Genomic DNA, 71,889 nt, shown 5'->3' with positions numbered 1-71,889 from the left:
CAAAGACCTTCAACATCAATGAAGGCTCAATATCCGCCTACTGCTTCAGCAGTTTTCCAGATGATATACATCTGTCTATGTACCGTCTATGATGCTAATTTCAAAAGGTTATAGATGTTGCATGTGAAACTTGGTGCTGGTGTAGTTGTGTAATGGGGTAGCTAAGTGCTGAAGCTATATGATGTTGTACTCTCATGTATTTCAATTATGAAAATGAAATATATTGTGTGATTAATATGAAATGTCAATTAGATTAATAAATGGATTATTAATAATCGGATAATTAGCTTGCTAATTGGGTTTTTGTATTGCAAACGGTTATTGAGAAAAAACCATGTGTGATTCATTCAATAATGCACACAGTTTCTAGGAATAAACTGTGTTAGATTAATGAACAATCACACACGACATCCTCTTGAAAACTTTGCGTTAGGCCACCTGGCGCAAACGTTTACCACATAAAAACTGTGTGTGATGGACAGCCTTTGCCACACAGTTTCTTCTATGCACCGTGTGCGATGCATTCAATAACGCAAACGATAAAATTGTTAATATCATGTGGAATGGCAACGCTATCACAAAGGATTTAATGGGGAAAATTGTGTGTGATGTACCTGTGAACGGAAACGTTTTCCTTGGAGCGACTGTGTGGGATGTACATACGAACGAAAGCGTTTAGCGGGGACTGACTGTGTGGGATGTACTTGCGACCAGAAACAATTTCGCCTGTATAATTGTATTTTTTTAGCTCTACTGTACGTATTTCCGTATTTGAGCGCTCGCTGGTCGCACACAATCTCATTTTGCCGAGCGTGTGTGCCAGGAGGGAATATCCTCGACGGTTTCTGGGTCGTGTGGGAAGGACCCCCCTATCTCCGTCACTCACTAGGTGACGGTTCCAAATGCCGTCGCGGAAAGGGGTTAAAAACCGTTTGTATAGCACCTCGCTGTACTAGTGGGAGTAGAAAACATAGTTGGTGATGATGGTGTGCTTGCCATCCTGCAATATAGGCCGTCGGATTTATATCTAACGGATAGTAAGGAAACCATGGCAATTTGGCAAAAAGATACCCACACCCCTCTCCACATTTGCAAATAAGGCCTTCCCTCATTCATCATTTTCTCTCACAGGATAAACTACTCATACAAATGCCTCTTGATGTTCCGTGCAACGCACGGGCATCTAGCTAGTTTCTTTTAAAATTGTTACTTCGATAATTGGGTTGAAGTGATATATTTTATGTCTGTCCCAAATGATCTCAGATTCACTAGTAGTAACAAAGAAAAGGTTGCCTTGTTAATTAACAGAAAACAGGGTGAAAACTATCACATGACACTACTAGGAAAAGGGCTATAGATGGAATGGCCACTAATGGCGCACCAGACATGTGGTGCGCCATTGCTATGTAGCAGTGGCGCACCATGTGCTGGTGCGCCATTAGTGTGAAATACACTAATGGCGCACCAGACACACGGTGCACCATTAGTAACAATTTTTTTTATTTTGCTAGACATACTAATGGCGCACCAGGACATAGTGCGCCATTACTAGTTGTAACTAGTAATGGCGCACCAGCAACATAGTGCGCCACTACAATATTTTTTTAATTTTTTACTTTTTTGCAAAACTACTAATGGCGCACCTGGGGTAGTTGGTTGATACGTGGGACGCCGCAGAGAAAGAATATTTCCCTGTGAGAGCCGCACTGCTCACGACGGTGCACGACTATCTCGGTTTCGGATATCTCGCGGGGCAGGTGGTTTAGAAAGAATATTTCCCTCCCCCGCTCCACCGGCCGCCGCCGCCGACCCCCGGCCCGCACCCTCCCCCACTCCACCGTCGCCGACGACCCACCGCGCCCTCCCCCGCTCCACCGGCCGTCGCCGACGACCCCCCGCACCCTCCCCAGCCCGCTCCACCGTCACAAATGAATGCAACTAAATTTGCAAAAAAAGCAAATTTGATTATATTTTCAAATAACAAATTTGATGATATTTTTAAAAAAATCATTACTGTTTTTATAAAAAATATTACTGTTATGATTTAAACAAGTTTGAACATATTGAAACACAAATAAATATCAAACAGCATTTTAAATGCATAAAAACAAAAATTGGGGAGCCTGGGAATCGAACCCAGGACCTCCTAGTGTGTGTGCTGCGTGCTGACCAATCGGGCTAGTGGGCGTGTTCTGATGGAGATAGGGTTAGGTGGAATATAACCTGACCAGTCGGGCTAGTAAGTAAAACAAAATTCTAATGGCGCACCAGGGGGAGGTGCGCCATTAGAATCGACGTACTTATGGCGCACCAGGGGGAGGTGCGCCATTAGAATCGACGTACTTGTTCCCCTCGCACTGTGGCCTCCCTCCCTCCCTCGCCAGATCCCCCACTCGACCCCAACCGTACGCCGCAGCCCCCTTGCTCCGCCCCCTCCGTCCGCCGCTGTGGTCTTGCGCTGCCTCGACGCCGCCGCCCCGACCCCTGCCGGACTCCACCCCCGCCGCCCCCACCACTGCAGCTCCCTCGCGCCGCCGCCCCCGCGCCCGCCGCTCCTTCGCCGCCCCGCCCCAGCACGTACGTCCCCTCCCTCCCTTCCCCCATCCCCCTAACTTCTCCTCCTCCTCCTCTCACCACCTGTGCCTTCTTCTGCTCGGAAGGTCAAGAAGGCGGCCAAGGACGCCGACGACATCACGGTCCCCTTCCTCCGGATCGCCGCCCGCAGCCTCCTCGACGCCGGCGTCCTCTAGGTGATTCCTCCTCTCTCCTCCCCTCCTTCCCCCTAGGTTTCTCTCCCCGCCGGCGTCCTCTAGGTGATTCGAGGTGATGCCCCTCACCCCCAACATGCTGTACTGAATTTCTAGGAAAATATGTGATGATGCAGTGTGTGTCAGGTTCAAAACGGAAAGAGAAAAGAACAGGGTTTCTTCAAGTACATGATAGTATTAGTTTTTATCTCAGTCCTTGTGGTGATATTTTTGTGTTTGGGGTTAAACATATGGGGTACAAGTACAATGTGGCATCAACAATTTGCAAGGGGCACCAGAGACTCATCATTTGCCAAGAACAGATGCCAGTCATTAGCTTGGCATCATGTAAGAAAATGGCCATAATGTGCCCTGATAATGATGTATTTTGTCATAAAAATATATAGTGGACTGCCATGATAATGACATGGTCCTCGTTAGTTACATGTATAGGCTTAATTGAGCTGTGGAGTTCTTGTTACCTTGTCTGTCTGTCCTCGTTAGTTACATGTATCTCTCTATTTGTGTTTCTGCGTAACAGGTTCGATCGCGGTTGGAGAAAAATTGAGGCGTTTGTTGGCTCCAAGACAGTGATACAGGTATATACATGTGCTTTGCTTACTTGTTTGGTTTGCAATAGTTATCATCTGACAAAGTATGCTTAGTTGTTTGGTTTGCAACCCATATTTTATAGTTGATAATACATTTTCCAGATTTGCTTGGTTGCAATCTTTTATCTGAACGCGGTCATTATAAGTTTATAGCTTTCCCACTGTCAGGCTTGTTCCAATAAGTAGATGCACTTGCTCCTTTCTTACATATTTGTGCAATAGTTATCATCAAGTCTACTTCCATGTTGCTGCTAGTAGTAACCTGACAGCACAGCCATACTTAGACCTTCAGAAGGTCAATCTTCAGATTACTTGACTTTTGAGCCTGCTAGTAGTAACTTGGCAACCATTCAAGGATGTCTTGGTTGTTCACGAGGCCATCCAATTGTTGTTATGTGATGACCTGATTTCTTGTCTTCCAATGGCATTTGACATTGTGATGACCAACTAATTGATTTGTCATACCCATACTAAACAAAGGTTAGGTTCAGAGATAGTGCTGCATTGTTGAGTTTTACTCCTTTTGATGTAGTAAATTTATTGACTGGTGTTTATCTTACCCTGTTCCATTGAGTAGTAAATCATTATTGGCTTGTATAGATGTCAGCATGCTCCCTTTCTACTCATTTTGGAGAACCTGTTCTTCACTTCTAAGAGTTGTTGTATTGACATGGCACATTTGCAATGGAGTTTTATATATCTTTAGCCACTGTTCATTAACAGCAAGTCAACAACAACATCAGTAAAATTCAGTTAACAACAACATCGGTAAAATTCATTTAATTAACTGAAGAAGAGAAGAGAGAAAGTAGCCAGGGGTAGATGAAGAGAGAATATCATGGAGGAACAGTTTAGTTTTAATTAATGGAAAAGTTGCATTTACTTGTAATTAAAGGAACAATTTCAGTTAATTATAAATATTCAATAGCAGCAGAGGCAAGCAGTAGCAGTAGCAGTAGATGCCAGTTCTTGATATGCATGCATGCATTCTTTGCTTGTTTATATTCATTCTTGTAAACTGAACATGCTCATCTATCTATATATGCATTGTATTTTTTTTCCTTTGGAAAGTAAAGTTTATTTCCTGGCTGGCTGGCATGATGGATGGGCCTGGCTGATGAAGAAAAACTATATATATATTCATACTGATGTTGACTCTATAAATCATACTTATTGGACATGTTTTACGTGTTGATCCATCAATTGATCACATTGAGAAAGACCATCGTGTCTTCGACCATTTTGCAAAGGTCATGTCTCCGACCATCGTGTCGTGATGATTTTAGGGGGGGTGCAACCTTTGTATCTTCCTGTAGTATGGAGTATTAAATTGCCCCCTAGGGTATAAGGTTTCATTTGAATGTTCTCCCAGAACAAAATCATGACTTGTGACAATCTAAGGAAAAGGGGGATGGCAAAACCCCTAGAGTGTGTTCATTGCAAAGAGATACAAACTGTATATCATTTATTTTTTGAATGTATTGTAGCTAGTAAAATCTGTGAAGATGTTGAAATGCTTTTCTAGGTGCCAATCGTTAACTTTGAATCTATTGCTAAGTTGTGGCTTTGCAATAAAAGATACATTCACTTGAATGCAGTGTGCTTTTTTCTTTTCCAAAGGAAAAGAAAATGTGGTGTATAACAAATGTATTATTTGGTGGAAATTGAGATATCATATTAATCATTGACAAATTGGCTTTGAACAAATAATCTTAAATCCATGCATACCTACACAATTCATCTATTTGCAATGTGATGTTGTAAGGGTACTAATTGGTCTCTTCTGCTGCTTATCAGAGATGGGGGGAAGCAGCCACCGCCGCTCTGCCTCACCGGAGTACGAGTTGGATGCTTTCGAGTTCTTCAGTGTCATACTTGGGACTTCAGTATCAGCCACGAGGCAGGTATATAAAACGAGAGATCTCCCCTTCACCCATATCATTATGATAACTCTGTTGTTTGCTACATCACTCCTTGTCCCAAATTGCAGAGGCTGCCTGACACTTTTATGAACATGCTGGGTGAAGATCCGCCACATAATGTGAAGCTCCGACAGGCCGGCGGCGGGGTTCGCAGGCTGTGGGACGTGGAGTTGGTGATCGAGGAGGGCCACATGTACCTGTGCCGTGGCTGGGAGAAGTTCTAGTGCCTACGACCTGCGGACCGGGTACTTTCTTCTCTTCAGGTACGACAATGACGCCACAATGCTCATCGTGAAGGTTTTCAACACGACTATGTGTCGCATGCGCTACGCTGACGACGAAGATGCCAGTGCGTTCTGCCTCTTCTTATTCCTCTACATTTGGCTTTGTCTCACATCGATTGTTAACGGCCATTGTTGCATTTGGATAGGCAATGGGAGCAGCAGCAGCGACACTAGCTACAGCCAAAGCAGCAGCGATTCTGGCTTGAGCGAAAGCAGCAGTGATTCTGGCAGCAGCAAAGACAGCAAGAAGGATGATCCGGACTGGAGTGGGGGAGAAGAGGAGCAGAGTGGGGATGAGGAGCTGCAGGATGACGATGGGCATCAGGCTGAGGATGACCTAGCGCTGGTGGTGGCTGACCAAGGGCAAGAGATGGTGGTGGCTGACCATGGGCAAGAGATGGTGGTGGCTGACCATGGGCAAGAGATGGTGGTGGCTGAGGATGACCTAGCGATGGTCGTGCCCGTCCTGCCTGAAGGTGGCCTCGCGATGGTGGTGGTGCCTGACAATGACCACGCATCGGTGGTGGCGCCGGCGATCCCACGGCTGGGTGACATGACCACGCCAATTGTGGTAGAAGACTACATCCCACGGCTGCCTCCACCACCTCGCCGCTCTTGGCGCATCAGGCTGAGGAAGGAGAAGGAGAAGAACAATGAGAACTGAACTATGTGAAACTTTTGTAATATGGTGTTGGATGGATAACGGTGTTGGATGAATAATGTGAAACTTTTGTAATATGTAACGATGGAACTATGTGTTGGCTATGTATGTATATATGATGAAACTTGTGTGTTGGATATGATTGTTATATGATTGCTTGTTGTATATATATGTGTTGGATATCTCATATGTGAAATAGTGACCTGAGATTAAGAAAAAACGATTTTTTTTTAAATGTTACTAATGGCGCACTTCCATCTGGTGCGCCATTAGTATACCAGTTACTAATGGTGCACCTTTGGGATACTAATGGTGCACCTTTGGGATACTAATGGCGCACCCCTGGTGCGCCATTAGTATACCAGATACTAATGGCGCACCTGTAGTGCGCCATTACTAAAATATTCTAGTGGCGTGGTGCTAGTGGCGCACCAGTAGTGCGCCATTAGTAGGCAAAACTGGTGCGCCACTAGTAAGCCTTTTTCTAGTAGTGTGAGGCCGGTAAAAACAAGGCACACTGGGTTCAGCGTCATCGTCACTACAATTGTGCGAGCGCGAGAAGTCTACATATCGAGGGGGCTACTGAGAGAAAGACGTATCGAGTGTGTGTGAGCGAGGCACAGAGACACAACTAGCGTGTGTGTGTGTGTGTGTGTGTTTGAGAGACAAACCAATTGATAGATTAAGATCAAGATCGAGTTGTCACCCTTCTGCTGTCATTGTTGGGGGGGAGGGGGAGGGAGAGAAAGACGTATCGAAAGTGTGCGCGCGGTAGGCACAGAGGCACAACTAGCGAGTGTGTGTGTGTGTGTGTGTTTGAGAGAGAAGCCAGTAGATAGATTACTATCAAGATCGAGGTGCCACTCTACTCCTTCGGTGTCGGGTTTTGTGTGTGTGTGTGTGTGTGTGTGTGTTTGTGTGTGTGTGTGTGTTTGAGAGAGAAGCCAGTAGATAGATTAGTATCAAGATCAAGTTTGAGAGCACATCAACGATTCAGAGCAGGGCATTGGCAGAGTTTATTGCAGAATGGACGCCAACCCCTGACGAAGAGGTACCAGAGACAGCTATTCCCGGCAAGGAAGCACCCCAAGAATGGATCATGTATTTCGATGGTGCCTTCTCCCTACAGGGTGCAGGGGCTGGCGTGCTTCTCGTCGCCCCCACTGGGGAGCACTTGAAGTACATCGTCGAGATGCATTTCTCCCGGGAGCAGGCCACCAACAATACTTCAGAGTATGAAGGGCTCCTTGTCGGGCTCAGAATTGCCACAGAATTGGGAATTAGGAAGCTGATCATCAGAGGAGATTCACAGCTTGTGGTGACACAAGTCAACAAGGATTACCAAAGTCCATTGATGGAGGCATACGTTGAGGAAGTAAGGAAGTTGGAGGAGCGTTTTGATGGATTGCAAACACAACACGTACCCCGTGCGAAAAACAATATAGATGATCATCTGTCAAAGTGCGCTGCGCAGAAGTTTCATGTGGACCCAGGAACTTTTGTTCTCCATCTGACTCAGCCCTCCGTATCCCCGGCAACAATGGCCCGGAAAAGAAGGAAATTGGACTCCGGTAAGCCTCTCGAGGCTCCCGGCAGGGACCCTCCCGGAAACAACTCCTCTTCGATTGCCGAGCTGCACCCTCCTGTCGGGCCACTAGCCTCTGTGATCGAGGAAAGCGCTCCCTCGAATGAGGAGGTGCCACTAGTCCTCATTGCCGAGCCTCAAGCTCCAACTTGGGCAAGGCACATAGTCCATTTCCTCCAGACCGGAGAACTTCCCGAAGAGCAAGAAGAAGCTGAAAGAGTAGCCCGAAGGGCCAGTATGTATCAGTTTGTCGATGACACTCTATACAGAAGGAGGCCCAATGGTGTGAAATTGAAGTGCATTTGCCGGGAAGAAGGAAAGGAACTGCTGGCAAAGATACACAAAGGCATGTGCGGCTTCCACATTGGATCAAGGGCTTTGGTTGGAAAAGCATTCAGGCAAGGACCCTATTGGCCAACAGCCCTCCAAGATGCGGTCGAACAAGTCACTAAGTGTGAAGCCTTCCAGTTCCATTCCAAGAACATCCACCTGCCTGCCCAAGCTCTTCAGACAATCCCTTTGTCATGGCTGTTTTCGGTCTGGGGGCTCGATATCCTTGGCCCTTTTCCCTGGGCTGTTGGGGGCTTTGAATTCTTGTTCGTTGCCATCGACAAGTTTACAAAGTGGCCAGAAGTTGATGCCATGAGAAAGGAGACTTCTCAGTCAGCTATCAAGTTCTTGAAAGGATTGGTGTGCCACTTTGGAGTTCTTGCCCGGATCATCACAGACAACGGCACCCAATTCATGAGCCATGCCTTCATGCAATATGTTCATGCCCTCGAAAGCAAGATCTCGTTTGCCTCTGTTGCCCATCCCAGAAGCAACGGACAAGCTGAGAGGGAGAACGCTAAAGTGTTGCGAGGTCAAGATAAGAACTTTTGATAGGCTGCAGAAGTGCGCCAGGCGGTGGATCGACGAGCTGCCGGTGGTTCTTTGGTCCCTCAGAACGACACCAAATTGAGCTACCGGATAGACTCCCTTCTCCCTAGTCTATGGGGCAGAAGCAGTTATCCCCACGGAACTCATTTACAGGTCACCTCGAGTGCTTGCCTACGATGAAGTAGTGCAAGAACAACACCGGCGTGACGACGTTGTGCTTCTCGAGGAGAACCGTCTCTAGGCTGCTATGCGTGCTGCACGCTATCAGCAAGCCCTGCGTCGCTATCATAGCCGCAGGTTTCATGCCTGGTGTTTTGAGGAAGGCAACCTTGTCCTTAGGCGCGTTCAGTCCGCCCAGGGTACAAACAAGTTGTCGCAGATGTGGGAAGGCCCTTATCGGGTAGTACGAGTCACCAGACCTGGCGCAGTCCGTCTGGAGACCAGAGATGGCATTCAGTTGCAAAACACATAGAATATTGAGCATCTCCGCAAGTTCTACCCGTAAGGCGCGGCTGCCGGGCCATGCCCGACAGCCACCCTTTTGTACAGGCCTTGCCTCAGTTGCATGTAACCCCTTGTACAAAGCCAGGCGCAGACCCTGAGCAACAAATAAGTGAAGCACTGTGCCCCCCCCCCCCGCCCGACAACATGCATGCATGCATAAGCATATCATAAGCATTCCATGATCATATCATATGCACTCCATGAGCATCTCATAAGCATAGCATGATCATGTAGATAGGATTGCATGTAGCATCATCTTCATCTGCATTAAGTTGCAGGATCCTTGCCGTGGATTTCATCCCAAAGAAAGGAAGAAGAAGCAAGCCGCATGGTAGTCCCCAGCAAGCCAAACAGATAAGTTTCATCTCTTATCCATACATGTTTTGTGAGTAGGACTTGTGCATACAAAAACCTTACCACCCCGGAAACAAGGGTGCTCACATCTACTGACACGAACGTTGCTTCGCTCAGGATGGTCGCACTGGCCCTTGGCTGAAAGGGTTTGGCGGGGGGCTGGTCCCTCCCAATGGATTCTTCACCCGACAAGCTCAGCCTCACGGCAACGGTCCTGGGGGAGTGCCGGCAAAGTAGCTTACCGGGATCTACTTGTTTACTTGAAAGTATGGAGGCATTTCACCTCCGCATGGATATCATACATGCACAAGTGCCCGGCAAAGCTCATATTTTTCATTAATATGCTGATCTACAACTATAAATCTCCCAGAACATAAACATGGATTCAAGAGATTACATTATTTTGAACTAAAGTTTGGCAAGTGCCTACAGATTTTAAGCTGAAAAAAGATAAGTGCCCCGTGATCCCTTCCTTGTTCTTTTCCTCCTAGGCACTACGGCAAAAAGGAGAAGAGGGCAGAAGGGGCGCCTGGGCAGAAGCCCAGCCTGACCCTGTCGGGCTCTAGGAGAGGTAGCCCAGAAGCAGGGGCGCAGACGAAGGCGATGGTGAAGAGATCGGCGGAGACAAGCCCCGCACAGCCACCACCAGGGCCAGCAGAACAAGACAGGTCGAACGGAACTGCAGCCCGGGAGGAAGCCTGCCAGAGTCCAGCTGGAAGGCTGCTGGAGGAGCCGGAAGGCACCATCACCACCTCTGCATCCAACTCCCTGGCAAGTCGTCTTGCCGGGAGGGAGATGCAGGTGCAGTTGATGGTGCCACCACCTGATGAAGATGGTGTGGCCGATGGATCAGCCGGAGTCGGAGCTGTCGTCGCTGTTATCGTCGTCACCCTCCTCCTCGTCGCTGTCGCTCAAGGAGGAGCTTTCGTCATCTGTCGAGCTCTCCACGCAGCACCCTAAGCGAGCTTCCAAGAACCCAAAGACCTTGACGGAGAGAAGGCCACTCTCCATTAGTTTAAACTGGAGAACGTGCCCCTCCGACAGGCTATGAGCTCGGGCAAAGGTCTTCCAACCACGGCGAAGGTACATGACATGAGGAGCAGGGAAGTCAACATCCACCCACATGCCACCATTCCCACAGCCCCTCATGTGCGACCTCAGCGCGCGTGGTTGTTCAAGTTCCATCACCCTCGCAAATGGGGTGGGAAGACAAAGACGACCACGCGGGGGCTTGTGCAGCCTGATGATGAACTCCAAAGGCTGGTCATCAGTGTGCCCCTCCATCAGAGGGGGAACTATCGGCGCAGGCGCGACCAGTGCGCCACCGTGGCCTCCCCCGCTCCGGGCACCCCGATGACCACGGCCTCGCTGACGGTGTCCTGGACGAGGGGGTACTCACCACGTCGTCTCCCGACCAGCTCGATCGGGCAGAGGACCCCCATGGCGGTTCACTCATGGGCCACTTCGGGCAGCCCACGCCGCATACAAGGAAGATCCCACGAGACTTGGCGCCCAAGACAAGGATTCCTCTAAACCCTAGGCCTATGGTGCATATATAAACCGAGGCCAGGCTAGTCAATAGACAATCTCATATTCATTAGTACAATCTTGTGGTAGATACATGTACTCTGTACTACACCCATATGAATACAATCAAAAGCAGCATGTAGGGTATTATCTCTTCAAGAGAGCCCGAAGCTGGGTAAAATCCCGTGTCCATGTTACCACCGCTCCAAGACGCCTAGCTTAGGACCCCTACTACGAGATACGCCGGATATTGAACCAACATTGATGCTTTCATTGAGAGCCTGCATAAGGTTGTTTGTTTGCAATGAAATTTTCTTGTCGTCTCTCTTGTTTTGTCTACAGATGAAATTATAATCAGCAGAAAATTTGACGGCAACAATGGAGCCAACATAAATTCGGTTCGCTGGATCTGATTTGGCATCACGGCTGGCTCCTCAAACAATTAAACAAAAACAACAGGGATAGGATGACGGGCCGCAGCTCGCACAGCCAAGCTGCGCTGCGGCGACAGCGAGCGCACCGCTCCAAAAAGATGTCCACGGGGACAAGCACTAGGGCAACAGCACCCAGCCAGATGAAAAGGAAACCCACGTGTGGAAGGATTCCGGCCGGGCACAGATTTCATGGTGGTCAAAACCGATCCTGACTCATAAAGCTGCCCAAGCTAAGTATTTAATTGCCAAGTATTAAATCGGCTCTAGTTTTCTACTCTGTTGTGCCATCTAGTATTACTTTCCTTCCCACGTACTAAAACTTAGAGCAGTCTAACTTTGGTACTTCTAGTTGCAGTACTATACTTATTAATTGGTCTGCTGCTCAAGTGCTACGATGAAACTCTAGGCTCTCTCAACCACGTCACTGATACAGAGTCCCGACCTGCGTTGACATCTGCATGCCACCGCTTCGTTGTGCCATCTGATCGACCTCCTCTCAGGCCGCATACCTTTAATAAGTTGTTTTGCATAAATTAATTATGCCAAATTTTTCCTAATATATATGTATTACTTGTTATTATTTTAGGACTGCACTATTTTACATGTGCAGGTAATCGACTTCGACTATATGTCGTCGTCCCGCCTCCGATGTTGAAAGCATGCTAGTCTAATCCGGCTACCTCTCACGCTGGCATTCTAGAGCACTTCGGTGCAGTTTTTTATTCCTCTGGCTTCATCCGGAGTATATGCTTAGGTCGGAAAAGCGCACGCGGAGCCGAGTACACTCCGGCACAGGCAACGGCCATCCAGTCTGACGGACGCCGTATCTGCAATCAAATATGCCCTATAAAAATACGTCGTCACTCCTCCGTCTTCATCGACCTTGGCGACAGGCTATATTTCTTAAGATTATTTATTTTGCATAGACAAATTATACAAAGGGATTTTTTATTTTCATCCTGCACTGCTTTACGAATGTAGGAAAATTAATAGTGGCACATTACGCCGCCATTTGCGCAAATCGATCTTGTCGTCCCAACCGGCGTAAATCGACTCGCGCTACCCTATAAAACATCAGGTTGTGTCTTTTCCTAATTACACATTGTATATATTTTCACACAGAATATATTTTTTCTGGTTTGCATGATTTTTTCGTGTAGATTTTCCACGGCCGGGTATAATTCGGTTCGCCGCATCCGCGACTCTCTCTGCCATGCAAATTCAAACTGCCTCATATGGGTCGCGGCATCGCGTTGTCATCATCATCATTGTCTAAGTGGACTTCTGACCTGTGCGGATGTCTCCATGCCACTACTCCACCGAGCCGACTTAGGCGCCCAGACCATATTTCTTTACCTATAAATCAATTAAGTAGAGGACAATTATTATTATTTGTTATTGTCTTTCGCTTGCGCTATCTAATGCGTGCAGGTAGTTACCTCGGCTAGACCGGGGGCCTCATCATTACCTCATTAACCCACGCCGCGGATTTTGGCATCACACTGCCGGCCTGCTCCGTCGCCTCGGTCGGACCGGGTTTTTACCTGGCCACATCGGTTGTGCTATGTCGCCACTTCGGAAGTGTCGAGCTCTTTTCTCGGACACTTCGGAACCGGCTTGGGGGATGGGACCTCAGCCATGCCGAGGACTGCGAACCTTGTTGGATCTGACGCAGATCAATGGGCGTCTTCGTCCCGCCACAAGCCCGAATCGCGTCATCAACACCGAGCACATTACCCAGCTAAGTCGCTTTCATGCTCAAAGACTTTCAGTTTTAAATTTTGTTCGGTTCGACCAAGCATTATACCTTTTTGGCAAAAAGTTGTTTGTGAAAAACTTTCTTGTCAAAACTTTTTTCTGACACACAAATTCAAATACACAGTTTACTTGGGGGCTTCCTTTATGAAGCATTTCCTCTTGCATATGATTATACTTGTATGGCTTCGTTCCTTATTCGTGTATTACGCCACAATATGCACCATGTTGACTTAAGTGTTCCGCAAGCTGGGTTGCCTTGCTCCTGTGTTTACCCCTACGTTCCCGATTATTCGGCTAGGGAGTAAAGGGAGCATCTCTGCGATTGTCAGGATCGGGTCATCCGAGCTCGGACCTCAGACTGGGTGAAGTCGAAAGCTAACGCTCTTATTGTTTTCAATCATCGTCGGCACACAACGGAACTCATGAGTACAAAAAATCTATTGCACAAGTCTCATAGTAACAATGAGCAACCGAAGAAAGGTATCGGTGGGGGTACTATTTTCTTCGAAGATGCTTCTTACACTTCATCAGTAATATAGCATAAGTTCCCTGAGCTCGCTTTGTCTGTGACAGCCCCTATGGCCTGATTGCCTGGTTATCGGAAACACCGTTGATATTCTCGACAGGCAGAGTACATAACACTTTTCGGCCCTTGATCGAAGAGGGAGAAGCCGACGGTCGGTTAAGACGCGTTTAAAAGTTCGGGTGAACACAGATATGATATAAGTACTTCGGTACATACAATCATTATACATAAAATTCTTTTACCCAAGTCGCTTGGGGGCTCTTGAATTAGTATGAGCCGTTTTCATTAGTCGCTGCACAATCTTTTTCTACCACTCCTTTCTCGACTCAGGTGTATGATCAATAGCCGGGTAGCCTGGTTTCTCTTTAAAGCCGCTCGCGTTTAGTTCCCTAAACTGGCCTGACAAATACTCCGCCTTCGGGATAGGGAGGTTGAAGCCGAGGGCTGATCCACTTGAAGTCTAGAGATCAGATGTGTCATGTCAAAGCACGATGAAAGTACAATTTTAAGACCAATTTTATATTGGCACCAAAACAACTTGATTCAATCTAGACGTAAAGTTTTTTACGCATGTTTGTTGGCCCTTTTTTTGAGCTAATAACATCTTCCACCTATTTTATGTTTCAGGAAGCGGGACATTCTCTTGGTTGAGGTGTTCGGCGTGAAACTCTTTTCTAAAACTACAGTTCAGCATCTTTCCTGCTGAACTCCACCTCGGTATTGTTAAAATATACATGACAGTTGAACTTGTTCCCGAGGAGGTACGATCCTAGGGTCGGGCGTTTTTCCCAACCCAATTCTCGGGGGCTACTGCATTGACAATCCAATGCAGAAAATTTAAGTGCAATATAGCTTTCGAGGATATTATGATCCTCAGGTTGGTCGGCCGCACCCAACCTGAGTCTCGAGGACTTTGGACACCGCTTTTCGTGTCCCGAAGTATTCTGCCGAGCTAGGAGTTGATCCTCAGGCCGATTTTGCGAATCAACCTGAGTCTCAGGGGCTACTGGGATCAGCAGTCTTATGTCATCCCTCAGGTGCATCTCGGGTTTTAGACCGATACACACCTTGAGGGCTACTGGCTATATATCTCGGCAGAGAATAAATTGCACCAATTAAAAATATTGACAAAAAATTGGCCCGCAGTCGGGGCGGTGCACCACCTCAGAAGCAGTCCGGCATAAAGCTCGGGCGCTAGTGGCTAGCTCTATAGAGGGCATTTCCGGCATTAAGCTCGGCTAAACTCCTTCAACTTTTTTGAACCAAGGTGATTTATGACACCTCGGACATAGTCCGGCGTTACATAGTCCGGCGTTGGAGCTCGGATACAGTCTGGCGTTTGAGCTCGGACATAGTCCGGCGTTGGAGCTCGGACACAGTGCGGCGTTGGAGCTTGGACATAGTCCAGCGTTGGAGCTCGGATACAGTCCGGCGTTGGAGCTTGGACAGAGTCCAACGTTGGAGCTCGAATACAGTCCGGCGTTGGAGCTTGGACATAGTCCGGCGTTGGAGCTCGGAAGCAGTCCGGCGTTGGTGCTCGGCTGCAAAAGATACCTCGAATGCAGTCTGGCGTTGGAGCTCAGACGCAAGAGGACGCTGCCGCCCAGGAACAACTTCAAACCCGAGGTGTGGCATAAAAATAACAAGGCATTGATAAAGGCCGGAAACTTGAGGGGGCTCCTCGGATACCCGACGTGTAAGCTCTTCGGATGCACTTCGGCGATCCACAAGATCGAAGATGAGAAGACTTGTTGAACCAGTTTTCAAGACCGACTACCGAAGATGAAGAATAGTTCGGAAGAATCGAGGAGCGTCCCCAACTTGAAGACCGGTTCAGGGGGCTACTGACGGTGTCCTGGACGAGGGGGTACTCACCACGTCGTCTCCCGACCAGCTGGATCGGGCCGAGGACCCCCATGGCGGTTCACTCATGGGCCACTTCGGGCAGCCCACGCCGCATACAAGGAAGATCCCACGAGACTTGGCGCCCAAGACAAGGATTCCTCTAAACCCTAGGCCTACGATACATATATAAACCGAGGCCAGGCTAGTCAATAGACAATCTCATATTCATTACTACAATCTCGTGGTAGATACATGTACTCTGTACTACACCCATATGAATACAATCAAAAGCAGCATGTAGGGTATTATCTCTTCGAGAGAGCCCGGAGCTGGGTAAAATCCCGTGTCCATGTTACCATCGCTCCAAGACGCCTAGCTTAGGACCCCTACTACGAGATACGCCGGATATTGAACCGACACTCGCCCCCTCCCTCCTCCTCCGACGGTGGGCTCTGCCGCCTCGGATGGAGAAGCGAGACGTTGTCGAGCAGAAGTTCTCGTCACCACTGTTGAGGTGGAACCACACCCCTGACCTCTCACCATGGTGGATACGAGCTACTGCGGGAATAGAGAAGAAAGGAAGTGTGAAGGAACCTCTCGCACCGTGCTCCTCTTTATAGGCGGGCGCGACAGGAGGATAGGTTTCCTGCATGAAGATGGCCGCCCCGTTCGGCCAATCTGGCTCCCTCCTCGCCACTAACGGCTCGGAGAATCAAGGACGCCCCCTTGCACCTATCCACGACGCCTGGCTTTCTGCCATGGCACTCATTCGTGCCCTCTGCATCCACCACCGACCTCGCGCAATGCATGAGGCACACATGACAGAGGCACTTGGGGCGGGATGAGTAGCGGGGTTGCGGTTACCGCCCCGTGATCGTGGAACGTGGGCACTCCCCAATCATGGCCCATTATCTCCCCCACTGCGATTGGCGTTACGGGCGCGCGGGATAACCGAAAACTGATCCAAATTCAGATTAATGAAGAAGCAAAGAAGACCTCAAAGACTGGAGCCACCTTTGCGCTCCAGCCTGTGCACTGGTTAGGGCCTAACCCGACGACGCCCAGCAACACGTTCGTGCCAGGCCCGGGAGCTCCTGTCGGTGCAACAAACCCTGGGTCCGTTGCCCAGACTGTGCACATGCCTGAGGACAAGATTCCAACATCCAAGACCAAACCAAGCTCAAGAGATCAGCTCATCAAAGCACAGATCAAGAAGGCCAAGTCAAGCCAAGGAGGCAAGATGCCACTAAGGAAAAAGCCTCCCTTTCCGGGTAAGCGAGCCTGGCGAGGACGAGGATTATCCCGGCAGCGACCCCCAAGACCACCCTGACAAGCTTGTCGGGGCCTGCGGAAGCAAGGTACCCCGCCAAGGATCCACAACTCCACCTCACGACGATGCAAATCATCGACCGGTGCGGTGTCAAGCTTCAAAGTGATTAAGTGGCCGTCTCTGCCACATGGCAGCCACTTCCTACAGAAAACACGCCCACATGACACCCGTCCTGAGACGTGTCAAGCGAGCGGGCGTGAAGCTGGCAAAACAGCCCGGCAAGGCTTGTCGGGCACGCAGTGATATGACACTAAGCGGTGCATTTAATGCGCCCTAGCATCTTTGCAGAATTAGGTATATATGATAGCACTATTTGCTATCATATCAGTGCATAATGAGCAATTTGCCATTGTGGTGACCCCTTGATCTATAAAAGGAGGCCCATGGCAACCGTAGAAAGAGTTAGCTGGTTGAACCCCTCGCATATTCATACGCGCGTAGCCACTTTCGCCTCGAGGCAACCCTGCGGGGCAAGTGAGCTACGTTCACCATCATTATCCATCATCAATCCACCAAAGCAGGAGTATGATTCAACTTTGAGATAGTCAAATTACATGATGGTCAGATGGACTATATTCACACCTACTTTATAAAGACATATACAAAGGCACCACTTGCTGGTGGGGCTTAGAGTCCAAACTACATGATGTATGATACATAAGTCCAAGTAAGGCCATTTTGCAACTCAGTCTCTTCAAGCACCCTAAATGCTACTATTAATATTAGGATTAGTCTTGTCATGGCCTCAATCATCTAGTGTATGTTAGATTATTAAGCAATTTTTGGCTAAGCTTAATTCAGTTTAGGTGCATGGTGAGTGTGGTGACAGAGCATATAACACACGACAGACAAGGCACATTTAGCACATGAATCAAAAGCACTGCCAACATGAAGATGGTTAGAACATGCAAAGTTCGCCCTGTATAGCAGCGTTGCTGACCATGGTAGTGGAGATCACGTGGCAGTGGGCCGTAGAGGAAGTAATCGAAGCAGATAGTTGGTTGTCGACTCGTCGTGGAAGCAAGCAGTCATGTTGAGATGCTCATATAAAACCTCATCGCTTCTCACTCGGTATAGGTTCTAAGACTCGGGACAGAACGATGTGGACTAGGGAATAATTAAGTCAATAGAAGCGAGGTATTAGGCTGTTGGCTTAGCGAAGAGCCATGCAGACTTTTCCGCAGTAGACGCGAGAAGAACGGAGGAAGTCCGGGGTGTCCCGTCTGGCGTGCATTCTAAGGCCTTGTACAATCGGAGATGCTTAGAGGGGTGTTTAGAAAATAAATCGAGATTTTCTGAAGTACCGGTGCCTATTTCTACAGAAGAGACGCTTAGTTAAGCGTCTACTCTGTACAAATAAGCACCGATGCTTAAGGAAAGTCTGGTTTATTTCTCTAAGCACCTCCTCTAAGCACCTCCCATTATACAAGGCCTAAGTCTCATGTTCCACAGTTCTAGTCAACCAAGTTATTGTTTTTTGGGGTCTTTTCACGGCCCCAGTCAACAGAGTTCATTTGGCATAATGTTGGAGCTTTATATATATATAGGTGCTGAAAGCATTGCGGTATGGCAATTGTCCCCTCTCAGTGCATAGGGTTGGCGGCTTGGTCGTCTGCAACGCATGCACGGAGGGTGTCCCGAATCTGGAAAGATGCTACCCAAACCCAACTATGCCCGCTTGCTCGCTAGGCTTCTTGCCATCCTCACGTTACTGCTGTTAATCGTCGATGGCCATGCAGCACGTCATGTAGGTCCTTCAGCTGGACCGCATTGCGATACTCGTCGTAAGTGCCCATGCATGTTTCGCTTTTCTTTAACTTCTCGTGTGATTCAGAACAGAACAGGTGCATCATAGTAGGTGTTTACTTCATGCAATTTCCAAATATCGACAGTTTTCAGTCTGTTTTTTCCCCTTGGATGAGCTCAGTTATCAGTCTAGGATACAGAGTATACTCTATTTTCAAATGGCATGATATGTACTTTGAACATCATCGCAGAAAACCCAATCGGCTGCTCAAGGCTGCCCTCCCCAAACTGTCCAGGTTGTGGTCGACGGTAATCGACTTCTGATTTCCTAGAGAATGGGACATGCGAAGGTTCCAAAACCGTGGAAGTGGGGATAGCAGCAGGGCTCACTCCGAAAGCATACGCCGACGATCATGCATGGTTTGTTATGATGATTTGTATGCAGAAACGGAATGTTTATCTTTTTACAGAAGTTGTTTTATTTCTCGATCGTCATCCTTGTTATGATCTCAAAGGAATATTGGATGCAGCAGTAGAAAAATAGACACCCCAGCAATACTGGAAAGATGCTGTGCCTAGTACTCCGATCTCGCCATAACGATGTGCCAAAAAATACTGGATGCCCGTTAGAGATGCTACCTGGGATATCGTTCATCATTTAACGCCCTGTCACGGCACCTGAGTGATGCAAATTTAGAGATGTAAACATTTACTTCAAAAAATGTTTTTTCATCTTCAAAGAAGTGTCAACTCTAACAGACGATGTAAAATTGAGATGTAAAAAAGCAACTCCGATAGAAGATGTAAATTAGATATGTAACCGGCCGCGTGATTGCTGTTCGGTCGCAGTTCAGCCGCATTTGCACATTGAATTTTCATAATTCTACCAATATAAGTGCATCATCAACCATAGTTTTCTACAAGCAAAAGTCATTTGTCTCAACGAAGCTCTTGGTCCAACAAATGAAAATACACATAGACATCACTCAATTTGCGTCCTCTTCGTTGTCACTAGTGCCATTGTGGACGGTGATATGATCAATCTTCAATGGCTTCTTTGTCAATGTTTTCTTTCGTTGAAGTCTCGTTGTCGTGGACTCCACCGAAAGCACCTTCATTGCCACCTCTCATGTCGCTCATGTTGCCACCGAAGCCACCTCCCATGCCACTATCATCATGTTGCCGCCAAAGCCACCTCCCATGCCCCTCATCATGTTGCCACCGAAGCCACCTCCCATGCCACTTATCATGTTGCCGCCGAAGCCACCTCCCATGCCACTCATCATGTTGCCACCAAAGCCACCTCCCATGCCACTCATCATGTTGCCGCCGAAGCCACCTCCCATGCCACATCAACATTTCATCATCAAACTAGGGAACATTTCAATAATTGCGGAAAGTAGAGAAAGCCGCATCTTCCTCCATGGTCGTCGGTGGCGGCGGCGGAGGCGGATGAGGAGCTCCGTTGCCGGAGGAGGACGCCAAGGTCGGCGGCGGCTGCGAATCACCCGCCTTAGCTGCGTCCGACTTCGAGATTTTGGCCGACCGAGGTTGGTTCCCTGCCGGTTTGCGGCCCCACACCGCTGGGCGCTTCACGTCTCCACCGCATGGTTTAGTGCCCGCTGCTTGTTTGCAGGCGCCTCCGGTGCGGCGACGACCTGCCATGGGGCAAATCCAGGTCGGCGACGGTATGGAGGCGGAGGCCGGATTGGGGAAAGTTGGCGCGGAGGCGGCGGCCGCGGCGAGGTGGGTCAGGGCACCGGTGGCGGAGTCGAAGAAGGCGGCGGGATCATCGGCGTCGGCCATGGCGACAGTAGGAGGCGAGCGGGCGACGGTGGTGCGGGAGGCGGACGAGCGGCGATCGCGTGAAAACGAAACAAAGCGGCAGTTGGCGGTTGGCACGTGGTTACTCTTTTTACATCTCCCGTCGGCTCAGATGCAAATTTACACCGCAATGTGTTGTATTTTACATCTCTGGACTCTCTAGAGATGAATATCTTTTTTTCATCTACATCATCTGTTGAAAAGGTGTTTTTGTGTTTTGGAGATGCAAAAATATGCAAAATATAATTATTTTTGCATCTACATTTTTTATTGAAGATGCTCTTAGAAATCTATACACATCCAAATTCACGAACCAATTTAATTCTGACACTGCCCGCTCCCTCGAGAAATCTTTATTACTTAAGGACGTAAGGTTTCTATTTCAACTTAATTTACATACTTTCGGAATCACTTTCACTTTAATTAACTTACCAAACTTCTGATCAAAATGTAAGGTAATTCACAAGTAGAATTTGTTGAACATTTATTTACATAATCATATTATTATGAACATGTAAATCATAAGCTAACGTATTAAAATATTTTATATCCCGTTGCAACCGAGGCATTGTTCTAGTAAATAAAAAAAACCTCTTGCACTGCTCCGACTTCCGCCACCCCAATTCCGGATGGAATTTGACATTCCGGTCACTCTTGGCTCCGGGTCTGATGAGGTCTGGTAGGGACGCCGCCGAGCATCTGGCTGGGATCTATGGCTCCTTCACCCCCCTGCCCCCCGCAACAGCAAGGATTGGGAAGAAGCGAAGGCCTATGATTGGGGTGATTCCAGGAGTTCCGCAGACGCGGCAGACTCCTCCACCAGCCCGCGGAAGCTCGCCGAAAGGAAGAGGCGGCGTCGGCGGCGAACCTCGTGACGGGGTACATACACCTTGCTCATACACACCGAGCTCCTGCAGGACACCTCTGCGTTGCTGTGGAAGCGCATCCTCCTCCGCGCCCGCGTCCGCCCCACTGCCGACCCGGCCGGCGCACGACGCCACGCCGAGGTATTCAGTGGCAGCTGGAATCCATCCACTGCATCCCCCGCACACCTCCCTGTGCTCCACTGCGCAGGCGTCTTTGGGGCGTCCGTCAAGGGCGAGGTTTGTTGCTCCCTGATAAATTTCTACTAGATAAATGTGATATCCTCGCACATGGGTTTCAACTTTCAAGTTTAACAATTCCATGTACCACTGTGCAAGTTATCTTTATTAAGGGTGTCATTAGTGCATAGTTGGGCTTAAGTACTTGCAGTTTACTAGTACTAGTTTTGAAAGAAAAAGGAAATTCCAAGTCGAAAGAAAAGTTCACGTACTGAACTTTTTATTTGATATAGGTTGAACCACAGTTTACATACATGACGAACATATATTTACTTGTAAAATCGAAGAAGATCCACGACATAACACGATTTCTATCGAGAAAAAGTAAAGCATTATGTAAAGCAAACTAGTCTTAGGTCATCCTGCAGCAGCAACGTTTGAGCAATAGAAAACGACTCTACTTTTGCTCAACCCTGTAGTGCTGAAAATGCTTCTTTGATTGCGGTGACCTCAATGTAAACGTCCTGCATCGAGGGCCGATACTTGGGTGTCTCCGCAGCGCACATGAGGCCAATCTTAACAAGCCTGATGATGCAGCTCATTCCAGCCATTTGATGATGATTTTCTTGGTGCACAGCCCTTCCTGCTTCTTCATCTTGGTCCGCATAACAGGGAATGATTCTCGGATCTAGAATCTCACCAATCTTTTCAGGAAATGATTTTTCCACAAAATTGTAAAGGCTCAGGCCATCTTTAAACATCTCATCAGTTGGACGCTTTCCTGTGAGCATTTCTAAGATGATAACTCCATAGCTGTATACATCACCCTCAGTGGAGATTTTGCTCCCAAAGCCATATTCTGCAATATGTATATAGTATTGAAACCATTAATTAAAAAAATAGAACTGGAACACAAGAATCAAAAGATTTCTAAGGAAGCTAAAGTTACTTTTTCATAGAGCCTATAAGATATTTTCCAAAATATATATCCTATATAAAGAAATTGTTACCTGGTGCAATGTATCCAACTGATCCTCTTGGTCCAACTAAGCTTGTAGAACCATCAATTGTTGAAGTATAACTGTGTACGAACTTAGTCAACCCGAAGTCGCCAACACATGCACCCATGACATCATCCAGAAGGACATTGCTTGGCTTCAGATCACAGTGTGTCATAGGAGGCATGCAATGGTTATGCAGGTAATCCAAAGCGGCTTCTATGTCCACTATTATTGCTATTCTTGAACTCAAAGACAAGGGCCTTTTCAGATGATGCTCGTGGAGTGTTGGATGGAGCCAACTTTCAAGGTTGCCATTAACCATATATTCAAGGAGAAGAGCTTTGAACTCATGTCCTGTCAGATCACTTGTCGAGCATACAGTGATCACCCTTACCAGATTACGATGACGAGTGTTTCTGAGTGCCTGACATTCAGCCACGAAGCTTTTAGTCCCTCCAGGCTGATCAAGTTTGAAAACTTTGATGGCAACTGCATGTTCTTCAGACTCAATTCTATCTTTGTACACACACCCATACTTTCCTGAACAAACCAAGTTGGCTAAGAGAGAAACCATTTGTTGCTTTCACTAAATCAGCATATGTGAACTTCTTTAACTCCTTGAAGGATGGATGATCTTCTTGTTTGACTTTCTTTCTCTTCTTCAGAAAAATGACTCCAAAACATGATAACATGACTAAGGCAAGAGCAGATAATCCTATTATCTTCCGAATGTGGAATCTGTGTTTTTGTTGAGATGCAGCCGTGTGGCAAAGTGGCAATCTCAATATTGACGAGACGGCACACAACTCTTTGTTCCCTTGGACGAACACCTTGCTTGCATTTTGGAAGATCCCACCAGTTGGCATGGGTCCATCTAGGTTGTTGAATGACAAATTGAGAAGTGACATGGAGCTGAAGCCCTCAAAGAAGTCTGGAACTTGACCAGACAAGTTGTTTCGAGAAAGATCCATGTCACTGATGCCTCTCAATGCAGCGAAAGATTGAGGGATTCGCCCATCAAGTAGATTCCCTTCCAGGTGGAGGGACTCTAAATGGAGGCACTCGCCTAGAGTTGAGGGGATTTCTCCAGTCAACAGGTTGTTGGAAATATCGAGGGGGAGGCTTGCTCCGGTGCACCCCCCGTGGGCTGAACGCGAGGGGGAGAAACACAAGGACGGCTGAGATCTGTCAAAAACGATTCGTGAAGAGGGGCACGATCGTCTTTTTATGCCCGCGGAGAGCGCGCGTACAGCCCTGTACAAGCCCGCACCGGCCCGATTACTTTTGTACACTGGGGGTATACATGTATTGTACGTGGGCGATTCGTTTTCTCTTGTCACGTGCGGCGGTCGTGGGCGTGGGCGGCGGCGGTCGTGGGCTAGCCACGCGGCCAGGCGGCGCACGAAAACTTCCAAAAACGCCACATCTTATAAAGAGGGAGGGGAACGACCACCGGCCGCAGCGCCCCCACCATTTCCCCCCAAATCGGCTCACTCCCTCTCTCCTTGCCGCATCGTCTCCCCCTCGTCTCCATCGCCCCGCCACTGCACCTACTCGCTCAACCCCACCGCCTCCCTCTCTCCGGTGGGTTCTCTTAGGCTTCGATGGCGCAAGGTGGTGGCGCTGCCGCCACTGCGCACGGAGTTGCGGTCGAGGCCGCGAACACCGCGGCAGATGCCGTCCAAGAAGTGGCCGCCGTCGGCAGTGCGGGAGATGCTGCACCCGCAGTCGCTGGATCGGTCGCTGCGGCGGCGGATCTGGTGGAGCAGGGGGTGGTGGGCTCGGACTCCGTCGTGCCGGACCTGCTGGTGACGGCGTCTGGCGGCGCACTGGATGCAGGTGCGGAGGCGAGCGACAAGCAGGCGGTGGATGTGGTAATCCTTCTCGTTCCCCTCCTCTCTTAGTTGTAGTTGTTAAGCAGAAGATTTAGTAGATAGGGTTTTTTATTGTAGATTTGTGATTGAATGCGGCACCCCCTTCTGCTTGTTAGGGTTTTTTGATTGAATGGGGAACCCCATTTGAGAGTTAAGGTTTTTTGTAGTTGATTCGTGGTTGAATGCTAGAGAGATCATAATGAGAGTTAGGTTTTTTATATTAGAATCTGGATTGCCTCATGTGCTCAGATTTTGTTCTATGCTGTATATGTTGTTAGATTTGTTTTGCATATTCCCTCAGTGGGCCACGGCAGGGGCTGAGCCGCCACCCAGTGTATCTATTAAAGTTGATATTGTACAAATGAGGTTAAAATCCTACTTTGTTCATTTGATGTCTATCAATTAATTGTTGAAATGAACACAATACGTTTAACTAGTGCACAATTTCAAAATAGTTAGGAGCTTCACTTCATTATCCATAAACTAAAATTGTAGGTAGGTTTTATTTTTGATCTGTAGGATTGCTGTACTTATAAAGTAAACCATAAGTAGATTTGCTAGACATGCAACTATGCCAGATGACCAGGTCATATTAAATTTATGTTGCATAACTCCATGAATGAATGTCATATGAAATAGTTTCACACCTAGCACCAAAAATTGCACTAAGATTTCCTTTCCTGAAGCTCATGGCATTACAATATACTATCCAATATAAGGTTCAGATTATAGGGCAGCTGATGCACCACTATGTACATTACATGAGCCAGATGAAGTAAATGCAATTACTTGTTGTCAACCAATGTACTACTTCCATTAATTGGCAGACCTGAGCACTCGCAAAATTATTGTTGGTGCCCAGTCTGGCATTATAGTTTGAAAGACCACAGTCAGCATGATCTAAAATTTTAGTTTGACCAAGCTATCATTGTAGAATGCTTGACCTTTGGATAATTTTAGGTCAAAGTAACATTTTAGGTTATTAGAAGCACATTGCAGATTGCTTGACCTTTGCATACTATGTTATATGTAGTTAGTAGTATAATTGAATTAATTACTTATATTGCAGAATGAGGAAGCTGCTGGCAACAAGAGGAAGCTGGACATCGCTGGGTTCGACGACCCGTCTGATTCTGACGACGACGAGGAGGTAACCCCAAGTTGTTTTTGGTCTGTTTATTAATCTGTGTGAGATGTTGTTTGTTGATGATGCCCTATATGAATGCCTCTAAATTGGAATGTTATATAGTTTATTCATTGATATCATAAAGTTGTGTTGTTTGGTCATTAATTAGCTCTAAATGGCATATCTGTGGTCTTTGATCATGAAACCATATCTGAATGCACATAAATGGAAATATTGTGTTGTTTGTCCATTGAATTATTCTAAAATGGAAAGTTTTGTTGTACTTTCAATTAATTCCTCTCAAAGTTGTGTTGTTTGTGCATTAATTAGCTGTAAATGGGATATGTGTGATGTTTTTTCATGAAACCATATATGAATGCATATAAATGGAACTATTCTGTTGTTTGTCCATTAAATTCTTCTAAATGGAACTATTCTGTTGTTTGTGCATTAATTAGCTGTAAATGGGCTATTATGTTTGTTTGTTCATTAACGGGCAAGTAAATGGCAATTATTTGATGTTTGTTAATTACATTACTCTAAATGGGAAGTATGTATTTATGCAAATCATTTGTATGTGCAGTACAACTCTGGAGATGAGGTGGAAGAGTGGAACCACAAGTCCTTCATTGAGCATGAAGCCAACAAGATCAGGGAGAAGGGGAAGGCGGCGTACTACAAGTGGGGCAAGTTCAGGTGCCCATACTGCACCACTAAGCCAATTCCCAAGGATGGGCTGTATGAGCACCTTATGTCCCATGCACGCGGTGTAGCGACGAGTGGGAACGACGTGAAGATCAGGGCAGAGCATGCAGCCCTCCTAAAGGCTATGGGTCCCATCTAGTCACCCTTTGTGAAGCTGGTAGTGGTACTCATCATCAATATAGTTGATGATGTTTAACTTTTGCGCTAGTATGGTTGTGAACTGTGAATCTGGAATCTGGAAGTGTTTGTGAACTGTTAAGTAGTATGGCAGACTCTTAAGTATGGCAGAGACTTAATTAATCTAGTATGTCTCTGAAGTATATCAACTGTCTAGATGCAGGTCAGCTATGCTTTGTTGTAGTGTTTATATTCTGATGCTGCAATGATCACAGTAGGTGCTTCAATGTTGCTTGACTGATGAGACATGCTGCATACAGTGGGCATGTGCTTGGTAATGGTGTGTGCAAAGAACAAGCCTTATCTACATAGGATAGATAGTAAAAAACATTGACTTGAGGTTTCATAAGTTAGCATGATCGAATCTTCCATTACAAATATATTATTAAATTTAGAAAATGTTGAAAATCATTTTTTGTCAATGTTCTTAAGTTAGCATGATTGAATATTCCATTTCAAATATATTATAAAAATTGGAAAATATTGAAAATCCTTTTTTGTCAATGTTCATAAGTGAGCATGATTGAATATTCCATTTCAAATATATTTTTAAAATGAGAAAATGTTGAAAATCCTTTTTTGTCAACGTTCATAAGTGAGCATGATTGAATATTACATTTCAAATATGTTTTTAAAATTAGAAAATGTTGAAAATCTTTTTTGTCAATGTTCATAAGTTAGCGTGATTGAAACTTCCATTTGAAATATATTATAAGAATTAGAAAATTTTGAAAATCTTTTTTTGTCAATTTTCATAAGTTAGCAAGATTGAACTTCCATTTCTAATATATTTTAAAAAGTGGAAATTTTGGAGGTGGTCGATAAAATCACCGCCTTCTGGAGGGACCATTTGGTCAAACTTACATGGTGATTTTTTGCAGTTAGTCTATATGGCAGTATAAATTAAAAAAAATTAAAACTAATATAAAAACTTGGAAACCAAGCTTTGTTTGTGCAAGAGATCATGTGTGCCCAAATTGAGGTGATTTGGAGGTGGTCGAAAAAATCACCGCATTCCGGAGGGGCCATTTGGTCTTAACTTAAGCCAGATTTTGAGCATAGGTGATTTTTTCCACCACCTCCAAATCACTCAAATTTTCTTGTACTTGGTGACCCACATGTGCCAAACATGGCTATGAAAGAAATTTTGGAAAAATAATAATTTACAATGCCCCCTTGAGGTATAGACTGATGTTTTGACCAGTCAATCTAGAGGGCATTATAAATTAATAAAAAATTAAAAAAAATGTAAAACCTTGGAAAACTAGCTTTGTTTGTGCAAATGATCATGTGTGCCCAAATTTAGGTGATTTGGAGGTGGTCGAAAAAATCATCGCATTCCGGAGGGGCCATTTGGTCTAACTTAAGCCAGTTTTTGAACATACGTGATTTTTTCCACCACCTCCAAATCACCCAAATTTTCTTGTACATGGTGACCCACATGTGCCAAACATGTCTATGAAAGAAATTTTGGAAAAATAATACTTTACAATGCCCCCTTGAGGTATAGACAGATGTTTTGACCAGTCAGTCTAGAGGGCATTATAAATTAATAAAAAATTCAAAAAAATGTAAAACCTTGGAAAACTAGCTTTGTTTGTGCAAGAGATCATGTGTGCCAAAATTGAGGTGATTTGGAGGTGGTCGAAAAAATGCCCACATTCCGGAGGGGCCATTTGGTCTATAACTTAAGCCAGTTTTTGAACATACGTCATTTTTTCCACCACCTCCAAATCACCCAAATTTTCTTGTACATGGTTACCCACATGTGCCAAACATGGCTATGAAAGAAATTTTGGAAAAATAATACTTTACAATGCCCCCTTGAGGTATAGACCGATGTTTTGACCAGTCAGTCTAGAGGGCATTATAAAATAATAAAAAATTCAAAAAAATGTAAAACCTTGGAAAACTAGCTTTGTTTGTGCAAGAGATCATGTGTGCCAAAATTGAGGTGATTTGGAGGTGGTCGAAAAAATGCCCGCATTCTGGAGGGGCCATTTGGTCACTTAAGCCAGTTTTTGAACATACGTGATTTTTTCCACCACCTCCAAATCACCCAAATTTTCTTGTACATGGTGACCCACATGTGCCAAACATGGCTATGAAAGAAAGTTTGGAAAAATAATACTTTACAATGCCCCCTTGAGGTATAGACCGATGTTTTGACCAGTTAGTCTAGAGGGCATTATAAATTAATAAAAAATTCAAAAAAATGTAAAACTTTGGAAAACTAGCTTTGTTTGTGCAAGAGATCATGTGTGCCAAAATTGAGGTGATTTGGAGGTGGTCGAAAAAATGTTCGCATTCCGGAGGGGCCATTTGGTCACTTAAGCCAGTTTTTGAACATACGTGATTTTTTCCACCACCTCCAAATCACCCAAATTTTCTTGTACATGGTGACCCACATGTGCCAAACATGGCTATGAAATAAATTTTGGAAAAATAATACTTTACAATGCCCCCTTGAGGTATAGACCGATGTTTTGACCAGTCAGTCTAGAGGGCATTATAAATTAATAAAAAATTCAAAAAATGTAAAACCTTGGAAAACTAGCTTTGTTTGTGCAAGAGATCATGTGTGCCAAAATTGAGGTGATTTGGAGGTGGTCGAAAAAATCATCGCATTCCGGAGGGGCCATTTGGTCTAACTTAAGCCAGTTTTTGAACATACGTGATTTTTTCCACCACCTCCAAATCACCCAAATTTTCTTGTACATGGTGACACACATGTGCCAAACATGTCTATGAAAGAAATTTTTGAAAAAAATTATTTTACAATGCCCCCTTGAGGCATAGACCGATGTTTTCAGCAGTCAGTCTAGAGGGCATTATAAATTCAAAAAAAATTTAAAAAAATACAAAAAATTGGAAACCTAGTTTTGTTTGTGGAAGAGATCATGTGTGCAACATGTCTATGAAAGAAATTTTTGAAAACAATTATTTTACAATGTCCCCTTGAGGTATAAACCGACGTTTTGAGCATTAAATCAGGGTGTGTACAACTCTAGCTTGTTCTTGCCAAAATGCAGCATGATGGACAGGCTGCAATGGAAATAATGGTGACAAATGAAAAAAATTAAATAGACAAAAAAAGCCCGCCTACTTGCCCGCTTTCACAATTCAACGGCCTGCATACGACTAGTAACCCAATCATTTATTGGGCCAGGATGCAGAGGCCCGCCAAATTGTGAAAACAGGTAGCAAGTAGGCCCCACAGGGCAGGGACGGAGACAGTTAGGCAATGTGCTGCCCGCTTTAGATAGGAACTTGAGAGGGAAAGCTTAGCCCGCTATATAAACCGGTGCTAGCTCCCCTCGCTCGGCGAGGTGGGACTAAACTCCCTGCACCCCTGGGATGTGCCCGGCGCGAAGCTCGCTTGGGCCTAATTCGGGTGGGCCGTCCCATGCCAGCCTCACCCGCTGGGTCGCTGGATGGACCGTTGGGCCATCTCGTTGTCTGCGCCTGAGGCCTGCATGCATGGGAAGGGCGGCGACGTGGGTTTGCATGCGCGGGTGGCGGACGTGCATGCATGCGAGCGAGGCGATTAAAACCTTGTTTTCACACTTTTCGATTCAACGTGGCAATTAAAACCTTGGTTTCACACTTTTTTGATCCACCCGCATGTATTCAACGTGGCAATTAAAGCCTTGGTTTCACACTTTTTTGATCCACCCGCATCTATTGAACGTGGCAATTAAAGTGGCATATGGATCGTTCGACGCGGCTAGTTTGAACGTAAGCACGGTAGGTTCCCTTCCCTTCCCCTTTCCCTATTTAAACCACCAGCCCTCACCTTTTGCACACATCCATTTGCGCCGCCCTTCTCTTCTTCCCCAAACCCAGAGCACTCTCTGCGAGTCGCGAGGATGCAGTACAACGGCCCCACCTACCGGCTCCCACCAACCGTGCCGGAGAGACAGTATCCGGCCGGCGTCGTCGTGGAGAGCACGCTTCGTGTGTGGGCGTTCTCACGCTGGAGGGGTGCAAGGGGCTTTGCCCAGTGGTTCCTCCGTGCGGGCTTCGCCCACCTCCCGGCGGGCTCGCCGGTGATGTTCCGACTGGATGAAGTGCGTCCAAACTCCTAGTCTCCGCCGATAGGGCTCACCGTCACCTTCACCAACAGATTTGATGCGTACTACCTCCTCGGCAAGGTGTTTTGGTGTGGATGCGAATTCATCGCATTCACAACCCACAACATCTTCACAAACTTCGATTGCGTCTTCCCCACCCGCGACGGTATGCACACCCTCCCCTACTACATCGGCGAGGACGGGATGGAGAGGAGCACTGGAGAGGAGGCGTAGTGAAGATGGTGGTGAAGGCCCGGTCTCGTCAGCTTGACTTGCCCTAGCATGTTAGGGCAAGTTTTTTATCTTTTAAATATTTCTATTAAATCATGTTGTTGGTTCTACCGTGAACTTTATCTATCCGAACTATGTTATGATTTCTACCCGTCTATTTGATATGTTGTTGGTTATCTGTGTTTTGCTTGCTATTTCTATCTTCTTCCCTTGATATTTCTATCTTATTTGACGTCAAAACCAGCAAGTTTTGGGGTTAGCTCAGATTTCACCCGGCCCACGGGGGTGTGCTTGCGCGCTTGATGGAAAAAATTGGTGTCATTCAACTTAGCCGTTCGGGTAGCAGGGGATGTTCCGTCTGGGAAGACGGATTTTTTCGGCATGCTTGAAATGGACCCAAATTTTTTTTGAAACCCTTGTACCAACATGACAAGCATCCATGCCAACTGGAAATTGTTTTGCGACGTTGTATGGTTTTGTAGGCTATAATGATTACACGTGTAGATGAAAGGCACGAAAAAACAGTTTCAACAAAGACAACATAAATGATTTTTTACAAGTTTTATAGATGGAAACTTCTTTAGATGCAATGCCATCTCACAAACAACTCAGAAACAACTATATGATTGATCATAAAACGCATGCATTGTTGTTCAAAGAACTGTCTCATGAATAAATTGTACCATAATTGCGAACATAGTGTGAAACAGAAAAAAATGTTTGTTTGCAACAAAATAATCCTGGTTTGAAGCTTAAACTGGTTGAAAAACAATTGAGCCTACTACATATGGTCTTCTGCACTGCCAAAATCCAGTGACCTCTTGTGTTGCGACGTTGGAGATTGCGTCGGGCTTGGCGACGACCCATGTGCTTCAATCTTTTTCTCTTTAACATCAATGTAACATACAACTGAAGTTGTTCTTGTTCTTTCTCCGCCAACTCTCTAGCAAGACCCTCCGTTTCTTGGATTCTCACTTCCTGTAGGAAACCATAGGAATTGTATTAGGAAGAACTTAAAAATGACGTAGCCATAAACTAGATGCATGTAACATGTAAAATTTGAACCTCTGGATCAATGTCACCCTCGGGAAAACAACCCGTAGTTCTATTGTACACAATGTACAGGTGACATGTCTTGCTGCCATTCAGATCAGAAAGCATTTTTTCTACATCATCTGGTCCTGCAATCAAGAACATTCCTTCTGGCAGCTTCCATGCAGACCCGGGTAAGAAGTAGTACAGTTCTGCTCCCAGTTTGCAACCAAAAGTATCTCTCATTTCACTCATAATGAGATAGTAGGTCACTTTGGCGGGTTCAAAAATTCTGACTTCTGCCGGGTGTTCATCAAAGTATGCTCTCGGGACATGTGACATCTCATCATCCCTACTAACAAAAAATTCCATGACCAGCACCTAGTATCTCACATCAGAGTTAATACATTCAATGAGTAAAGGGGCAAACATAAATTTTTATTTGCATAGCAACATTGCGGTGTTGTTACCTGCTTTTGTGGAATGTATCCTTCATGTGGAGTGACTGGGGATTGTGCCATCTCAAACCTTCTCACCTTGTTATGTGGAATGTATCCTTCATGTGGTGTGACTGGGGACTCTGCCATCACACGTTTCTTATCCCGCGTATGAAACGTCGACAGTGGGTTTACACACAAATTTTAAAAGGTCATACCATATCTTGGGTATGGCATCGTTGGGAGGTACTTACAAGGGGAGAATTGAAGATATGTTGTTGGGGTGGAGTGATGTGGCATTGAACGGGTGACTCTATCGCAATGTCTCGAGTGGATGGCGACTGTGCCGTCTCATGATGCTTAGCCTACATACAATCGCCGACATAAGGTTGCCACAAATTGAAGATGTTTGTATCATAAATACGTAGGTCCTTAATATATACAATCGGTGCGAGATACTTACAGGGGGAGAAAAATTGAAGACATGTTGTCGGGGTGGCCGTGAGATCGCACGGGCTTCTAACATATGTCCTTCCAAACGGACCTTCTCCAGCATGGCCTTATAATCCATGTCCGACCGCTCCTGTAGCAGCTTGCTGTCCATATCCGAACGTGCCTGCAACACATAGGCATCCATCCTGACTCGCTCTGTCTGTATAATACTGTCCACAAGCTTCCGGTCCTTCTGCAACATTTGATGCATTTCCTTATAGCCAAGGAAAAACTTTTTTTCCATGTCCTCACAGTCCCGCTTATACTTTTCTTCAATCTCAAGACGCATCTTCGCCATCTTACGGGAAAACTCCTCACGCTCCTCCTTTATCATCCTGTCCACGTATGAACGTTCTTTTTTGAGTTTCTTTTCTACCTCAGCGCGATCCTTTTGCACCTTCAAGTCGATCTCCCGGCGCGCTTCATGCAAAGACTTGTCGTACTCCGCACGCTTGTTATGCGCCTCTGAGACCATGGTCCCTACAACAACACATATACCCATAGTATGAAAACTGTATCCACAACCTCATCCAACTAATTCCTAACAATACCACCGAGAAAATATATTCATAACCAGTTCGTACGAACAACTACTACAAACTATCAATCAAAAAGCTCTTGCATGACATCATGTACTCCAATTACACCAGAACTACTCAACTATGGCAAAGGCTGTATTTTCTAATCTCTTCGGAAATGACTTCTTGGTCGAATCAATGGAAAAAATAATCAGCACTGCAATCGAAGATGGGAGGAGCCGTGGAGGAGACCTTTTTAATCCGGCGTCGGCGTGGTCGCTTGAGAAGCGATGGCGCGATCCCGGCGATGGCTATGTGAGGAGAAACAAGGTAGATGGGGGTCGTTAGGATAGGGTTGATATGCGGTAGAATGGGAAGGTATATATCCGTGATTGTAGGGTTAATTAGTTATTTTGAAGTAATGCGCTTCGATGCAAGTTTTTTTTAACGAGCACGATCTTTTGGGGGCTTCCAAAACATGTGCACTGACCGCGGGTCCAACCACATATCACAGAAGCCCGAGCCAGAAACTTATTGTTCTCTAAAAAGGAAGAGCAATAAATTCCTTCCAAGAATTTCCAGAAATAATTGTCAACCCATTTTCGTTGGTAATTACGTGATATGTTTGGCGCAATTAGTGGCTAACTGGTTTTTTTAGGAATAGTGGGTACTTGGTTTGATACATGCCAAACGTTACGTTCAGATTAGTTGCATTATTTCGTTCATTTTTTACCCAAAAAATCTATACAAAGTGTTAATTGGACAATGTGAACAATGTGGCATGTACCCTGAACCCTAATCCACCCCCCCACACACACAAAACCGTAAAAACATTCAAAATTTTGCCCCACATGGAAACCATTATGCATGCATTCTCTATGGGGTCATGGGATGCCATGAAGAAAGTTTGGGATTATACACGCAAGTACGATCTCTGACACGTGCATTTCCGGCCTAGCATGTCAACACCCCGAAAGCCCCCTTGAGGTATAGACCGATGTTTTTGAACCTTGGAAAACTAGCTTTGTTTGTGCAAGAGATCATGTGTGCCAAAATTGAGGTGATTTGGAGGTGGTCGAAAAAATCATCGCATTCCGGATTGGCCATTTGGTCTAACTTAAGCCAGTTTTTGAACATACGTGATTTTTTCCACCACCTCCAAATCACCCAAATTTTCTTGTACATGGTTACCCACATGTGCCAAACATGGCTATGAAAGAAATTTTGGAAAAATAATACTTTACAATGCCCCCTTGAGGTATAGACCGATGTTTTGACCAGTCAGTCTAGAGGGCATTATAAATTAATAAAAAATTCAAAAAAATGTAAAACCTTGGAAAACTAGCTATGTTTGTGCAAGAGATCATGTGTGCCAAAATTGAGGTGATTTGGAGGTGGTCGAAAAAATGCCCGCATTCCGGAGGGGCCATTTGGTCTAACTTAAGCCAGTTTTTGAACATACGTGATTTTTTCCACCACCTCCAAATCACCCAAATTTTCTTGTACATGGTGACCCACATGTGCCAAACATGGCTATGAATTTTTTTTTGGAAAAATAATACTTTACAATGCCCCCTTGAGGTATAGACCGATGTTTTGACCAGTCAGTCTAGAGGACATATTTTGTTTCAAACTTGTGTGCAAAATTAGACATTTGACATATGCAAAAAATTGAATACAAATTTAAAATTTTACTTTGGGTATCCTCACATGGTAGAAATGTTTGGTCCAAATATTTTTAATATTTTTAAATTTTAAATTTAATTTATAATTTGAAAATTTAATGATTCAAACTTGTTTGCAAAATTTGACATGTGACATATGCAAAAAATTAGACATGTGACATATGCAAAAAAATTAAATAAATAATAAAAAATGCCAGCCTACACCAACAACATTTATATGAAACCCCACGGCCTGCATACGACTAGTAACCCATTGGGCCAGGATGCAGGCCCGCGGTGAATGTATATAAGTTGTCGGTAGGCCCAACGGGGCAGAGAGAGACTGGTTAGGCAATGAGCTGCCTGCTTTAGATAGAAACTTGAGATGATTAGCTCAGGTGGGTTTATAAACCGGTGCGAGCTCCTCTCCGTTGGCGAGGTGGGACTAAACTCCCACCACCCCGAGACAGTGCCTGCCGCGGCTTTGATTTGGGCCTAATTTGGGTGGGCCGTTCCAGGCCGGCCTCACACGCGGTGATCCGCTGGAGAGGGGAAAAATTCCCCATTTCATCTGGCAGATACGAACCCTAGGTCTTTGCTTCTGTTCCCCATTCACTCCGTGTGCTCAAATCTCACATCTGGCATCGCCGGCGATGGGGGACAAGAAGGGAAGGAGGTCGCGGTCGGCAAGTGATTGCCGCCGCGCTCAAGAAAAGTGGGAGGAGGCAGTTGGGAAGTTCTGTCAGGGCGATCTGGAGAAGACGGTGAATGTGGAGGAGATCTGCAGCTGGTTTCCCAGCTTGCAGATGTTCATCGACCATGGTAGGGGTCTCATCAAAGTGCTTACGGGCAATGAGAAGAAATCGTTGTTTGGTCCTGCTCGAGGAGTTGTTCCAGTCCAGGTTTTCCTCTGGGCTATGAACGTAGCGGAGAACTCCCCGGATCCGCGTCAGCGTGCGAGGTGGTACATGTACCGCTCCCGCCGCCGCGCCCCTCCTATCCCAGTGCCAGATCTTGTCGGAGTGTTGCTCGCGGTGCCTGCTCCGGTTGATCAGTCCAATGTTCACTCTGACAGTGATGTGGAGCAAAGAAAGGATGACAGTGATAGTGAAGATGTGGAGCATAGCGAGGATGAGAGTGATAGCGAAGATGTGGAGCAGAGCAAGGATGAGAGCGGGGAAGAGGAGGTTGTTCTGCTGCTGGACGACAGTGCTGGAGAGGAGGAGCAGGATGATGTTGTCCAGGAGCAGCCGGCGGACGTGCAGATTGTGGGTCCAGAGATCCCGCAGCTCGGAGACAGGACCATGCCGATTGAAGCGGAGACCTACATCCGTATGGGCATTCGTCACTCAGAGCGCATCAGCAAGTTGAAGGACAAGAAAACAGAGTGATGGCATGTCAGTGTCTTCAGTTAGTCTATCTGTGTGAGTCAGTTTGGACCCGTTTGATAGCATACTATGTTCTAAGTTCTTTGAGAATACTTCAGTATTTGAGATTATGTTAGTTTTATTTACAGTGAGCTGTTTGGTTGCCCCTAATAAATGTGATTTTAGTACTGCAGTATTGGGAAAACTATAGTTATTTCTCTGCATGAAAAATGTAGCCCCTAATAGGATTGTTGATTGATCTATTTTACAGACAAAGGAGCCACAAAAAAGGTGCTGGAGGTGGGAGCAAGACTGCTAGAGCGAGTAGCAAGTGAAGTGTACACAGCGAAGCAGGGGTGGAGAATCAACGTGGCAAGACTGGAAGGATAAAATAGAAGACTCTACTTCCTGCTGAAGATGTGGCCTTTACTTTGTTGCGATGTTTTAGTAGTTGTTGCTGTTATTTTGCGGTGCTCATGAACTTTGTAAGCCTAGGATGATGGGTTAGGCAGACTGCAGGCCATGCTGGCTTTTGGTTATATAGGTTTATGCTGGCTTGAAGTGGAAATAGAGCATTATTAATGATATACGGATCAGTCAGTTCTTCAACTCTAAGGTTGCGTTAATTTGGTTCTAGATTCAAATACATAGCTTAACCCTGCAAGGTTAGCGATAAAACCCTAGAACAGTGCCCTGACATGACGCAACGTGTGTATTGTGTCCGAATTCGTGCACACCTTGCCTGGGCGACCACATTGGCCATGCCCACATGCTCCGAAAAAGTTGGGGTCATCTCATGCATGCCTCAACATGAACCATGTACAAGCCGGACCATTCGGGTTTGCCGGAGGGCAAGTTTGAAAGAGGTTTTCCTTACCGGTCCCACCAAATGATCCCAAACTTTATGCACACCCTACCATGACCATGGCATGCATGTGGGAGCAGAATTCATACACCACGGCCTCATTTTTGTTGAAAACCCATTAATAGCCATGTGTATTACATGTAAGTGAGCATGTGTAAAATTTATTAGGTGATTTGAAGGTCAAAACATTAACTTGTCATATATGCAAAAAAATGTGTATTGAATGCAAGTGAGCATGTGTATAATTTAGTGTGTGATTTGAAGATCAAAACACATGGCAATATGCCAAAAAAAAGTGCCCACCTACCAGTGCAGGAGAATTCATACACCACGGCCTGCATACGACTAGGAACCCAGCCGTTCATGGGCCAGGATGCAGGCCCGTGGTGCAGAATATCTCTGCTGCTAGTAGGCCCCACGGGGCAGAGGGGCCGAGAGTTAGGCAATGTACTGCCTGCATATGATAGGAGCTTGGGAGGGGAGTCGCAGCCGGGTATATAAACCGGTGCGGCGCTCTCTCGCTTGGCGAGGTGGGACTAAACTCCCACCACCCCACGGCTGTGCGCTGCGCTGTGCCTTGCGCGGCTCTGCCTTGGGCCCAATTCGGGCGGGCTGGCCCAGGGCAGCCTTACCCGCGCACTGATCTGTTTTATATTCTCTTTGTTTTTCACTTCTTAACTCCAAAATTTATTTTCTTGTTTATATTTCTAATATTTAAAATCAAATATCTTTTTTCTATATTATTTCTAACAGTGTTTACTAAAATTAAAAAAATATGCCAAATTTTGTTGTGTTTTATTTCATTTGTTCGTTCTCGTTTTTATATTGATAATATTTACGAAATATAAACTAAAATGGTGTGTTTTATTTCAATTCTTCATTCTAATATTTCTTATCTTTATTATATTTGAAATGTTTTTAGTTTGTAAAATAAAATGTTCTGTTTTATTTCACTTCTTCATTCTAATATTTGCTCTCTTCTTTATATTTGAAATATATTCAAAATGTAAGATAATATGTTATCTTTTATTTCACTTCTTCATTCTAATAGATCTTATCTTTTTTACATTTGAATTGTTTTTTAAAATCCTAGTAAATGCATTGAGTGTCGGAAATCGATGAGAATTGGCAGGCATGATGTCCATGGTCATCCCGTTGTGTGAAAAAAATTGGGGCCATTTGGTTGAGTCCAGAAAAACAACGTCCTTCGGGCTCCCCATACGGCAGACCCGAATGATGGTGATTGCACATGTGCTATGTGCTGGCCTGCATGAAATGACACCAAACTTTGGCACCATGTGAGGATGCCCAATGTAGGCCCCCATGCAACATCTGAGCCATTCCTGACACCGAACGAACATTGTGTCACGTCCGGGCAGCGTTTCGGGTTCTTTTCGCCGGCAAAATCCTAGTAAATGCATCGAGTGTCGGAAATCGATGAGAATTGGCATGCATAATGTCCATGGTCATCCCATTGCGTGAAAAAAATTTGGGGCCATTTGGTTGAGTCCAAAAAACAACGTCCTTCGGGCTCCCCCTACGGCAGACCCGAATGATGGTGATTGCACATGTGCTATATGCTGGCCTGCATGAAATGACACCAAACTTTGGCACCATGTGAGGATGCCCAATGTAGGCCCCCATGCAACATCTGAGCCATTCCTGACACCGAACGAACATTGCGTCACGTCCGGGCAGCGTTTCGGGTTCTTTTCGCCGGTAAAATCCTAGTAAATGCATCGAGTGTTGGAAATCGATGAGAATTGGCATGCATGATGTCCATGGTCATCCCATTGCGTGAAAAAAATTTGGGGCCATTTGGTTGAGTCCAAAAAACAACGTCCTTCGGGCTCCCCCTACGGCAGACCCGAATGATGGTGATTGCACATGTGCTATGTGCTGGCCTGCATGAAATGACACCAAACTTTGGCACCATGTGAGGATGCCCAATGTAGGCCCCCATGCAACATCTGAGCCATTCCTGACACCGAACGAACATTGTGTCACGTCCGGGCAGCGTTTCGGGTTCTTTTCGCCGGCAAAATCCTAGTAAATGCATCGAGTGTCGGAAATCGATGAGAATTGGCATGCATGATGTCCATGGTCATCCCATTGCGTGAAAAAAATTTGGGGCCATTTGGTTGAGTCCAAAAAACAACGTCCTTCGGGCTCCCCCTACGGCAGACCCGAATGATGGTGATTGCACATGTGCTATGTGCTGGCCTGCATGAAATGACACCAAACTTTGGCACCATGTGAGGATGCCCAATGTAGGCCCCCATGCAACATGTGAGCCATTCCTGACACCGAACGAACGTTGCGCCACGTCCGGGCAACGTTTCCGGTTCTTTTCGCCGGCAAAATCCTAGTAAATGCATCGAGTGTCGGAAATCGATGAGAATTGGCATGCATGATGTCCATGGTCATCCCATTGCGTGAAATTTTTTTGGGGCCATTTGGTTGAGTCCAGAAAAACAACGTCCTTCGGGCTCCCCCTACGGCAGACCCGAATGATGGTGATTGCACATGTGCTATGTGCTGGCCTGCATGAAATGACACCAAACTTTGGCACCATGTGAGGATGCCCAATGTAGGCCCCCATGCAACATGTGAGCCATTCCTGACACCGAACGAACGTTGCGCCACGTCCGGGCAACGTTTCGGGTTCTTTTCGCCGGCAAAATCCTAGTAAATGCATCGAGTGTCGGAAATCGATGAGAATTGGCATGCATGATGTCCATGGTCATCCCATTGTGTGAAAATTTTTTGGGGCCATTTGGTTGAGTTGAAATAATTATTTGATATCAAAATTTTCTAATATGAAAAAGAAAAGAAAAAAAGTACATGAAACGAGCCCCTGATCGCTCAAAGAGAGGAGCAGCTGCGATTTGTTACACAATTCCCGGATCGGAATCTACAAAAAAAACTCGAGCGTGGGAAGCCTATCCCTTTAATTTAGGAGCACGTACTGCCTCTCCTCAACTAAGGAAGGCAAAGATCACGGCGTTCTATCCCTGGTGGTTACGACGACGTAGGAGATCCTCCTCCTATTTAGTCTCGGCATCGTCTTTCATGTCGTCTACGACGGCTCCTACCGCCGAGTCGACGACAGCTGCGTCCCTAGCATCGGCCCAACCCCAGCAAGACCGTCAAGAACATCCAGGTCGTCAGCGCGTGCTGGCCATCGTGGACAAACTGCGTCCACGTTACAACGCCGACAACTTCCATCTTCATCGAGCGATCCAGTATGTTGGCAACCGTACCGCATCCATGATTCTTTTCTTTGTGCGTGTGTTAGATTCGATAGGACTAAGATTAATTAGCGCATAATCTTCGCATTACATCTGTTGGAGTAGATTTTTTTGTTTGTGCGTGTATTAGATTAGATAGGCCTATGACACTAGATTTGTTTGTGCGTGTATTTGATTAGATAGCCCTACGATTGCAAATTAGTTTCTGCATGTTGTTTGTTGTCTTTCACTTGTAGGTTGGATTGATGAATAAACAACAATTTTTTATTAGTGTTAGTTATAGCATAGTCACTTTAAGTTATAGCAATGCCCTAAGACATGCATGTTGCAACTATGAGACGCCAACTAATATTGTATGTGATGCACGTTTGTTTGATGCATGTTCCAGTATGCATAATTTCGTTTTTTTCTTTTCAATTTACTGTTAATTAGGCACTGTCACCGATTCTTATATCTGTACAGTACCATATGAAAATAAATGATTAGATAAATTATGTTGCTTTTTATTATGAAACTAATTGGTTAAATAAGTACTTGTTAAACTGTCATTTTATATGCTGCACCTGTCTCTGCTGAATGTTTCAGTATGAATAAATTATGTTGTATAGTTTTCTATCTACTGTGGGATAGTGTATTCCATTATTATGTTTTATGCAACAATATGTTAGGAAAAAAGTTGATTACATAATTTATGGTACTATAACCAAGTATATTTTTTAACAGGATGGATGAACTCAACGGAGAAATTGTTTGCGCCGTAGAAAAATGGTGCAAACTTATTGCCGGTCTATCTTTCGGTCAACGGGCCGCACTTGCCGAAACACCACTCCGTAGCATGCTTCAGATACCTTCGCTGAAGATGCGTACACTGTTGATCCGGTACATGGTTGAGATATTTGATCCTAGCAAGGGCAGATTCATTGTACAAGACTTGGTTGGCGAAGTGTCTCTCGGTGCCGTGGATGTTGAGTGCATCTTGGCCTTGGAGAACCACAGACTGTCGACAGAAGGTATTCTCGGTGAGGAAGGTGAGGATGTTAAAGATCGAGTTCCGCCTCAATTCCTGAGCAAGACCACAGGTAACATAGTCATCGATGATCTAATTGTGGACATCACAAAAAATAAATTTGCCAACGACGATTTCCTTCGGAGAGTTGTCCTCGTGTTGCTTGGAACAGTTCTTGCTCCCATGTCGAGCAAGACTGTACCAAAGCAATATTACGCATTGGTGGACGATGTGAAGCGTATATCCAAGATTAATTGGAATGCATTCACCCTTCGGGTTCTGCTGGACTGCCTTCGCAACGTGAGGAAAGGCAAACACCTCCGCCAATGGCCGAGAGGGAACTTAGCTCTCCTGCAGGTACACCTTTCAGACTTGTACCATTGCAAAAAAAATATGATTGCTAATTTACCTGTTGTATAGTACTAATTGTAATTTTTCATATTCATGCAATACCTGTACTGGGAGAAGGTTCAGCCTCTGGAAGGTGAATGCGCATTCAATCCTAGCTTGTCCACGGAACCTCTAATGAGGAATTGGACTGAAGCTGCAGCCTCAAGGAGAGACAATTTTGATTATGACCAAGGCCGTGGCCGTGGTAACATCAAGGTAATTCATTACGTTGGGTACTTCTTAACTTTTATATAACATAATTAGTTGTATTAATATTTTTATTGATCACATATACTTGTATTTCACATGCAGATTGAAGACAACATAACCAAGGAGTATAGGGCGCAGGAGCGCAAAGTACCCGAACCAGAAAAGCCAAAAATGAAGCCCGCCGTTGGCGCGGCAAAGAAGTCCAAGTTAGCCTCAAACGCAGACGAGATGATGAACCTTATCATGAAGCGGTGTATGGATTACATACGCAGCCAAATGAAGGAAATACCAGAACAAGTAGCCGAGGTGACACACCCTTAATTCTATGTTTACAACATTTTTGAAGTTGCAAAACCGTGCCGACATAAATTAATATTTTTTATGTAATGCAGAGATTGTTAGAGAAGTTGAACCAAAATGGTGTGATGTACAAGCCAGCGGCTGCTGCGGCTTCCGGCAACAACGATGCCGACCTAGAAGTGGATTCCTTTGAGAATGGTCCGCCAGAAAAAAAAGAATTCGTGTACAAGGATGACTCTGACGGTCTAGAGCCGGTGATTGATTTGACACAGCCTGACGAGCCTGTTGTAAACCAGAACAACGATGATGAGGAAGTATGTTTTCATTTATTTGTCTTCATTTATCTCAATTATGCATCTTCATTTTCGTTAACTGAACCTATCGCATTATTTTTTTGTTAACTAGAAAACACCTGCCAAGTTAAATGTTGACAAGACAACGAAGCCTACTGATGAGTGCGGCGCAACACCGGAGAACCCTTGGATTGTAGGTAATTCTCCTCGAGCAGAATCGTCCGACATTGACATTTCTGCAAGTTCTATCGACAGGATGGTGGGTAAGAGCAAGGGGAAAAAGTCTGCAGCAACCGCAAAAGAAGACGATGTTATATCCGGGAAGCGCCGACGGACTGTTCCCAAGAAATTTGAATCCCCCTTTGAACTTGACAAGCCCGGCAAGCGAAGCGCTCGCGGTACTAAGCCATCCGGCAACACTACCGCAACTAGAGGTACCGTTAGTAGCTATCTTAGTGCTTAATTTACTACCATTTCATGTACTCACCGTTCGTGACGTTCGTAATTTATCATGCAGCTCTATTTAGTGACAATGACATGGAAGGCTCTGTTAAGGACGATTTGACACCGGAACTCATCGATGCTGCTGTTGCGTTTGTGGAGGCAGCTGCTCGGTCTGAGAAGAATATGACAAAAAGAGTTTACTACAATGAACGTGGCACCTCTGTGACTGTGGAGAGTATACGACCGGTACTTGAGCATACATGGCTGGCGGATGACGTAAGATCTATTTCCATGTCCTGCTATTTAAGTGCATAATCTAGGTGTCACCTATGAAAATAAAATGTTCTATTATTTTACGCAGATTATCGATGCTTATCAGACACATTTGTCTCTGCGCGTTGGTCATGATCGGCACCTCTGTCCAGCCTGGAGGTCCAAATACCTTGTTGATCGTGCTAAGGCACGAGACAACCCTAAACCGTCGAAATACAACATGGATAGTGCGCTGAGCAGAGCTGGAGCAGTATGTAGGGTTCTGGACGAGTATACCGTCCGTGATAAGGTACGATATGTTCTTACTAGTTCATTAACACTCATTTCAACAAGCATAATTGCATCTGATTACAAATGTGTTCCACATTTCAGTCGTTTATCCCGTTGAACGTCGGCAATACACACTGGATCACCGTGGTGATGCACAACCGCAAGAAAGAATTCCGAGTTTTTGATTCGCTCTATCCTCTCGAGTTCTCTCTCGACACTGTGAAAGCACTGGTACTCTCCCCGACATTGAGCATTCTTCATATGAAATGTCATATGGTTTCTCACTACTACTTTCTTTCAAATAGCGACTAGCAATAGCAATTGATATGGAAGAGGCAAACCGTATTACACCTGGCAAATATCCAGACGTCACTAAGTGGCCTATCATACCTCAGATCGACATGCCACTACAAGAGGACGGGTGAGTTATGGTTCATCATTTTCTACTTACGAAAGACATGTTCGTGTGCACGTGACTAATGTTTGCATATATATTAGGAACTCTTGTGGCCTTTTTGTGATTGAAGTTATGGAGCATTGGGACGGGGATCGATGGACTGCCGATTTTACCCAGGTAATTTGTCCTCTCTGCTCGTACACTTGTACAATTGTCATATAATACCAACTTCTATTCATTAAACCTTGTTCTAAAAATTGCAGGGCACGGTTAATGCAAGGAGAAGGCGTCTCATCACCGAGTTGGTTCTCTCACCTACCAACACGCTCGATTGTGTGACGAACAAAATCCGCGACGTCGCAAAGAAAATCAAGGCGTGAAGACATCATACATGATTCAAGATTCTAGTTTCAGTCGTTTGTTTCAAGTCCGGAAGCACGTTTCCCGGCATGGACAACTTTGATTTTCTATCATTCATGTAATAAGCACGATACCATGGATTTTGTGTGGATTTTTGGTCGCTCACACATACTTGTGTATGTGTAATGCAGTCAGACTATACGTTTCGTACCAATAAATTTTTGCTTCCCTTCATTTGTCCTACCTTAATATTTTTGCTGCTGTGTTCATTCTTTTCTTCCATGGAAGAGTAATTCATTTCCTTTTTACTTTTACATATTTTTTTGATTTGATTTGGCATTATTCAACAATAAGAAAAAAAGTTGATAAATTCCTTTTTGTTTGCCTGAGAATCAACCTCGGCTGTCGTGCCATCCGGTGTGGGATCCCGCGCCCGAGACAACGACAGATCCGGTCCCAGCGCGGGCGACCCAGTCGACGAGCGCCAGTTGGCGCGGGGGGACGCGCCAGGTCCGGTCCCGCCCGACCGCTCGGTGGAGACAGCCCGCGTGTCGGACGCAGACGGGCCACCCGTGGATCCTGCGGTTGGTGGAGTAGGCAGATCCGCCTGGGATCTCGTGCGCATGATTGCCGCTGGATCTCTCGAGATCGGCGTCCACAAGTGGATCTTCCTCGTGTCTTGCGCCAGACTCCCTTGGCGTTATGTGTTGCTTCAAATCTCGTTGCACAGTTTTTTTGCTGCATTTTTGTTAGCCTTTTCCTTTTCTGCATCATGAAGATCAGGATCAGTAGCACCATCAATCACATGATCAACTACTATTTCGCCCCCTTGATCAGTACGATTTAGAGCTCCGGTGGAAGCAAAATAATTTCAGTGCTTAGCCAAGAACCCGCATTAGGATGCAGGTCAAACAAGGCAAACTATTTCGAAAGTGATATAATTTATTGGTTAATATAATATACTTAGACCCTACACAAATGAACTGGCCATAATGCAGATAGGACTTGATCATTCTGTTCAACAATAAACCACAAAACACACTTAAAATTCATCACAAATCTCCTTCAGCTTCTTGATCTTATCAACGTACCCATGTTTCTGTTTGATAAAATCTGCAATAATATACTCAAGTTTTTTCTTCTCTTGCTTCAGCTGGTCACTCTCTCTCATCACTTGGTCTCTCTCTAGCACCACCCGGTCCCGGTCTTTCTCCGCCTTTACCCTCAGGACCTGATGTAGATTGGCACAACCATGATCTGCCATCTTATTCTTCTCCAGCTCCTCTTTGAGATCGCTAAGTGAAAATCTTGCATTGCCCAACTGCGTGAGAGCATCCTCCTTATCAGCCACCAGTTTAGCAAAGTCCATTTTGAAAAATCTCAGCTCTTCCTCCGTCCTCCTCTTTTCTCCAATTAACATGCATTTTTCTTCAGCATTCTTAATATTCTGTCTCAGCTTCTCGTCATACATGCTCCACAGTTCTCTCAGGCAGAACTTCGTAGCCACTGACCACTCCGGGTCTACCCATTCCACATAGTTACATTTCACTTCTTCCTACAGTATGAAAAAATATGGTCTCAATCATATATGCACAAATGCAATACAATTACATGCAATGCACTAAAAATATGGTCTCAATCATGTAAACACAAAATGTAGCATGCAATGATATACATACATATATATATATATATATATATATATATATATATATATATGGATCAATTAACTACAAGTATATGCTATTATGTGCTAAAACAAATATTAGACCGTAAAAAAACAACATAAATACGGACTTTGTAAATGCACAAATTAATTGAAATGTATGCAATTGTGGGCAGAACAATGGATTACCGCGAAGTAAATCGAGCATGAGGTAATTTAAACATATATTTACAGTACGGAACAACATACCTTTTGACCACAGGCAAGAAAACGTCTGCTAGTGTCCAAGGAATCAAAAGCAACTAGCCTGACGCAAGGTTCTCGATGCAGACAACGAGAAGACAGATCGTGAGCAATGCCACTCCATTCATAGCAAGGGATAGTCGTAGGAAGCTAAACGAAACAACAGAGATAATGCACAAATCAACGCCCTGCGTTAAATACCGGAAATGAAGAACTCTAACCCTAAGACTAGCACTATTTGGAGATTATATAGTAGGAGCGTACCTGCAGGCTAGTCACGGATTCGCCATCTGAAGAAGAGCTCGACTCGTCGCTCCACGAAACCATGGCGTAACGTGACCGGCGGCAAGACGTGGATCGGTGGCGGCAGCGGCGGCGGCGGTTGCAGTGGATAGATAGAACGCGCGTGGAGATCGCGAGGGAAGAACCGCCCCGACCAGGTGGCCAGCGTGGCCCATTTAAACGGGCTGTAATCAAAATAAAAATTGTTAAATGGGCTCGGCAATGGGAGCGGCCGTGTGTCGTGCCGTCTTACGGCATCCGTCACCCCCCCCCCCCCCCCCCCTCCACGTCATCGCGACAAGCGGCCCGAGTTACACTACAAGCCATAAAATGGTGGGTTTTTCTTTTCTTTATAAGGGGAAAATGGTGGGTTTTTGGTACGAAGTCTATACTATAGACCAAAGTGAGCTGGTATCTTCTATATCTAAATGGTGGTGAACCAAAGGAGTGAAAAAAATTAATTATTACCACACATAATTACATCTTCTATATCTAAACAACTAGCCACCACTAACCTATTTCTCTTAACATGCAAGTTTGCCACCTCGTCATTCAACATGTATGGAGAAAGGTCCACCACAACATGCAAACAAAATATTCCCGCAACAACATATACATGTTACACGTAACCATTTTTCTATGAATATATTGCAAAACATTCCCGCAACAACATGCCAGGTATCGTCTAGTTTTCTAATATAATATAACTACAGTGGACAACACAAAAGATGCCATCATTACAATGGCTAAAATGCTATCCATTTTCCATGATTAAAGTCCCTAGTGACCGCCTCCTGTTTAGTCCATATATGCTACAAGCACTATCTCAAGGTACTAGCCTCTTGCAATAGTATATATCATGTATCATGTATGCAGTAACACATTGTAAACACCTCACTATTAGATCACTGGATTCATCCTAACATAACTTTAGCAACTGTTCTACTCTTCTTCGCCCACCACGCTTCTGCACACGATAACAGGAAAAGTTAATGAATGACAAGTTAAAAACAATTATAACCTACAATGCATAAAAAACTTACTTCTTATTTAGTTTGCATTTCTTGCTGCGTTTAGTGTGCCTTAGCAATTTGCATGCGCCGCACGTGATTCTGATCTCGTCGTACGAAAGTGGCCTACCATTTTTCGACATAGGGCGGTTCTCATCTACCTTAGTTGCACCTTTCGTTGATACTTTAATAGGATCATGAACTTCAACTATGTTGCCTTCACCATCATCTACATATTCAATTGCACAAGTACTAAGATCAGCCGTTTTCTTACTCAAATTTTCCTTTAGCTGATCATACTCATGGCTCTTAGCTATCACGGCCTTCAAACTCTCCTGTAACTGATCCCACAAAGTTGGGTGTTTGCATGCTGCATGCATAGCTTCTGAAGCCAACACACTGACCTCGCTATATTTCATTCTTTCAGCTGCTCCAGTCCATCCAAATCCCAACAGATCGCTTGTGCGCCTAGCGGGCAGTCCCAACCTTGCGTCTTTCGTGAACCGCACAAGAACTAAACACTTTGGTATTTCAGATATATTCAAGTACTTCAGTACATGGAATATGTGCTTGCAAGGTAGACCCTTTCGAATCATTCTTCTGCAGCTGCACCTTATAGTTTCTGCGGAATTTACTGGAGTGTACTCCACCCAAAAACGGCTCTTCCGGTTATTCTTCCAGGCCACGATGTACTGCTGTGATCCGTCTCCGAGCTTTATTTCTACAATCTCCATGCCATCAATTTTCCTAAGATCAGCTTGCAACATATAGAAGTTTGCTGGAGTGAAGACGTGAGAAGCAGCTATCTCAAGTTCCCTCGAGCTAGTAACTGGCACCGGTAAACTCTGTGAGGCCGTGCAATCATCTCGTGCCTCATTCTCACGGATACGTACAACGGCGTTCTCATAGTGCAAAATCATATCCACCAGGGTCATTTCACCGTCTAGGTGGAGGTGAAGGCACGAGTTTAGACTTTCACTCCTCTAGTTGCTTTTCATGCCAAGCCAAAAACCCTCTGTCAGATAAGCCGCGGCCCACAGTCTCCTCTTCTTATACATCCGTCTCAACCATGTTACTGTTTTTTCCGACTGCCATCTTTTGGAAAACGCGTGCCATCTCTCCTCAAACGTGGTCGTGGACGTGCTGTAGTACAGAAGAGTTCGGAACTCCTTCAAGGACTTGTGACTGAGGTGAATCTTCATATTTTTTTCTATATGCCACGTACATATACGGTGCCACACGTCTGGCAAGACTTGGCGAATTGCCTTGATCATCGCAGCGTCGGCATCCGTGATAACACTCATAGGCATCTTTTGACACATGGACCTCAAAAAAGTCTCCAGCAGCCACACATATGTCTCTTCGGTCTCGTCCGAAACTATGGCACAAGCAAAAACAGTGGTCTTCCGGTGATTGTTAAGACCAACAAAGGGTATGAATGGCATACCATACCGGTTCATCTTGTACGTGCTGTCAAATACAAGCACGTCGCCGAAGTCCTCATAGTCATGACGAGACTGGGAGTCACACCAGAACATCCTATGCATATGTCCTTCCTTGTCTAGCTTGTACTCGAAAAAGAAGCTAGGATCCCTCTGTTTCCTACTGACCATGATGCCTATGACTATGGCAGCATCACCTTTTGAAAGCAGCTTCCTCTTCTCCCTGGCGCAAAGGTTGTATATTTCACGCCTGGTAAAACCAACACCACCATACCATACATGTTTGCTGATGAAGGTATCCATCATGTCGTGAATTCTAATCCCTGCAGCTCCCATGGACAGTATCTCAGCTCTCTGGTACTCTTTGATTTTTCTGTGGGACCAAAGAAAAGGTACCTCGTCCGGTCCTGCCAAGATATGGCTATGCTTGTCCTCAAAACTATCAACATACCAAACCCCACGCTTTTGGTCAAGCTTCACGGTCAGGTGCGCTTCGCAGTGGCAGCGTGTCTCGGGTCTGAGCCTACGGCTGTGTCCTTCCTCGGTTAGCAACCTGTTGTCACGTTTTCCTTGTCTGGAACAAACAAACCGCCTATAACGCATATGACATGACTCGGTTTTGCTATACCTGACCCTATTCTTTCTAATGCTGAAACCATTATCTCTAGCATAGCTGTTGTAGAAATCATACGCAGCCTCGTGAGACGTAAAAGTCATTTGTATTATCTCCATGCACATATCCCTCTTATCATCTGCACTAGCAATATCTTGGACATTCTTTTTCCCCTCAACTTCTGTCACCTACACAATCATAACATAGCCATGAAAACAGTTTTCTATGGTATAACATTACTTCCATACAACATTGATTACATACATACCTCACTCATGATGACCGACGATTGCGACTCCCCAGAATCAGATGCAGCTAATGATTCGACATCAAGGCCTGTCTCCGCGTCGGATTCACCGTCATAGTCGTACGCATTATGACATTCGGAAATGAGCTGAAAAATATAACACAAATACATAAGTACTTATCATATAATATTCCAGGATTAATTCAATTTGCATGCATGCCAACAAAAAATTCCACTTCCATACCTGACTAATGTAATCTTCATTCGAGATCTCCGAGTTGTTTTCCTCACCATCATCATGCTCATTGTTTTCCTGACCATTATCATGTTCATCCATCTATAAATTTTCAAAATATAATATTGTCGGATGCCACCAAAAAATTACAACATGATAATGCCACTCACATTAAGATCTTCCAATACGTTCCCATTCTCTGACCTATCTCCACGATCTGAATTTTCATCATCTGACCAATCTTCTATCCAGTCTTTCATCAGTTCTCCAAACTCCATGTCATACATCATATCAGTTAACTCATCGTCCGCCATTTCCTACAACAATTAATATGTATCATCACATGTGCAAACATTATCAATGCTGACATATACAACACCTAGCGCACGATCACGGATGTTAAATAAACTACACCAACCGGAGAGCGCCCCAACCGAGGGCGTTCAGATCGTGCACACAACCGACGCCAACGACCTCTGATCGGCCATGGATCCTCCCCCCTCTCCACACCAAGCGGCGTTAAGGTACGTCCCACGAATCCAGTACGTGATCACTTTGGATCACGAGAAACAGCGCTACCCGTGATAACATGCACCGCCGGATTCCTAGCCCACGGCACCAGTCGTGATTATTTTGGATCGCCGGATACCTAGGTAAGCCGCCGCATCAAATAACGGAGCCGTCGTGCACACAGCTGACGGCAACCGACGCTAGGTTAACCCTAGAAAGAAGAAACCCACTTTAGCCCGCGTGATCACTGTGTATATCATGACGAGCAGCACTACCAGAACAAGATCTGCGATGGCCTGGACCGCCAGAAGGCTAGGTTGCCCGCCCTGCTAGGTTAACCACTACGACGAAAACAGCGGCAGTTCGTTTGATGCTGCCGCGAGCGAGACAAACGTGGGGAAACGGGATGCGGTACCTGCGAGCGCTGGAGGTTGACGACGGTGCCGCGCGCGCTCTCGGACGAGATCGCCGGTGATAAGATCGCTGCCGCCGATATTCCTACAGAAACTCACCAGAATGATGGAGGAGCTGCGTGATTGATTGAGCTGCGTGATTGATGGATCGGCCGTCGTGGGGTCGTGTCATCCTTTTTTCGGGATGTCACCGTATACATACGTATGGGTCATACGGGTTATACGGGGCTTGGATATGGGCTACGGGGCTTGGATATGGGCAGCGGCAGGCCGGAGAAAAAATAGATGGCGGGGGTCAAGAATACCCCTAGGAAATTGAGTTAGGGGGGAGCACCGGAGCAGAAACCATCGAGGGGGGAAAGGTTGATTAATCCACCAATCTCCACTGGTATATGTCGAGAGAGTTTGTTGTGAGAGAGATCAAGACCTTCAGTAAGTGTGGAAATAGTAAACAGTTCTTTTGGTATTGTTCCATCAAATGAGTTACAAGAGAGGTTTAGGGTGTGTAACCTATTGCACTGTGCTAAAGCTGCTGGGATGGGCCCGCTCAAATTATTTTGCTGCAAATAGAGCTCACTTAATTGACCAAGGTTATGAACTGAAAGTGGGATTTGGCCAGATAGCTTGTTTTCTGATAAGCTTAGAACGAACAAGTTTGAAAGGTTTCCAAGTGAGTCCGGAAGGGTTCCAGTAAGCAAATTTTGCTCCATGTAAAGAAGTTTGAGGCCACTAAGGTTCCCTATCTCATGTGGTATGGTGCCAGATATTTTATTGGCTGTCAAGAACAGATATTCTAAGCTTTTTGGAAGATCGCCTATGGACTTTGGCAGTTCACCTTGTAGGTTATTTTCATCTAAACGTAAACTTGCCAGCTTTGTACAACTGGCGAGCGAGTGGAGGAAAGTCCAGTCGCCAGCTTCGAGTTGGTTCTTGCCTAGATTTAGTTCGGTTAAGTTGGGCAAAGACCCAAAATAAGGAACAATACCATGGAATGCATTGTCACAGAGATTAATGCTCTGAAGATTTATGGCCTTGGCCATTGAAGTGGGAATAAGACCTCCGAATCTGTTTCCTTGAACAGTGAATGTCTGGATGCTTCGAAGGGTATGGCCAATATTTTCTGGAATTTCTCCTGTTAGGCTGTTAATTGCCATGCCAAGGTATGTGAGTGTCGATATATTGTAGAGAGAGCCTGGAACGGCTCCAGATAAGTTGTTGTAACTCAGATCTAATTTGTCCAAGTGGGGGATTTTACTCAAACTCCACGGAATGCTGCCTTGCAAGTGATTCCCTGCAAGCAAAAGCTCAACAAGGGAAGAAGAGTTCCCAACAGAGGAAGGTATTTTTCCTGTGAGACTATTTAAGGATAGGGAGAGAGTTCTCAATGGCGAGATGGGTGAGAAAGGTGGAATAGACCCAACGAAGTTATTTCCTCCCAAAAGTATGATTTTAAGATACTAGCTGTTGAAGAGAGGAGGAGGTACCTCTCCGTCGAGGTCATTGCTTCCCAAGTCCAGCCATTCAAGTGATGAACTATTTGCTAAGAGAGGTGGGATGCCTCCAGTTAGGCTGTTGTTTGCCAGGACGACATAGTAGAGTGATGAGCTGCTTCCAAGTGAGTAAGGAATCTTGTCCGTTAACTTGTTGCTTGGAACATACATAACTGAAAGCTTAGGAAGCATGCCGAACCCATCCGGAATGCTTCCGTGGAGCACGTTGCTATCAAGATAAATCTCTGTGAGATTTAGACAGTTGGCCAAACCTGCGGGGATCTCCCCCTCGAGGTAGTTGTTCCCAAGATCGATGATCTGAAGGCTAGAACAGGTAGACAACGAGTTCGGTATTACGCCAGTAAGAATGTTATCTGAAAGGGAGAGCTCGACAAGGTGATGCAGAAAACCTACCTCTGGCGGGATCCCACCATTCAGCAGGTTATCCTGGAGGTTGATTCTCGCGAGGAAAGTGAGATTACCGTTGCAGGGTGGTATTTGGCCGTTCAAACTAAGAGATTCAAGGTCAAGTATTGTGATGCGAGATGCGTGCTTCTTGCCACAGGTGACACCAGGCCAAGTGCAATACTGAAGGGTATTGTTCCACGAGGCGAGGGCTTCGGTGTTGTTAGAGAGATGGTTCTTGAGACAGAGGAGCGCTTGGAAGTCCTTACCAGATTCATCACCCAGCGTGGTGCCATCAAATGAAGAAGCAGGGGCAAAAGAGGTCAAGAAAGTGAGGAGGACGGTGGCTGTGAAGAGTGATGAACTGAGAGTCCCTATAGCTACAGGAGCCATTTTTGTGCTACCCACGGTGGTGTATGTTGCTACTGAGTTGTGCTCTGCTGCAGATTTCAGCGGTATCAGTGAGTACGTGCATATATATAACGGGGCTAGCTTGGAAGCCTGCCTTCTCTGCACCCCTCGTTCGAGAAAAAAAATGAAAGATTTTTTTTTGACAGTCAAAAAAGAAAATGAAACAAATTACTGCTGGAATTTTATCTATTTATGGGCCAACCCAATAACTATTTCAGAAATTCCTAAATAAATCTTAAAGGCCCACTTAGCCCATTTGTGCAAGGCAAGGGATACTACTAAAATTTAGTCCCACACTGCTAGTTTAGTGGGAGTTGGACCGAAAAGTCCATTCTGCACCCGAGCTCATATGCTCCCGCATGAACAGTAAAATCGAAAAAAAATCGAAAAAAATTCAAAAAATTCCAAATTTTTTTTGAGAGAAACATTGACAAAAGTTCTAAGTGCCTGCAAAAATTCATCATGAAATCACAATCCTGTAAGGCGTGGCAAAAAAAAACAAATTTAGTGCTTCAAAATGCGTTTGAAAGTAGCTTTTTCAGAGTACTGTTTTTGTTTTTTTTGCCACGCCTTCTAGGAATGTGATTTCATGACGAATTTTTGCAGGCACTTAGAACTTTTGTCAATGTTTCTCCCAAAAAAAAGGGAATTTTTTGAATGTTTTTCGATTTTACTGTTCACCCGAGCTCATTTGAGCTCGGGTGCAGATTAGCCGCGTCCGAGTTGGACCTCCTTATAAGGGAGGTTCTTTCCCCACTTGTATGAGAATGAGAACAAGAGGGACATCCACGTGCGCTCCTCCTCCTCTGCCGCCCGCCACGCCACGCCTCGTCACGACGCGCCGCGGGTTACGGGAATGAGTCGAGCCGATGACTATATAAGAGAGGTCGCTCCTCTCCAGAGAAACACACCAGAAGATCCTCTTCCTCTCGCCACAAGTTCCGGAGCACTGCGCTGCTGCTACGATCTTCCCCATCCCGACTTGCGGCGTGCACCGCAGGTCGGGACAGTAGGCCTCCGAAACCGCACCTTTTGAGTCCTGTACGGGAGAAGGGTGATAAGGTTTTTGGGGAGCGCTCAGCGTGACTACTGACTTCTTCGTCACGGACGCCCCGGACTCCGACGACTTCTTCCCCGACGTCGACAACCTCCTCGACGACATGGTTGGCGAGGACACCGACCCCAATACCGGTACATCTGCTCCCGTTCCGTACGTTCTCATACTCTTTCTGTTAGAGGTTCTGTCACAACTTCTTGCTCTAGTGTCTGTTCTAGATGTGTTCGGTTCTAGTTCATATATACAGATGCTATTTACCTTCTCTCTGTCGAATTGCATGACTTGTTTTATCTCTGCTATATAAGTCATGCTTTATCTAGTATTTCTGACAATAAAATCATTCGGTAAATTGCTCATATTTCCAACAATCCAAAAACCTTATTATAGGCAATTTACCCCGAGTGGTTTTGTTGCTTCCATGAGACCTCCTATGTTTGAGGGTATCCACTATAAGAGGTGGCGCGTGAGAGCAGTTTATGGTTTCAAACCATGAGTTGCTATGACACCACTCTTGGCAAACCTGAAGGAGAGCTTGATGCTCAACAGGCATAAGCTTTTCAGAAAATGGATACTCTGTTTAAGGCTGCTCTCTTGAGTATTCTTGGTGAGAACATAGTTGATGCTTATGCGTCAATTGATAATGGAAAAGATATGTGGGATGCACTCGAGGCCAAGTTTGGGGTCTCGGATGCTGCGCTGAGTTGTATATCATGGAGCAATTCTATGATTACAGGATAACTGAAGAGCGCTCCGTGGTTGAGCAAGCTCATGAGATACAGTCATTTGCTAGAGAACTTGAACACTTCAGTTGTATGCTACCGGACAAGTTTGTTGCCGGAGGTATCATCACTAAGCTTCCTCCTTCATGGAGGAACTTTACTACCTTGCTGAAGCATAAGAGACAGGAGTTTTCCGTCCTGGATCTCATTGGCACTTTTGATGTGGAAGAAAAGGCGAGAGCAAAGGACACACGTGCTCGAGGTATTGAGGGAGGATCTAGTGCCAATCTGGTACGGAAGAACTTCCAGCCCCACAAGTTCAAGAACAAGGGCAAGTTTGATGGTAAAGCAAAGTTTGATGGGAAGAACAAGGCTGTGCAACACACAAACTTTAAGAAGAAGAATGACAAGAAGAAAGGTGTTTGTCATGTGTGTGGGGATCCTGATCATTGGGCTCCTAGTTGCCCTAATCGCTATGACAAGCGTCATCCTGGGAAAGGTGGCAAGACCGCTAATGTTGTCATTGGAGACACTGACATGAAGGATGCTTGGTATGGTATATTTCCCACTATTCTTTCAGTATGTCATTCTCCTGATTGGTTGATTGACACGGGTGCTAATGTGCATGTATGCGGTGATATTTCCATGTTTTCGTCTTATCAGACCGCAGGGACTTCAACCGTGCTGATGGGCAATGGTTCAAGTGCTTCTGTTCGTGGTGTTGGCATGGTCGATCTGAAGTTTACTTCGGGGAAGATCGTGCGGCTGAAGAACGTGCATTATGTCCCCTCTGTCAACAAAAATCTTGTTAGCGGATCTCTTCTGTGTAGAGATGGCTACAAGCTTGTCCTTGAGTCGAATAAATTTGTAATATCCAAGTATGGAACCTTTGTGGGTAAAGGCTATGAGTCAGGAGGCCTGTTTCGTTTATCCTTATCAGACGTTTGCAATAAAGTTGTTAATCATATTTGCAACAATAGTGAATCAAATGTGTGGCATTCACGTCTTTGTCATGTTAACTTTGGTTGCATGTCGCGACTAGCGAAGTTGAACTTAATTCCCAGTTTCACCACTGTCAAGGGATCCAAGTGTCAAGTGTGTGTGCATGCTAAGCAACCTTGTAAGTCTCATGTGACTGCGGAAACGAGAAATCTTGCACCACTAGAACACATACATTCAGATCTATGTGAAATGAATGGTGTTTTGACAAAAGGTGGAAAGAAATATTTCATGACGTTAATTGACGACTCTACTAGATACTGCCGTGTGTATCTTCTGAAATCTAAGGATGAGGCTTTGAACTTTTTCAAGATCTATAAAGCTGAAGTGGAAAACCAACTTGATCGAAAAATCAAGAGGCTTAGGTCCGACCGTGGTGGAGAGTATTTTTCCAATGAATTTGATGCTTTTTGTGCAGAACATGGTATAATCCATGAGAGGATGCCTCCCTACTCACCTCAGTCAAATGGGGTGGCCGAAGAAAGAACCGTACTCTAACAGATTTGGTTAACGCCATGTTAGACACATCGGGTCTCTCCAAGGCATGGTGGGCGGAGGCGATATTGACTGCATGTCATGTCCTAAACCGAGTTCCCACAAAGAATAAAGAGATAACTCCATTCGAGGAATGGGGGAAGAAAAGATTAAAATTCTCTTATCTACGAACCTGGGGTTGTTTGGCGAAACTCAATGTGCCAATTTCAAAGAAGCGCAAGCTTGGACCAAATATCGTGAATTTTGTTTTCCTGGGATATGCTTTTCATAGCATTGGTTATAGATTCTTGGTTGTAAAATCTGAGGTACCTGACATGCATGTCGGTAGGATCATGGAGTTGAATGATGCGACTTTCTTTGAAGATATCTTTTCCATGAAGTATATGGCTACCTCATCTAATTAGGAGATGCCTAGTTCATCGAATCAGGAACCTGAAAGTGCGTTATATCGACTAGAGGGGGGTGAATAGGCGATTTTTATGAATTCTTCACTGAGGAATTTGCGGGTGAGGAAATTCCTTAGCGAAGAACTACTTGCAGCGGAATAAGTACTCACAAGTAAACATAACAGAACACAAGCATGGTCATCATGATGAAATGAAGTCAGGCACAGAGCACAGAAAGCGTAAACACAGGATAACACAGGATGAAGACAAACAGACTGAAGAAATTGAACTGAGGAAATTGAGAAAGTCTTCAGTCAAAGTCTTCAAAGGCAGAGATGAACAAGTGCACAACACATAATGAGGAAGTTAAAGAGTTGAGGAAATAAAACCAGCAAGCTTGGTGAAGACAATGATTTGGTAGACCAGTTCCAACTGTTGTCTCAGTTGTACATCTAGTTGGAGCGGCTAGGTATTTAAACCTGAGGACACACAGTCCCGGACACACAGTCCTCACCGTATTCTCCTTGAGCTAAGGTCACACAGACCTCGCCCAATCACTCGTGGTAAGTCTTCAGGTGACTTTCGAACCTTCACAAACTCGGTCACTCGGCGATCCACAATTCCTCTTGGATGCTCTAGACCGTGACGCCTAACCGTCTGGAAGAAGCACAGTCTTCAAAGGTAACAAGCATCGGATCCACGCAGGATCAATCTCTTCAGTGATGCTCAATCACTTTGGGTTTGTAGGTGTTTGGGTTTGGATTTTCCTCACTTGATGATTTTCGCTCAAAGTCCTCAAAGGATGGGATGCTCTCAAATGACAAGTGTCAGTTTCTCTCGGAGCAGCCAACCAGCTAGTGGTTGAAGGGGGCGGCTATTTATAGCCTAGGGAGCAGCCCGACATGATAAGACATAAATGCCCTTCAATGATATGACCGTTAGGTGGGTAGATATTTTGGGACAGCTGGCGCATAGCATAGCAACGGTCGGATATTTGAGGCTCAAATTCCTCAGGGCTATCATGTTCCTCACTGTGTAGCAATCCGCACTGGCGAATTCCTAACTCCTCAGTCAGAACAAATTTTTCAGAGACCAGAAAAACTTCGTCTCTGTCACTGAAGAATATGACTGAACTGTATGAGATTTCCAATGGCTTCACTCGAAGGGACTGGTAGGTGTAGGATTTTGAGTTGAGCATCACATGGAAATTTTTCCTTAGTATTTCCTTGACCCCCTTTAATTGTACGGTGTTTCCTATGACTCAAGAAAGAGAAAATGAAACTAAAAACAAAAGTCTTCACGCTTCATGTTCCTCGAATGAATACCAAGTCTTCAAGGTCACACCAATTTCTTCACTTTCAAAGTCTTCGGAAAGTCTTCAGAAATCCAAAGTCTTCAGACGAAGAACTTCATTTTTAGGGGTCGACTTTCTCTGTAAATATCAAACTCCTCATAGACTTATAGACATGTGTATACTCATAAACACATTAGTCCCTTAACCTATAAGTCTACAAATCACCAAAATCACTAAGGGGCACTAGATGCACTTACAATCCCCCCCTTTTTGGTGATTGATGACAATATAGGTTAAGTTTTCAATGGGGATAAACATATGAAGTGTAAATACTGATATTGAGGAATTTGATTGCAAGATATAGAAGAACTCCCCCTGAAGATGTGCATAGTGAGGAATTTGCTTTTGAAGCAATGCACACTTGAAGAGTAAAATCATGGAGATCTCCCCCTATATCTTGTAATTCATACACACATTTGACATATAATATGAAGAATTTGAAATGCATGATGAAATATGGTGACTGATGTATTTCAGCATGCGTGCATAAACATTAATGAGGAATAAGCATGCAGAAAAACCACAACCAAAGTATCAGGCCACCATAGAGTTTAAGTTTACAACTCGATCCAGCAAAGTCATCAGAAGAACGAGAGTTGTAACTTTCAAAAAACGCCCATATAGGATAGACCCGCTTGAAGACTAACTCAAATTTCTCCCCCTTTGTCATCGAATGACCAAAAGGATCGAAACTGAGGACTAACGCCCCTGAAGATTATCAAGTTGATGAAGGAGCGGCAGCGTTGTTGGGGTCGATTGTTGATGTAGGGCCTGCCGCAGTGTCGTCCAAGTCTTCATGCTCGTCGGTGTCGCGCGATGAAAAATAGGAGATGGCCACCAAGGAAGGAATCTTGACCTTCTTGTATTTCTTCGGTGGAGGAGCAGACCAGTCAAAATCTTCCTTGAGACCCATTTTCTTCAGATCTTCTGCGCTATAAATGTGAGACAGAACAGCCCAGGTATGGTTGAAGGTTTCATGGAGGTAGTAATGGTTTTTCTTCACCGCATTGTGGGTAGCAGTCATGTTGTGAAGAATTGAACCAAAGTGACGCTTAACCCATTTGTGATTGCGATCAACCTTCTGGTGAAGACTGAGGAGAAGCTCACGATCAGTCATCACCCTGGGAGCTGTGCCTTGAGGATTTTTCTTGGGAGCGTTGGCGGCAGAGTCATGGGTGGCAGAGTCATCAATTGTGGAGTAGGATGCAGCTTTGCGAAATTGACCATCCAATGGACAAATGCCTTCATCAATAACAGCAGAAGCCTTGCCCTTGTCATCAGCTGAGGAGAATGTCCATTTGAGGACTTCAACCGGGGGCAAGTAGCTGCAATGGTTCAGTGTATCAGCTTTGTAGTTGAGTGAAGACCTTGTTCTGATGAATCTCATAATCCACGGAGCATAAGGCTTCAACTCAAATGGTGACATTGTGACATTGGCAAGAGTCCTCATGAAGAAATCATGGAAGTTGACGGGGACGCCATGCATGATATTGAAAAGCAGATTTCATGATGCCAACGACTTCTTCTTCATTCGAGCCATGGCCCTTGATAGGACTCAATGTCTTCGTCAGAATACGATAGACAGTCCGAGGCACATATAGCAATTCCTTCACGAGGAATTTGGTTCTTGGGGCCTGACTTGGCTTTAAAGGCTTCATCAGCACTTGCATATAGTGATCTGTAAGCTCAGGCTGTTGGTACATGCAACGAGCAGCTTCAAGGGGAGGACTGAGAGGCAATGCACGAAGCAATTCAGTGGCTGGTGCTTTGTAGTGAGTGTTTTCGGTCATCCAGTCCAACACCCATGAATTCACATCTTCAGAGTCTCCGGTGATGTGCAGCGTTGCATAGAATTGAAGAACGAGTTCTTCATTCCAATCGCAGATGTCAGTGCAGAAATTTAACAGTCCAGCGTCATGAAGAACACTGAGGACTGGCACGAAACACGACAGAGATTCCATATCCACGTGAGGAATGTGCTCATGATCGAAGACTTTGTCTTTGTTGAACAACACTGAGGAATAAAAATGTTCCTGGCTGGCAGTCCAGAAACGCCTCTTCCTAATGCGAGCAGAGTCATAGGGGTTGTAATCAATGAAGAATATGTGCTCGCCGAAGAAATCATCAGTCTTGAATTTTTGCTTCCTTGAGAATGGATCCTTTGGCTTGGGTTGAGGAGTGTCAGTCAGTTGCATCACAACCTCAGGAATCGCAATCTCAGGTTCTTCAGGTTGAGGAATTTTTGGTTCCTCTTTAGTGGCAGTTTGTGTCTTCAATGATTCAGCAACAGCTGTTTCTTCAGCACTAGTGGCTGGAATTTCTTCATGTACAGACGGAGTGGGGTGAGTTTCTTCAGAGCCCAATGGAACAGTATGTGCTGGGGACTGAGGGATTTGTTGCAATGGCGTGAACAAAAGAGAGTTGGGATGCTGACTATCCCAAAAGTCATCATTCATCAATGGAGTAGTACTCCCAATGTCCACGTCAGAATTTTGTTCATCCAATTCCTCAACGCCGGCCTCTTCAGCAGTGAACTGAGGCTTGGGCGAGGAGACAATTGGAGTTGAAGGGATTGCGTCCGCTTCAATTTCTTCATCCATCTGCTCTGAGGAAGCAGCAGAGGGAATGTCTTAATCGGATTCACTTGGAATCACATAATCTTCATCAAAAGGAACAAGGTCCTTTGATGGCATGGTTGAGATAGGAACAACATCAATTGGGTTGTCAAATGAGCTAGTCAATGGCTTCATCTTCTTCGGGGCTGAAGAATCTGATGAAGTTGATGCCTTCCTTTTCTTCACAGCTGCACGCTCTGCAGCCTTGGTCTTCTTCATATCTGATGCAGATGGAAGGATTGGAGTTGGGGTAGGCGCAGGAGGAGCAGAGGAATTTGGTTGAACTTCTTCAGGCACAACTGATGCAGTTGCCCTGACTTCTTCATTTTCTTCAGGCGCACCACTAGTGGATGCCCTGGCTATTTCTTCAGCGGCTGGAATGCACTCATCAGCCCTGGAACTCACATTTTCTTCAGCAGCCTGATTTTCATCAACGGTGTTGGCGTGCTCTTCTGTTGGTTGAGCAGATGCTTCGGCTTGAGGAATTTCTGGTTGCGATGGAGTTGCAACCTTTGAAGTGAATTTCTCAGTCAGTTTTACAAACCTGACCTTGGCTCCTTGCCAATCAGCATAGTAAGCATTGAAGTCATCGCTGAGGCCTTTGATTTCAGCTTGGATCTTCACTAGTTCTTCAGTTGTCATAGAGACAACGTTTTTCTTCAGGAAGCGCTCCTTCCTGTAGTGAGCTTTCTTCAGCTGCCTTGCCTTCTCAAATTTCCATTTCTCTTCTTCAATAAAGGCAGTTAAAACATGACTTTGACCAGGTGTGAGATTCATCTCCGGCAAAGGAGTGTTGAGATCCTTGTGCCAGAGATCGATGAAGTCTAGGATCAGCTTCGGATCGAAAAGCAGTGGCACATTGCTTCCTTTGGCTCTAGCGGCCTTGACTTGTCTGTCTCTGATGATTTCGGCTAGATCATCAGCCCCATCATCATCAAGGGCACTTGGAAGGCGACCTGCTTCTTGTGAGGACTTGGTCGAGGACCTCATCCAGCAGCGGCCTTTTTCTTCAGCAGAGAGGGGCCAGCTGAGGAACTTGGAGCAGCTGAGGAAATTGCAGAGGCTCCTGAGGCAATAGATATGCCAGTAGTCCTTTGGCACGTGGCGAGATGCACTGGTGCTGAGGATTTGGTCGGAGCAGCCGAAGACTTTGGAGGAGCAGGAGCAGTTTGAGGAGTTGGCCGTGAGGGCTTTGAGGAATCTGGTCGTGAGGGCATTGCTGAGGAACTTGGCCTTGAGGGCATTGAAGGTGAAGCACTTGGCTTATGCGCAGGCTTCTTAGCCATGGCCTTCTTCGGCTTGCCAGCAGAGGCCTCAGCAGTGGCAGCAGCAGCAGCAGAGTCTTCGTTGAATTTCCTCACTGCTTCTCTGGCTTGTCTAGCCAACTTGGCCTGGCGCTTGGCCCATTCATCAGGATAATCCTCACCGCGCTTGAGGCTAGTGGGATCTTCTTCTTGGCCAGGTGGCAATGGAGGTCTTGGGCATGGAGGATTGAGTGCGAATTTCTTCATGTACTTGGGAGTTACATACATATACTCCCTCCACTCTCTTGCCCATCTCCTTTCTATCCTCTGTATGCGCACCTTGCGCTGATTTTTGTCCTCTTTGTATATGTCATCGGGGATCTCAAAGGCAGCATTGATTCCAGGCCCCTTTCCTCCTTTCTGTGGCTTCTTTCCATCAGCCATTTTCTTCAGATGAGGAATTCGAACAATGGAATTTTCTGAGGAGGTATGCAACTTTTCTTCGAGGAACGCTGCAAATGAGTTAAGTTGATGAGAACCTAGTGATTCAGCAGCGGACATGAGTACCTGTGAACAGAGTATAGTTGCGAGGAATTTGGAGAGGTCATATGCGTTCTCAGAAGGTTTTGTAAAAAGAACAAGTTTGAGGAATTTGACCAGATGAGTCTTGAAGAATTTCATTAAGCGTTCTTTGTCTTAGATTCCAGAGTTGTACAGATCAGAAATCCACACAATTGAGGAATCTTGAAGAAAAATATAGCTTAGAGAAATGAATCAAGAACAGATGACATGTGAGGTGTTTAGTGTGTGAAGATTTGAAGAAAAACACCTTTGAGGATTTTGTAGAAATCATTTGAATCAAAGAGGGCAGTAAAAGTAACTTTTAATTACCCTGGACGAAGAACACGACGAACTGGGAAGTGGAGATGTGAAGTTCGTCAGTGCAGATCTTCCACGCCCTAACTTGGTTGAGGAAGACAGCTACGGCGGCGGCGGAGTGAAGCTCTTCCTCACCGGCGACGATGAAGTAGCGGCGGCGCTAGGGTTTGAGAACCTCGAGCGGGAGTGAGATCGAGCGGAGTAAAAGAGAAGTGGGGAAGGGGAGGGGTATTTATAGCCACGGTGAAAAATTGTTCGCCCGAAGAAATTGGACGAACGTGCCCCTGACCCTTCTCATTCGCTTGACATGTGTCACCCACGTACTGAGAAGTGGAGATCGTGTGAGATCGTGGGTGAATAGATAAGTGTTTTCGTGGGATTCGAAACAGTTTGAGCGGCAAAACCAAAAATTTTGGATAAGATAAGTTTTAACGTTGCGTTCGCAAATTCTTCAGCTGACAAGGACACAGTGAAGATTTTGAACGAGTTTCAAATAGAACGCACATGAAGAATTTGTGAATATAATGGTTTGAGTTTAGCATAGAGGGGGAAGGGTCCGATCACATTCACTTAGCAGGAAAAACAACTTGAAGAAATAGCAATAAGTGAATGCTGTAGAGGACATAAACTTATATATATGTAGCCAATGAAGAAAAACGACGGAAAAGGTGAAGACAATGCAAAGATGAAGAAAATGAACAACTGAAGAATTTCAAAACTGAGGAAACACTCAAATTGAAGATTTTCAACTTTGGTGGTGGCGTGACCCACCGTATAAGAATGATGATTTCAGACACCGCGTACAATTGTCGTAGGGTTCTGAGAATCAAATTCTTCGTTAATTTCTTCACACTTAGATTGTTAGTCTTCATTGATTGAAGAAAAACGTTTCTTCATGTGTTGCACATCTAAGTCATCAATTTATGCATAAGTGTTAGGATGAGTGTCCTATTCAAAGAACATTCGAAGATTCTAAGATATTTAGCTCACACCGCAACTTGCTAAATCTCTTCTCATCCAAGGGCTTTGTGAAGATATCGGCTAGCTGTTCTTCAGTCTTCACATGCTCAATAGAAATGTCACCCTTCAACACATGATCGCGAAGAAAATGATGACGAATCTGAATATGCTTTGTCTTCGAGTGCTGAACTGGGTTGTGAGCAATCTTGATGGCACTCTGATTGTCATAGAAGAGGGGCACATTCTTCACGTTGACGTCGTAGCCCTTGAGAGTTTGCTTCATCCACAGCAATTGAGCATAGCAAGAACCAGCAGAAATGTACTCAGCTTCAGCAGTAGACAGTGATACGCAGTTCTGTTTCTTTGAGGACCAACAGACCGAAGATCGTCCGAGGAAATAACATGTACCAGATGTTGACTTGCGGTCCACACGATCACCAACATAGTCAGAATCTGAATATCCAATGAGATCAAAAGCCGAGCCCTTGGGGTACCATAATCCAAGTGTTGGTGTGTGAGCTAGATATCGAAGAATATGCTTCACAACCTTATGGTGTGATTCCTTCGGTGTAGCTTGAAATCGGTCACACATGCAAACACTAAGCATTATATCTGGCCTAGAGGCACATAAGTACAATAAAGAACCAATCATGGAGCGGTATACCTTATGATCGAAGTCAATACCATTTTCATCAGTGCACAGATGGCCATTTGTGGGCATAGGAATTTTGATGCCTTTGCAATCTTGCATGCCGAATTTCCTCAGTACATCCTTGAGGTATTTCTCCTGAGATATGAATATGCCATTGCGTTGTTGACGAATTTGAAGACCTAAGAAGAATTTCAATTCTCCCATCATAGACATTTGATATTCTTCACTCATCATATAGGCAAATTCAACACTATAACGTTGGTCAGTACAGCCAAAGATAATATCATCAACATATATTTGGCACACAAACAGTTCACCATCATAAGATTTAGTGAAAAGAGTAGGGTCGAGTGAACCGGGTTTGAAGCCTTTCTTCATGAGGAATTCCTTCAAAGTATCATACCACGCCCGAGGGGCCCACTTGAGGCCATAGAGGACCTTATTGAGTCTGAAGACTTTGTCAGGATTCTTTGAATCTTCAAAACATGGGGGTTGAGCAACATATACTTCTTCCTCAAGCTTACCATTGAGGAATGCACTTTTCACATCCATTTGATATAGAGTGATATCATGATGGTTAGCATAAGCAAGTAATATGCGAATAGCCTCAAGTCTAGCAACAGGTGCAAAAGTTTCATCAAAATCAATTCCTTCAACCTGTGTGTAGCCTTGAGCTACAAGCCGTGCCTTATTCCTCACCACAAGGCCATTTTCATCTTGCTTGTTGCGGTAGATCCACTTTGTGCCAATGATATTGTGCTTGCGAGGATCTGGACATTTGACCAGTTCCCAGACGTTGTTGAGCTCGAATTGATGTAATTCTTCTTGCATAGCTTGAATCCACTCAGGCTCCATAAATGCTTCATGTACCTTAGTGGGCTCTGTGATAGAGACAAAAGCAAAGTGCCCACAAAAGTTAGACAAATGTGAAGCTCTTGAGCGTGTGAGAGGACCTGGAATGTTGATGTCGCTGATGATTTTCTCAATCTACACTTCGTTGGCAACGCGAGGATGAGCGAATTGTCGTCGAGGACTTTGATCAGCATTTTCTTCAGCACCATTTTCTTCAGCATTTTCTTCAGGTGCATTAGCTCGACGTTCTTCACGTTCTGGAATGAATTCTTCAGCAGATTCCTCGGTCGGAATGACATCCTCAGTAGCCTTGAACTTGATAGTTTCCTCAGGTGCTGGTTCAACTATCACAGAAGGTAGGTGCTCTCTTTGCGAGCCATTAGTTTCATCGAACCACACATCTACAGTTTCAACAACCTTATGAAGAACGTTGTTGATGACTCTGTAGGTTTGCAAGTCCTTTCCGTAACCAAGCATAAAACCTTCATGTGCTTTCGGTGCAAATTTTGAGTTGTGATGAGGATCTCTAATCCAACATTTAGCACCGAAGACTTTGAAATAACTCACATTGGGTTTCTTGTCAGTGAGGAGTTCATAGGCAGTCTTCTTGAAGAATTTGTGAAGATATATTCTGTTGATGATGTGGCACGCAGTATCAATTGCATCAATCCAGAAACGATGAGGCGTTTTGTATTCATCAAGCATAGTGCGAGCCATCTCAGCAAGAGTCATGTTCTTGCATTCCACGACGCCATTCTGCTGAGGAGTATAAGGAGCAGATAACTCATGAGTAATACCAAGTTCATCAAGATAGTCATCAAGAACAGAATTCTTGAACTCAGTTCCATTGTCACTTCTGATGTGCTTGATCTTCACACCAAAGTTGGTTGAAGCCCTCGAGGAAAATCGTTTGAAGACTTCCTGACTTTTGCCTTTGTCAGCGAAGATGATATGCTTCAGATGCGATGGAGATAAGGGAGCATCCATCAATAGATTCTTGTCACCAGTCATGTGATTTGTACATCCACTATCAAGGACCCACTCAGTGGCTTTGGGTTGATCATCCTGCAGATGAATTAGTGCAGCTTACGAACTCATATACTTCATCAGTGAAGAATATGACATCAGAATTCATCAGATCAATTTCATCAAGTAATAGAACAGATAAAGCAATATGAGGACGTGACAAATGAGAGTTCATTTCTTCATGATTAGCCTGTGTCCTATCAGGCAAATTTTCAGGTCTCCAGCAAATTCTTCAGACGTTTGAGCATGTCTAGAGACCTGACCCTGCAGAAGAGATTAGTTCTTTTTTTCGCCACCCACATCTGAAGGGGTGGCAAAGAGTTCATCATTCTGCGAGCTCCATATGAGAAAGGTGGCATAGAAGCCAGCCCATTTCGTTTCACTTAAGAGGAGTTAGGATAACCATATAATAAGTAGAGAAATTCTTCGAGGACTTATGAACATAATGGTTAGAAGAATAATGCTCATATTCATAGCCCTTAGCTCTTCCCTGTGAAACAGAGTTGTTAACACGATGATATTCATATGAGGACTTTGATCCTTTTGAGGAATTTGATCCACGTGAGGAATTTGGTCCGCATGAGGACTTGGATCCATATGAAGAATTTGGTCCATATGAAGAATTTGATCTGGGGTTCCTATTCTTCACAGATGGTGTCATGAGGACATTCACCTGAAGACTTTCAAGGCACCTTTTGGGAACCCAGATTTTCTTCATAGGGGAACCGTTCCTGCAGTTAGTGCCATCATATCCAGCAAATACTTCACCATTCTGATTTTTGAACAGTTTATAGCTGGAGTCAAATGACTCATCAGAAGAATGAGGAGATTCACATGTAAAGCCAAATAAATTAGATGGATCAACTGGAGGACCCTTTGCAGCAACCCATGAGGTTTTGGGGTACTGCTCAGGCTTCCAATATGTACCATCAGCATTAAGTTTCCCTCAAAGGCAATACCCTCTTTCCTAGGGTTCCTGTTGAGGATCTGCTTTTTAAGCACATCACAAAGAGTCTGATGCCCTTTGAGGCTTTTGTACATGCCTGTCATGTACAAATCCTTCAGCCCTGCATCATCAGTGATACTAGCAATGTCCTCAGATGAGGTATTAGTGATAGCAGAGACAGTTGAAGAATTTGTAGCATTAGAAGCATCTGAACATTCAGGTGAAGAATTAGCAGATTCACGTTCAATGCATTTCAAGCATGGAGGAACAAATTCTTCCTGAGAAGCGCTGATTCATTGAGCAAGTAATGAATCGCGCTCCTTCTGAAGATCTTCATAACTCACTCTTAGCTTTTCAAGATCTTGCTTTCTCTGAAGAAATTCATAAGAAAGCTTCTCATGATCAGATAAGAGAGTGTTATGATGACCTTGAAGATTGTCAAACCTAGTCTGAAGTCTCTGATGATTTTCAGTCAAGGTTTTAGGGCGATCCATTTCTTCACCCAACATATCATCACTTTTGTCTAGCATGTTTTGAACCTTTTCAAAAGCCTTTTGTTGTTTCACAGCAATCTTAGCAAGTTTAGAGTAGTTGGGCTTGAGGTTTTCATCAGATTCATTCTCACTTGATTCAGAGGATGTATATTTGAGTACCTTGGCACCCTTTGCCATGAAGCAATAGGTGGGAGCGTAGTCATCATTGCCTTCATCGGCCTTGTTGGTGAAGCCATTTTCTTCAGGGTTGAAGATAGACTTGCTGACGAATGCAGTAGCGAGAGCTAGACTCGCCACACCAGACTCGGACTCCTCAGATGCCTCCTCTTCCTCATGTTCCTCAGATTCAGCCTCAGAGTCCATTTCCTTGCCGATGAATGCCCGAGCCTTCTTGGAGCTGCTCTTCTTGTGAGATGAAGACTTCGACGATTTTGATGATGAAGATTTTGATAATTTCTTCTTCTTCTTCGCGTCATCAGAACTGTAATCCTTGTATTTCTTCTTCTTTGATTCCTTTTCCCACTGAGGACAATCTTGAATGTAGTGACTAGGCTTCTTGCATTTGTGGCATAGCCTCTTCTTGTAGTCACTGGATGAGGAATCATTGCTCCTTGAGGATTTTCCAAAGCGACCACGTCTTGAGATTCTTTGATATTTCTTCACGAGCAATGCTAGCTCCTGGCTCAGTTCTTCAGGATCACCAAGGCTACTACCAGAATCTTCACCTTCAGATTCAGAGACTACCTTGGCCTTCAGGGCACGTGATCTGCCATAGCTCGAACCGTAGAGATCTCTTTTCTCAGCAAGCTGGAACTAATGAGTATTTAGCCTCTCGAGGATTTCAGCGGGATCAAGTGACTTGTAATCAGCACGTTCTTGTATCATCAATGCCAGAGTATCAAATGAGGAATCAAGCAATCTCAGTAATTTCTTCACCACCTCATGATCGGTGATGTCAGTGGCACCAAGTGCTTGAAGCTCATTTGAGATGTCAGTGAGGCGATCGAAGGTTTGCTGAACATTTTCATTGTCAAGTCTTTTGAAGCGGTTGAACAGATTGCAAAGAACATCAACTCGAGAGTCACGCTGTGTTGAGACTCCTTCATTAACTTTGGATAGCCTATCCCAGATAAGCTTAGCAGTTTCCAAAGCACTCACTCTTCCATATTGTCCTTTGCTCAGATGGCCACATATGGTATTCTTCGCTTGAGAATCGAGTTGCTTGAATCTCTTCACATCAGCAGCATTCAGAGAAGGTGTGACTGAGGGAACACCATTTTCCACAACATACCAGAGATCATTATCAATTGCCTCAAGATGCATTCGCATCTTATTCTTCCAGTAGGGGTAGTCCGTCCCATCGAAGGTAGGACACCCAGCAGAGACCTTGATCATACCTGCGGTCGACATAACTAAAACTCCAGGCGTAACACCAAAATCACACAGAACAAGGGAGTACCTTGCTCTGATACCAATTGAAAGTGCGTTATATCGACTAGAGGGGTGGTGAATAGGCAATTTTTATGAATTCTTCACTGAGGAATTTGCGGGTGAGGAAATTCCTTAGCGAAGAACTACTTGCAGCGGAATAAGTACTCACAAGTAAACATAACAGAACACAAGCATGGTCATCATGATGAAATGAAGACAGGCACAGAGCACAGAAAGCGTAAACACAGGATAACACAGGATGAAGACAAACAGACTGAAGAAATTGAACCGAGGAAATTGAGAAAGTCTTCAGTCAAAGTCTTCAAACACAGATATGAACAAGTGCACAACACAGTAATGATGAAGTTAAAGAGTTGAGGAAATAGAACCAATCAGCTTGGTGAAGACAATGATTTGGTAGACCAGTTCCAACTGCTGTCTCAGTTGTACATCTGGTTGGAGCGGCTAGGTATTTAAACCTGAGGACACACAGTCCCGGACACATAGTCCTCACCGTATTCTCCTTGAGCTAAGGTCACACAGACCTCGCCCAATCACTCGTGGTAAGTCTTCAGGTGACTTCCGAACCTTCACAAACTCGGTCACTCGGCGATCCACAATTCCTCTTGGATGCTCTAGATCATGACGCCTAACCGTCTGGAAGAAGCACAGTCTCCGAAGGTAACAAGCGTCAGATCCATGCAGGATCAATCTCTTCAGTGATGCTCAATCACTTTGGGTTTGTAGGTGTTTGGGTTTGGATTTTCCTCACTTGATGATTTTCGCTCAAAGTCCTCGGAGGATGGGATGCTCTCAAATGACAAGTGTCAGTTTCTCTCGGAGCAGCCAACCAACTAGTGGTTGAAGGGGGCGGCTATTTATAGCCTAGGGAGCAGCCCGACATGATAAGACATAAATGCCCTTCAATGATATGACCATTAGGTGGGTAGATATTTTGGGACAGCTGGCGCATAGCACAGCAACGGTCGGATATTTGAGGCTCAAATTCCTCAGGGCTATCATGTTCCTCACTGTGTAGCAATCCGCACTGGCGAATTCCTAACTCCTCAGTCAGAACAAATTCCTTAGAGACCAGAAGAACTTCGTCTCTGTCACTGAAGAATATGACTGAACTGTATGAGATTTCCAATGGCTTCACTCGAAGGGATTGGTAGGTGTAGGATTTTGAGTTGAGCATCAGATGGAAATTTTTCCTTAGTATTTCCTCGACCCCCTTTAACAGTACGGTGTTTCCTATGACTCAAGAAAGAGAAAATGAAACTACGAAAACAAAGTCTTCACGCTTCATGTTCCTCGAATGAATACCAAGTCTTCAAGGTCACACCAATTTCTTCACTTTCAAAGTCTTCAGAAAGTCTTCAGAAATCCAAAGTCTTTAGACGAAGAACTTCATTTTTAGGGGTCGACTTTCTCTGTAAATATCAAACTCCTCATAGACTTATAGACCTGTGTATACTCATAAACACATTAGTCCCTTAACTTATAAGTCTTCAAATCACCAAAATCACTAAGGGGCACTAGATGCACTTACAAAACCAGTTACAATTACCGAACCTGCCATTTCGATGGAACACTTTGAAAGTCCTGTGGAGGAGAACAATGAAGTTCCTACTAGGAGCAAGAGACAGAGGACTGCAAAGTCCTTTGGTGATGATTTTCTTGTGTATCTCATAGATGATACTCCCAGTTCTATTCCAGAGGCCTATGCATCTGAAGATGCTGACTACTGGAAGGAAGCGGTTTGTAGCGAGATGGATTCCATCTTGGCGAATGAAACTTGGCAGATAACTGATCGTCCTTATGGGTGCAAACCTATAGGATGCAAATGGGTATTCAAGAAGATGCTTAGGCCTGATGGTACTATTGAAAAGTACAAGGCTCGGCTCGTGGCTAAGGGTTATACCCAAAAGGAAGGCGAAGACTTCTTTGATACTTACTCACCTGTGGCTCGACTGGCCACTATTCGAGTTCTACTTTCACAAGCTGCCTCACATGGTCTTCTCGTTCATCAAATGGATGTTAAGACTGCTTTCCTAAATGGAGAGTTGGATGAGGAAATTTATATGGAACAACCAAATGGGTTTGTACTAGATGGTCAGGAAGGAAAAGTGTGCAAGTTGCTGAAGTCTTTGTATGGACTCAAGCAAGCACCCAAACAGTGGCATGAGAAGTTTGAAAGAACTTTAACAGCTGCAGGCTTTGTTGTAAACGAAGCTGACAAATGTGTGTACTATCGCCATGGTGGGGGCGAGGGAGTTATCCTTTGCTTGTATGTTGATGACATACTGATTTTCGGAACAAATCTGAATGTTATTAAGGAGGTCAAGGATTTCCTATCTCGTTGTTTTGAGATGAAGGATTTAGGAGTGGCTGATGTCATTCTGAACATCAAGTTGTTGAGAGACAATGATGGTGGGATTACATTGCTTCAATCTCACTATGTGGAAAAGATCTTG

The 71,889-nt window shown here is 45.0% G+C and overlaps 2 protein-coding genes and 2 long non-coding RNA genes across 9 annotated transcripts; 3 read left to right on the top strand and 1 right to left on the bottom strand.

Annotated features, from left to right (window-relative positions):
- The first annotated feature begins 21,099 nt into the window (after positions 1-21,099).
- Positions 21,100-26,606, top strand: LOC120961984 (uncharacterized). The gene is made up of 3 exons (XR_012189279.1): positions 21,100-21,640; positions 25,525-25,605; positions 26,165-26,606. It is a non-coding gene; the product is annotated as an uncharacterized lncRNA (long non-coding RNA).
- On the top strand, positions 22,639-23,181 carry LOC141027637 (uncharacterized). The gene is made up of 2 exons (XR_012189280.1): positions 22,639-22,780; positions 22,850-23,181. It is a non-coding gene; the product is annotated as an uncharacterized lncRNA (long non-coding RNA).
- Positions 26,607-41,276: 14,670 nt separating the features above from the next.
- Positions 41,277-44,356, top strand: LOC109761141 (uncharacterized). The gene is made up of 11 exons (XM_073504265.1): positions 41,277-41,756; positions 41,868-42,005; positions 42,102-42,305; positions 42,392-42,613; positions 42,705-42,990; positions 43,110-43,282; positions 43,398-43,598; positions 43,682-43,810; positions 43,885-44,000; positions 44,078-44,153; positions 44,240-44,356. The coding sequence occupies exons 1-11, from the start codon at positions 41,277-41,279 to the stop codon at positions 44,354-44,356; spliced, it is 2,142 nt and encodes a 713-aa protein (XP_073360366.1).
- A 2,789-nt stretch (positions 44,357-47,145) lies between these two features.
- LOC109742279 (protein FAR1-RELATED SEQUENCE 5-like) lies at positions 47,146-53,461 on the bottom strand. 6 transcript variants are annotated; one of them, XM_073504776.1, is made up of 7 exons: positions 52,902-53,336; positions 52,482-52,812; positions 50,245-50,391; positions 50,084-50,152; positions 49,861-49,986; positions 47,571-49,780; positions 47,146-47,494 (listed from the first exon to the last, which is right to left on the bottom strand). In XM_073504776.1, the coding sequence occupies exons 1-6, from the start codon at positions 52,919-52,921 to the stop codon at positions 48,521-48,523; spliced, it is 1,953 nt and encodes a 650-aa protein (XP_073360877.1). In that variant the 5' UTR covers positions 52,922-53,336; the 3' UTR covers positions 47,146-47,494; positions 47,571-48,520. The 6 variants fall into 6 exon arrangements, with proteins under 6 accessions (XP_073360877.1, XP_040251963.2, XP_073360876.1 ...); XM_040396029.3 differs by lacking the exon at positions 52,482-52,812 and having other exon boundaries at positions 50,084-50,176; positions 52,902-53,461; XM_073504775.1 differs by lacking the exon at positions 52,482-52,812 and having other exon boundaries at positions 52,902-53,367.
- Between the last annotated feature and the right edge of the window lie 18,428 nt (positions 53,462-71,889).

This window comes from Aegilops tauschii, chromosome 7 (genome assembly GCF_002575655.3).
Source record: "Aegilops tauschii subsp. strangulata cultivar AL8/78 chromosome 7, Aet v6.0, whole genome shotgun sequence".
NCBI classification, from domain to species: Eukaryota; Viridiplantae; Streptophyta; class Magnoliopsida; order Poales; family Poaceae; genus Aegilops; species Aegilops tauschii.
This window is presented reverse-complemented; position numbering and strand designations above follow the sequence as displayed.

Bases quoted from the DNA above. Each gene is read 5' to 3' on its own strand.
- LOC109761141 (XM_073504265.1), top strand. From the start codon at position 41,277: ATGGTTGAGATATTTGATCCTAGCAAGGGCAGATTCATTGTACAAGAC. The intron at 42,306-42,391 runs GTGACACACCCT...TATGTAATGCAG, and splicing joins TACCAGAACAAGTAGCCGAG to AGATTGTTAGAGAAGTTGAA. The intron at 43,599-43,681 runs GTACGATATGTT...TCCACATTTCAG, and splicing joins AGTATACCGTCCGTGATAAG to TCGTTTATCCCGTTGAACGT.
- LOC109742279 (XM_040396029.3), bottom strand. From the start codon at position 53,285: ATGGCTCCTGTAGCTATAGGGACTCTCAGTTCATCACTCTTCACAGCC. The intron at 50,177-50,244 runs GTGAGTGGCATT...GAAAATTTATAG, and splicing joins ACGTATTGGAAGATCTTAAT to ATGGATGAACATGATAATGG. The intron at 49,987-50,083 runs GTATGGAAGTGG...TATATTTTTCAG, and splicing joins ATGAAGATTACATTAGTCAG to CTCATTTCCGAATGTCATAA.